Source organism: Bos taurus, chromosome 11 (genome assembly GCF_002263795.3).
Source record: "Bos taurus isolate L1 Dominette 01449 registration number 42190680 breed Hereford chromosome 11, ARS-UCD2.0, whole genome shotgun sequence".
Lineage (NCBI taxonomy): Eukaryota > Metazoa > Chordata > Mammalia > Artiodactyla > Bovidae > Bos > Bos taurus.
In genome coordinates this window covers 63,441,701-63,513,060 of record NC_037338.1, presented here as the reverse complement: position 1 = coordinate 63,513,060, position 71,360 = coordinate 63,441,701, and the positions used below count along the sequence as shown (strand labels likewise).

The 71,360-nt window shown below is 42.9% G+C and overlaps 2 protein-coding genes across 11 annotated transcripts; one reads left to right on the top strand and one right to left on the bottom strand.

Moving 5' to 3' along the window:
* The first annotated feature begins 12,419 nt into the window (after positions 1-12,419).
* On the top strand, positions 12,420-42,278 carry RAB1A (RAB1A, member RAS oncogene family). Of its 2 annotated transcripts, XM_005212869.5 has the most exons (6): positions 12,420-12,642; positions 28,262-28,334; positions 34,480-34,575; positions 38,574-38,669; positions 39,991-40,122; positions 40,458-42,278. In XM_005212869.5, exons 1-6 carry the CDS (start codon positions 12,620-12,622, stop codon positions 40,653-40,655), a joined length of 618 nt encoding a protein of 205 aa, XP_005212926.1. In that variant the 5' UTR covers positions 12,420-12,619; the 3' UTR covers positions 40,656-42,278.
* CEP68 (centrosomal protein 68) lies at positions 42,117-69,080 on the bottom strand. Of its 9 annotated transcripts, XM_002691446.7 has the most exons (8): positions 68,949-69,080; positions 61,725-61,803; positions 57,514-57,906; positions 54,405-55,916; positions 52,930-53,052; positions 50,165-50,261; positions 46,331-46,503; positions 42,117-45,354 (listed from the first exon to the last, which is right to left on the bottom strand). In XM_002691446.7, the coding sequence occupies exons 3-8, from the start codon at positions 57,862-57,864 to the stop codon at positions 45,331-45,333; spliced, it is 2,280 nt and encodes a 759-aa protein (XP_002691492.2). In that variant the 5' UTR covers positions 57,865-57,906; positions 61,725-61,803; positions 68,949-69,080; the 3' UTR covers positions 42,117-45,330. The 9 variants fall into 9 exon arrangements, with proteins under 9 accessions (XP_002691492.2, XP_024855209.1, XP_024855207.1 ...); XM_024999439.2 differs by lacking the exon at positions 42,117-45,354 and having other exon boundaries at positions 46,136-46,503; XM_005212896.5 differs by lacking the exon at positions 42,117-45,354 and having other exon boundaries at positions 46,410-47,697.
* Between the last annotated feature and the right edge of the window lie 2,280 nt (positions 69,081-71,360).

Sequence of the window (71,360 nt, the reverse complement as noted above, 5' to 3'; positions counted from 1 at the left end):
TTAAAAACAGGAAGCAGGTTTTACTCAAGATCTAGCAGAGCAGCTGGTATCTAGCAGACATTATCAAAGTATTTTTAATACTGAATTAGTGGATAATTGGATATAAAGCAAAAACCACTGTAAAGGTCTTAATCCTGGATTTTTAAAAAAAGAAATGTTGATTTAACTCATTTACAAATCAAGCACTCAGGAATTACTCCTTAATTTAAATTTATTTGCCTTCCTGGGCATGGCCTGATCTCCAGACCAGCATCAAGACAACCTGTTTGATCACAAGTTTGAGTTCATGTAGGAGGATGTTCTAGAACTGGTTTTGCTATTGTTGGGCAACAATTTTAACCTGATGTTCTAGTAAGCTAGCATGAAGGCACATTCATTACCCCTTTTAAAGCTTTGAGAATCTTAGATTGAGGTTCTGGGGATGCTGTCTTTGGATCTAAAGGCATAAAGTGTTTTTTTCTTTAAGAAAAAAGAAATCACTCTGAAGTATAGCAGTGAGCAGCAATCTCCTCCCCACCCAACCCCCAAGCGAGTTAGCTTACCATGTGCCAATGTCCTCTTAACCTTGTGCTCCAGCCCTGCTGATCTCTCAACAACTCCTTAAATACACCATGTTCCTTCCTGTCACTGGACCTTTGCACATGCTATCTTAGCCGCCCACCCCTGCCTCTTCATTTCTTCCTGTAGCCAAACTCATCATTTTGCATCAGTTCAAACACAAGTTCCTCAAAGATGCTTTTGCTGACCTCTGCAGAGTAAGTGAGGAGCCTCAGTTACATGTTCCCCTAGCACCCTATGTTTGTCCAGCATGTTTTGTCATTATAATTATATAATTACTTTATAATTATTTGTGTAACCACTTTATTTCTCTGAAGATGCATATTTTTCACGTTTAAAAGGCCATCTACATAGTTTACTCTATACATTAACATGACTTTACTATTCTACTGCTGTCATCAACATAATTTTACTATTCTAGGAAACTTTTGATCAAGAAGATAAAAGTTACAAATGACTTTATTGTTGAGTCCAGGGCCTTTTTGAAAGACCCATCATAAGCTCTTTGAAATAAAGCCTCAAATGACAATTTATGCTCCAAGACTCTTGGAGGCCATTGTCTCAATTTCTTTATTTATTTGGTTATTTTTGGCTGTGCTGGGTCTTTGTTGCTTCACATGGGTCTTCTCTAGTTGCAGTGGGCAGAGGCTACTCTCTAGTTGTGGTGTGTCAGTTGCTATTGCTTTTCTTGTGGAGCACGGGCTCTAGGTACTTGGACTCAGTAATTTTGGTTCCCAGGCACCAGAGCGTGGGTTCAGTAGTTGTGGTACAAGGGCTCAGCTGCTCCACGGCACGTGGAATCTTCCTAGACCAGGGACCAAACCCCTGTCCCCTGCATCGGCAGGTGGACTCTTTACCACTGGACCACCAGGAAAGTCCTATTACCTCAATTTCTGTATATACCAATCCAGACTATTTTATCGTGATCCTTATCCAGTGCTAACCATGACTTCCCTTGCCCCTCAGTGAAAGACCCACCCTGAACCAGACTTTTAAAGCTCAATAGATAGCCCAATTTGCCCTTACTCCTCTTTGAGATGCTACAAAGTCTATCTAGATAGTGTCCTTCTTTACTTTAGTAAGAAATAAACTGAGTTTTGTCATAGCAACTCGTTGCCTTGGTGACGTTGGCAGGGAGGTATTTTTGATGCTAACATCCAATCAATGTACATATTTAGCACTTTTTTTTCCCCTTGAAAATCTGCTATTAAATCCATGATGGAAATCAATGATGCCTTAGCTTTGAGGAAATACAGTCGTTGACTTATAGATTTCTCATGAGAATTTACATTCTTTATAAGGGCATAGACCTGGTCAGTTTTGTTCTTTGGTTTATCTCTGTGTCAGAGCAGAATAGATATTTAAGTACACACTGCTATATTTAAAATTGATAACCAACAAGGACCTACTATATAGCACATGGAACTCTGCTCAATGTTATGTGGCAGCCTGGATGGACGGGGGTTGGGGGGAGGATGGATACATGTATTTGTATGGCTGAGTCCCTTCCCTGTTCACCTGAAACTATCACAACATTGTTTATTAATTGGCTATTCCCCAATATAGCTGATGGAGAAGAGTCATGAGAGTCCCTTGGACAGCAAGGAGATCAAACCAGTCAATCCTAAAGGAAATCAACCCTGAATATTCATTGGAAGGACTGATGCTGAAACTCCAGTACTTTGCCCGCCTGATGTGAGCTGAGTCATTGGTAAAGACTCTGATGCTGGGAAAGATTGAAGGCAAAAGGAGAAGAGGGTGGCAGAGGATGAGATGGTTGGATAGCATCACCAACTCAATAGACATGAACTTGGGCAAACTCTGAGAAATGGTGCGGAACAGGGAGGCCTGGCATGCTTCAGTCCATGAAGTCACAAAGAGTTGGACACAACTTAGGAACTGAACACCAATAATATCCCAATACAAAATAAAAGTTTACAAAATAGGTGCTTAACATGCAACTGTTGAATAAATGAGTGGATCAAAGAATAGATGAGAGACCAAGAGGGCAAAGGCAGCTCTTACTGATGAAACTTCCTGGCTAAGAGTCCTGTGGCAAAGTGACCCAGAAAAGATAACTCCACTTTCTCATCCTTCCTCTCTAACCCAATTCCAGACACCATCATGCAATTACACAGGACTTCGCCTGAAGTGCTGATGGTGACCTCATGGTGTCTTAACAGCTGCTTATCTGCTAGGTCATCATTTTTATTTGTTCAGTTACTTATGTAATAAGGCCATTAGAGGAAACAGAAGTTGTCTACTCAGGGTGCCATTGTTTGAAAAGTAAGTTATAAAAATGAGTTCCTTGCACATAATAATGTCATGTGGCTTGGCTAATTGAAGAATGACTGGGAACAGAATATGGCATCCCAAAATATGCCACTTGGCATAAGGATATTTCTGAACTGAAGGCAATAGAAAAGAAGCAGATTTAAAAAAAAAAAACAAAACTTCTTTACCCTCTCATAGTTGCCTAAAAGCAGAACATAAATTTGTAAAGCTGTACCACTCTCTCCTCTCTACCTGGAATGATAGAAGTTAATCATTAGATACAATTCTAGACCCTTATCAGCCCAGACATGGCACCAGAGGAGACTAAATAACAAACATTGCTAATTAGTGCTTTTCTTGCACTATATATATACCGCCCATATATACACCTTTCCACAATTTGCCACGGGTAGAAACTCAAAGTCCTTTCCCTTCCTCTTAAAACTTCTCTAAAAGTTTATTATTCTTTTGTTAAAATGTTAACGCCGTGTGAGTTACCATCTCTGAGTACGCCCATGTGTATGTACAATAAACATGTTAATAAACTTGTTTGTTTTTCTCTTGTTAATCTTTTATATGTCTAATTTATGGGGCACTGGCTAATGAACCTAAAAAGATATTTTTTGCTCTACAAGAGCATCAGCTGAAACTCGACTGATCCTGTGCAGAAGGTTATGCTGCTATGCCCAAAGGTGGTGCCATGGCAGCAGCACTGGGACACGTCCCATAAGATGAGCCATTGCTGAGATTTGTCAACCAGTGTTGTAGTTGATAAAAGCCCGACACTGTCATATTCACATTAGACAGTAAGTGACCAGAAGACCATGATTTGCTTTTCTATAGATCTAGAAACTTCACTGTACATTTACTCAGCAATTAAACCATCTTGGGCTTCCCTTGTGGCACAGCTGGTAAAGAATCCACCTGCAATGCGGGAGACCTGGGTTTGGTCCCTGGGTTGCGATGATCCCCTGGAGAAGGGAAAGGCTACCCACTCCAGTATTCTGGCCTGGAGAATTCCATGGACTGTAGTCCATGGAGTCGAAAAGAGTTGGACATGACTGAGCGACTTTCACTTTAAAACATCTTAGGCACTGTGGAAAGTGCTTTGAGAGATATGAATATTTTTTGAAGGACACATTAAACACCTTTGTCCTGAATACATTCTTTTATGGAGAAAGATGAGCAATACCTGTGTTAAGTATAATTGACCATTTGTTAAAATATAGCTATTGATTTTACAAACAAGTCAAACACTAGGTATTTATAGAAAATATGTTACAGACTAAGCCCTGGAGATGCAAAGAAGTTTTACAGTCCTCAAGTAGCATACATGGAAGGGAAACTAACAAAATACCCAGGCCAACAGAATTGTAAAGGGCTCAGTGCTGTTGGTAGTGGAAGCTCAGAGGACAGAGAGATCATTTCCCACTGGATGGTCAAGAGGGACTTCCTGGAGAGAAAGGGGACTTTAAATTGCATCATTAGAATGGGTATGACACAGAGGAATGGGGAAAGGAGGTGTACCTCTGGGCTAGATGCTAGAGAGGGAAACTTCCAGAGGGAGTTGACATTTTTGAGGTCTCCTCCATGGCAGGCACTTTCACAAACATTGCCTTCATTTAATCACCTCAAAAAACGTGGAGGACAGTGATGGCAATGAGGTCTCTGCTCTCAAAGGTACAAGTTTTATGCTTAAAACAATTAGAAAACAATAGAAGCTGTTAGAGAAGAAAATACTAGACTGAATATAATCAAGTGTAGTTCAGCTCTCAATTTGTTAATGGGTTTCTGGGATAGATTGAGGCTTCCCTGATGGCTCAGATGGTGAAGAATCTGCCTGCAATGCAGGAGACCCGGGTTCGATCCCTGGATCAGGAAGATTCCCTGGAGAAGGGAATGGCTACCCACTCTGGTATTCTTGCCTGAAGAATTCCATGGACAGAGGAGCCTGGTGGACTACAGTCCACAGGGTCCCAAAGAGTTGGACATGAGTGACTAACACTAACACTTTTCTGGTTTTAGTAACTGAGTCCAGAAGCCGGCCTGATTGAGATCAGGTCAGTACCTGAGAACGGGGGAAGGTCAGGCTGTTGGAGGTATGCTCTATTGGAGGTCCAGGTTGACTAGCTGAGAGCCCTTTGTCATCCTGCACCTTGCATATCTGGTATTGTTCTGAGAACTATTTAGGGAACTTTCAATCTGATTTTCTTCAACACACCTCTGGCTTGCCCTACTGATTGCTGAACACTGTGATGGCCTTGGCAGCACAGAAATATTGCAAATTGGAGACAACTTCACAGGAGGTAGAAGTCAAGGAACTAGGCATTCAGAGAGAGTTCTTTTGAGAGGGTCAAAGGCCTGGAGTTTGATATCCATGGCAGCCATAGTACACTGTAGCTAATCTCTTCCTTTGCCCTTTCTTCCTGCCGACCATGCCTGGGTAGAAAAGAGTTTCTTATCTGTTATGCTTCAGGGCATTGTACCTCTTTCTGGGAAGATGGACTGAACTTTATTTTCGGCTGAAGAAAAAAGCAAAAAAAGATTTAAGTAATCCTAGATGATTCTAAGGGCTTCCCTGATGGCTCAGTGGTAAAGAATCTGCCTGCCAAGCAGGAGACATGGGTTCTATCCCTGGGTCAGGAAGATCCCTTAGAAAAGAAAATAGCAACCGGCTCCAGCATTCTTGTCTAGAAAGTTCCATGGACAGAGGAGCCTGGCGGGCTACAGTTCATGGGGTTGCAAAGAGTCAAACATGGCTGAGCAACTAAACAGCCGCAGCAGCACTTACTAATAAGGCAATGCTTTCCTGAGGACCCAATCAATGAATATGTTGGATATTTATTAGGTATAAAGTACCATGCTACGTGCTGGTGGGAAGGGATAGAGTTTGACAAGGCGTGGTCCGTCCTCTCATGGAGCTCATAGTCTAGCTGGAAAAACAAAACATATACATGAAATATTATAACTAATGATATGTATTGTTGTGCAATAGAACTTTCCATGAGGATGGAAATGTTCTACAATGTCCATTGTCTAATAAAGTAGGCATTAGTCACATGCAGCTGTCGAGCATCTGAAATGTAGATAGGGCAACTGAAATGAATTTTTAACTTACTTAATCTTTTAAAATTAAATTAAATTAAATTATTTTTAGTTGCACTGGGTCTTCATTGCTGTATGCAGGCTTTCTCTAGTTGCAGTGAGAAGGCGCTTCTCATTGCAGTGACTTCTCTTTCCAAGCACAGACTCTAGGCGAGAGGACTCAGTAGTTGCTGCTCATGGGCTCTACAGCATGGGCTCAGTAGTTGTGATGCACTGGCTTAGTTGCTCTGTGGCATGTGGAATCTTCCTGGATCAGGGATTGAACCCATGTCCCCTGTATTGGCAGGCAAAGTCTTATCTACTGTGCCACCTGGGTGGTTCAGCTGGAAAAGAATCTGCCTTCCAGGCAGGAGACCCTGGTTTGATTCCTAGGCTGGGAAGTTCCCCTGGAGAAAGGATAGGCTACCCACTCCAGTATTCTTGGGCTTCCCTGTGTGGCTAGGATGGTAAAGAATCCGCCTGCAATGCGGGAGATCTGGGTTCGATCCCTGGGTTGGGAAGATCCCCTGGAGAAGGGCTTGGTACCCCACTCCAATATTCTTGGCTGGAAAATCCCCATAGACAGAGGGGCCTGGCAGGTTACAGTCTGTGGGGCTGGGCACAACTAAGCGACTAAGCACAACACAGCACAGTGCCACCAGGGAAGTCCTTACTTTTTTTTAAAGTATATTTATTTATTTATTTGGCTGCGCTGGGTCTTAGTGGCATGATCCTTGATCTTTGTCGGTGCGTACAAGATCTGTAGTTGTGGCATGTGGGATTTAGTTCCCCGAGCAGAGATTGAACCTGGGTCCTCCTGCATCAGGAGCACAGAGTCTTAGATACTCGATCAACAAGGAAGTTCCAACTTACTTTTAATTATTTTAAATAACCATATGTGGATCATGGCTTCTGAATTGGACAGCTTTGTAGGAGGCATTATGAAAGCACTAAAAAAAGGAGCTGAGGTAAACAAGAGGGCAAAGGTTAACCCCCTTTAGGTTGATGTGGACAGGAAAGGCTGCCAGGAAGGGGTGTGGTTATAGTTGGGACCTAGGAATGTATAGAATCCAATACGAGAATAAGAAGTTATTAGGTTGGTGCAAAAGTGATTGTGATTTTTGCATTGTTGAAATTAGCTATTTGATATTGGGTTACATTCTTAAATAAATGTGGTTACATCATTTTAACATGCATTTTTTACTTTATGTTTTTTGCTAATGATGTATTCCTTTCTGTTTATTGTATATGTCTTTTTACACTGTGGAAATGCTAGACAAAAACCAAATACGAGTGATTTTTTTATTTGAGTTCAAAATGGGTTGTAAAGCAGTGGAGATAACTCGCAACATCAACAACGCATTTGGCCCAGGAACTGCTAATGAACATTCAGTGCAGTGGTGGCTCAAGAAGTTTTGCAAAGGAGACAAGAATCTTGAAGATGAGAAGCAAAGTAGCCGGCCATCGGAAGGCGACAACAACCAATTGAGAGTAATCACTGAAGCTGATCCTCTTACAACTACAGGAGAAGCTGCTGAAGAACTCAAGTTCGACTATTCTGTGGCCATTTGGCATTTGAAGCAAATTGGAAAGGTGAAAAAACTCATTAAGTAGATGCCTCATGAACTGACCGCAAATTAAGAAAAAAAATCATCATTTTGAAGTGTCATCTTCTTTTATTCTACACAATAACAATGAACCATTTCTTGATTGAATTGTGACATGCAATGAAAAGTGGATTTTCCACAACAGCCAGTGATGACCAGCTAAGTGGCTGGACTGAAAAAAAAGCTTCAGAGCACTTTTCAAAGCCAAACTTACACCAAAAAGTTTGGTGGTCTGCTGCCCATCAGACAAGGATACTAGAGTGGGTAGCCAGTCCCTTCTTCAGGGAATCTTCCTGATCCAGGGCTCGAACCTGTGTCTCCTGCATTGCCGGCAGATTCTTTCCCATCTGCTGTGTGTGTGTGTGTGGTTTTCAGAAGGGGGACAATTCCTGGTAGTTCTAGTACTTCCACACCAGGGCAACTTTAACCCTGACCTGCCTGTCTTCCTCCTTCTCAACACTACTCCAAGCCCCTCTTCCCCTGTTCTCTGACTTGGTTGGGACCTTGTTCCCAAGCTGGCAGTTAAACTGGATATCTCTGGGCCACTTTAAGCCCCTCATGTCCCTTCACACCTTCAGATTCTATCTTCTCTCTGAAATTGCCCCTCCCTTCTGTTTTACAGAACATACCATCACTCTCTTTTAAAAATTTATTTTATTGAAATATAGTTGATTTACAATGCTGTGTTAATTTCTGCTGTATAGCAAAATTCAGATATACAATGATTCAGATATATATACATATGTATCTTTCATATTCTTTTCCATGGTGGTTTGTTAGAGGATAGTGAATATAGTTCCCTGTGCTATATGGTAGGACAATTCTATATAGAATAGTTTGCATCTGCTAATCCCAAGTCCCCAAATCCATCCTCCCCTACTCCCGACCCCTGTTGGCAACCACAAGTCTGTATGTCTGAGTCTGTTTCTATTGTAAAGAACACAACATCTCTTGCCTAAATGAATCTACCTTTTAACTAATCTTCCTATCTTTAGTCTCCATGGAACTCCAGAATGCTCCCTTTAGAATACTGAGGTAGTCTCCTTACTTTCCTTCTTGGACACTTTCTTGGTTCTCCATTGCCTAGTGAAGAAGGTTGAAACTCTTTAGCAGGTATTTGGAGCTCCCCACCATCTTACTTTAATCTAAATACCGCCTATCTCATCTCCCATGGAATCTGTGACTACCATTCCCTAAACACATGGGTATTTTCACATTTCCAGGCTTGTGCTCACTTTCTTTTGTCATTCTCCCTCTCCCCCATCTCTGCCAATAATTAAAATTTTATTCTTTTTCAAGACTTAATTCAAATATCACCTCCTTCATGAAAGCATTCCCAATAGTTTGAGTTGAAATTATTTCCCTCCTCTGTACTTCCATCCCATATCATTTTTGAAGGTCAGGTTCGTAATCTGGGTATAATTTATACACTATCAAATTTACCCCTTTTAGGTGTATAGTTCTACAAGTTTTGACACGGCATATATAGTTGAGTAACTAACCGTCCCCACAATGAAGCAATAGAGTCTTTCCATCAAAGCCCAAAGTTCCCTTGTGTCTCCTTGTGAACAATTCCCTCATCCCATTCCCAGTTTTCGGCAGTCACTGTTCTGATTTCTGTCCCTATACACATTGTATCATTTAAATTTATTTTTGTATTTCCCTATCTAAGCCTTGTTTGTATACACATCTTTCTCTCAATAGGTTGTTATCTCACAGACAGAGAACTGTAGCATTCACTTTTGTATTCCTTATAGTTCCAAGCATATTTATTACAAGGCAGGTCATAAATATTTAATAAAAGAAAAAGGGAAGAATAGGAAAAGAAAGGAAGGGAAAAAGGAAGAAAGAAAAGAACGAGCCAAATAGCAAATGGATATACAGCCCTAGGAGAGTTAACAATAGGAGCAATCAACAGGGCTCATGCTAGTTTAATGAATTATTGAGCTATTAATCTGAACTATAAAAGTAACTACTCTTAAGCACCTCATATAAAATATATGGGGACTCCCTTGGTGGTCCAATGGCTAAGAATCAGCCTTGCAATGCAGGGGACGTGGGTTCAACACCCAGTCAGGGAACTAAGATCCCATGTGCCACAAGGTAACTAAGGCCAGTGCTGCCACTACTGAGTGCACATGCTCTGGAGCCTACGTGCCACAGCTAGAGAAGCCTGCATGCCGCGGATAAGAACCGATACATCCAAAAATAAACCAATCAACTACTAAAATATATTAAGGTTTGAATCAGCAAAACTGACACTTTTGGGGGAAGGAAGTCAATGTAAATGACATACAAGGTGTAGTATGGGTTTGCCTTGTAGCTCAGTTGGTAAAGAACCTGCCTACAATGAAGGAGATCCAGGTTTGATTCCTGGTTCTTCCTCTGGAAGATCCCCTGGAGGAGGAAATGGCAACCCACTTCAGTATTCTTGCCTGGAGAATCCCATGGACAGAGGAGCCTGGCAGGCTATAGTCCATGGGGTTGCAAGAGTCAGACTCGACTTAGCAAGTAAACCACCATCGTGGGCTGGGAAACGTCTAGGCACCACTGCCTCTAAGCTCCTTGCATTCTATTAATACATCACAACTAGGATATAAAGCATTCTGTCTTTGGTATACAGCTGCTAAGTTGCTTCAGTCGTGTCCAACTCTGTGCGACCCCAGAGACGGCAGCCCACCAGGCTCCCCCGTCCCTGGGATTCTCCAGGCAGGAACACTGGAGTGGGTTGCCATTTCCTTCTTCAATGCATGAAAGTGAAAAGTGAAAGTGAAGTCGCTCAGTCGTTCCCGACTTTTAGCGACCCCATGGACTGCAGCCTACCAGGCTCCTCTGTCCATGGATTTTCCAGGCAAGAGTACTAGAGTGGGGTGCCATTGCCTTCTCCGTGGTATACAGCAGGTACATTTAAAACTTTCGGGGAGAAAGGTCGTTACTATTTACCAAGTATCCTCAAAGTCACTGTACTATATACTTTATAATGTTTTAATTCTCACAACTACTCTCTCACTTAGGTTAAAGGTGATTGGTTATTTGTTAGGAAAGGACATAAATAATTAAAGAAAGTATAGCCAGGTGGCTCAGTGGTAAAGAATCAGGAGATGTGGGTTTGATCCCTGGGTCTGGAAGATCGCCTGGAATAGAAATCCGCAACCCACTTCAGTATTCTTGCCTGTGAAATCCTATGGACAGAGGAGCTTGGTGGGTTCCACAGGGTCTAAATAACAACAATATTATGGGTATACCTTCAAGGACAGGAACAGGTTAAATTTTTTATCCTTGGCTCAAGATGAATTCTTCAGAGGTTTTCTGAGTTTTTCTTCTGTGCAATCACAATAAGCAGGAAGAGATGAGAGTCTAGGATAAAATACACTTTTTGATGACTATCATTGATCCATTCAGGGTATTTTCCTGATGTGTTGATCACATTCGTTTCAGAAGCCAACATGATAAAGAGGAATTCTAGCCTACAGTTTGCTGAGGTGGTCAACTAAAGCACATGTGTTGTATTTGTGTGCTAACGGGGTACAGTGGGTAAATAGAAACAAAAACTGCTTTCCTTCCATATTTTGATGTTATGGGAATTTAAAGTGATCTTGCAATGTCTTTGGAGATAATTTTCTTAGTTCTAAGAACAAGTTGGAGGATAAACTTTGACCAGTGTATTATACCATGCCCTTTGTAATTAACTCAAGATAAAATGTTGAAGTTCAGTGGAGATTTAAATTCCTGAGCTGATTAAAAAGAGCTGCTAATATGTTTTTTTTGAAGTGTGTTCATGTTACTTCTGGAGTTTCCAGGCATTATACAGTAATGATCTGCACTATCGCTTATTACTTTCCAATCTTGTAGAATGGCTCAGAATTAAATAGCAACTAAAAATAAGTACATTTCAACTCGAAGGCTGGAACCAGGGCAGGAAGATTACTAATTTTTGTTTGGCTCAGGCTTGTGTCCTGTCCACGCAATGGGGAGGCACTGAAAGGTGTGGGGTTAGAGATGGAAATGTTTCAGGAAGATAAATCTGGATGTGAGCGCAAATGGCTTGGGGCGGAGTAGAGGCAGAAGCAGATAGTCCACTCGTAGACTGCTGCAATATCCAGGCTGAGGTGATCAGAGCAGGGCTGGAAAGGGAATAGTAAGAAATAAAAAAATAAAATGGTCGTGCCAACACTGGTCGATGACCAGACCTAATGGCGTTGGTTGAGTGAGGCAGAGAACGGAAAAGAAAGGCTTCGTGTTTTCCAGAGACCCAAAGTTTTCCGCAGAGGCCCCTCGAGTCTTCTTCCATCTTTAGAGCGGACATCCTGGGACCAGCGGGGAAGCTCAAGCCTGAAGCAGGTCAGACCAGCAAAAGGCACACAAGAACCGAGATCCCCTAGTTCCCCTTCCCTCCGCCTAGGCTCTCAGGGTCCCTCGGGCTCCGACCCCTCTCTCCCCAGCCCGCAGGGTCCCGGGATCCCCACCCCCTTCTTCCGCCAGCAGCCGGCACCGCCCTCTGTCCCTCCCCTCCCCCTCCCCCGTGGGGCGCTGACTCGCCCGGCTGCCACGTCTCACTGATGACATCACCAGGGCCGCTCGGCCTTAGCCAATCCGCTAGGGGGAGTCCGAGCGAAGTCCTAGCCAGCGAGTCAGCGGGGAGGGGAGCAGGGAGGGGCGGAGCGCGGGGGGTTGAGAGAGGGGGGAATGGGGCGAGCGACAGCCCCTCAAGTACGCGTGCGCCAGAAGCGCGGGGCTTGGTGGGAAGCTGAGTCCAGGTCTTGGCCCTGTACCGTGGTTCCCCAGGGCCCGCAGCCGCGCTCGCAACTCTCTTTCCCGGCATGCCATGCGGTGCGGCCGCCCTTTGGGCTGTGTAAAGGCCCCTCGGTCTAAGGCTTTCCTATTTCCTGGTTCGCCGGCGGCCATTTTGGGTGGAAGCGATAGCTGAGTGGTGGCGGCTGCTGATTGTGTTCTAAGGGGACGGAGTGGGGTAAAGACGTTTGCTCTCCTGGAACAGCCTATCTCATTCCTCTCCTTCGACTACCCGTGGCGCGGAGAGTCAGGGCGGCGGCTGCAGCAGCAAGGGCGGCGGTGGCGGCGGCGGCAGCTGCAGTGACATGTCCAGCATGAATCCCGAATAGTGAGTGCAGGGGAGCACCGGTCGGCTGGGTCCCTGGGCCACCTTGGGAAGGCTTAGAGGGGGCGAGGAGGGCGGAGGAATGGGCCTCGGCCTCGGCGAGGTAAGGGTGACGGGTCAGGAGAGGTTGGCGGCTGGGAGTCGGGCCCCATTGTCTGACGGAGGAGGGGCGGTCGAGGGGAGGGGTCGGGCCGGAGGGGTGAGCCGCCTGGGCCTGGACCCGGTTTGTTTTGTAGTACTGGCCCGAGTGCTGGGCCGGTGTGTAGGGGCAGTCCGCGAAGAGGGTTGGGGCGTCCGGGAGTCGGTGGTGGGGCCGTGGGAAGGGGTAGCTTTTCTTGGAAGCAGTGACTTTTCAAGGAGGGCCAGTTTTTTAAGGAGTGGGGATGAGGTGAGACAACTCTCTTAGAGGGCATTGTCAGACCCTACGCCCGCGCTCTGCGGAGCTGTCAGAACCCTCGGGGTGGAAACCAGCTTTACTTGTAAATCTTGAGCTTGTTGGCTATTTCTTCCACCCTCCTCTCCAGGTTGCAGGTAATATGGATGCTTTTCAGGGCTGCATGAGATTGCGGGGAATAAATAGATGGTGAGAATCGATTTAAAAATTTTAGTTCTGTTTTTTAGTTATTTCCTGGAGTTCTTTACGAACTCAGCGGGCCCATTGCCTTCCTGAAAAACCTGGGCGTTCGTGAGAATTTTTTTTTAGAGGACACCGAAGTCCTTTTGCCTTGTGTAGGTCAAGGGAAAAACAAAACACTAGCACCAAACCTAGGGACGTCTTTGTGATATTACCAAATAAAAGCAAGGCTTTGCCGTAAAGTTCCAAGAAAAACGAATGGGCCCTTTGATAGATCTGTATGTTTTGAATTACCTACTTGAAGGCTTGCAGATAGGGAATGAGGTTCTGTGACGTGTCATGAAAAGTTAATGCATTTCTTTTTCTTGCTTCCTCAAGAAGTCACCACAGCAGATGTGACACACCTGTCACCTTTCATGGGAACCGGTGTTTCTTTCCTTAGGAAGACTTTGTTGGGCTCTCCTTAATGGCCCTTAAAAACATCCTTCTACAGTTTGCATTTTGAAATTAGTGAATAATTGAAGGAGATTTAATTGGTATTCCTCCTCTGTGTCAGAAGGATTTGGGGGGAGATGGGGAATTTTTTAAAGCAGAGATCAGTCTTTGACCTAAATGTTGAGTTTATTTGCTGTTTTGGTCAATTACTGCTAAATATTTCCCCTAAAAGGTACACCCATGGGTTTAGCTGACTATCATGTGTGTGTCACATGGCTCTTGCAAAATGCATTCTGACTTCAACTTTTGTAATACTGTGGTTTGACGCCGAAATGTCCCTTTCTGTTATAAACAGAAGCTGTAGTACTTTATTAAAATTTTATATACTTTAAGAAGTTGAAGATAGTGTTCTAATAGTGTCCTGTTTGCTATGCTGGCAGTTTTTTATCAAGGGCTGCAAGGACAAAGTTGGTTTTGCATAGTTGGACAGAGTTGAACTTGAGGCCTCTAATTTAGAAGTTGTCCTGGCAACAGTAAAGTACATGGATTTTCCATTTTATAGAGGTTTGTCTTATGTTTAGGGAGTTTCTTAAATTTGCTACATGTATAGAGTCTGAATTTATTTCTCCTTTTGTAAAATAGGACAACTGTTTATTCCTATCGGGGTTATGTATATGTAAAAGGATTTGGTAAACTTGTAAGAGCAGGGTACATCATTGTATAAGGCTTTCCAGTCACAGTAAAATTTAGGAATATAACCTTTATCTTCAAGGAATTTATAATGGAATACAAAAAAAATAGATATTATATATGTTAAATACCAGTAGATACGGCAAGTTCCAGATGTGTGACATGGATTGGAGCCACAAGATTTTAAAAGTAGTTATGGGGTTGTGGTTGCCTGGTATGGTTCAGAAAGACCTTATAGAGAATAAACCAGTAAGGGAATTATTAGCATTTGATTTGGAGAAGCAGAGGGAGTGAGAACGATTGTTCAGGAGGGAAGAAGAAAGAAGAATGGTTAATAAATGACAGGGATAGTAATTCTTAAGTAGAGTGTCAAACCATCCTTTATTTTGAGGGTTCTAGATTAATGACCTCAACAGAATCAATCCCAGAAATCATTTTTATATTTTTATGGCATGGAGTGTGCCAGTACCTGGGCTACTGTATTTATATTCTAGGCTGTCTCTTAAGTAAAATGACCTAGTAGCTTGGGAAAACCTTTGGAAAAGCACTAGTGAAAAGTACTTAAGGTGAGAAGAGGTGGTATTTTATTATGAATGGTCACAAGGACAACCAGCAAGCAGATTTTTAGAATCTGACTTCAGCAATTTCTTCTTGTCTTTAATCAAGTTTATTAGCATCATTAAAGTAATTAGAGAAAAATTGGGAACTAGAGAAAAGAAGGAAATTCTTAGAGTTTAATCACCCAGACACAAGCCCAATTGCTTTAAAACCGTGTTCTAAACTTTAAAATCAAAGGTTTTTTTATTAAGTTAAAAATTTTTTTTTTATTAAGCTAAAACTTGTAATGGATGAGTGCCTTTTATGATTCCACAGTGTTACCCTAATAGCTAACATTTATGGCCACTTATTATATGCCAGCTACAATATAGTGCATTATATAATACACATGTATTATAGTGTACACTTTATATGCTAATTTGAAACAATAGAATACAAGGGAATATTTACAGGTGCACCCCAGATGTTCCTTGCTTTGGTTTGTCATATTCTTCTTACCCCTTATAGAAACTTTTAAAATCTGTTGTATGGGTGCTGCTGAATTTGGTAATGAAAATGCGTTCTTGACAAAAGTTTGGTTCTCTCAGAATGAACAAGATTTTAGATTTGTGTAGGTTGACACGATTACCTGTTGGTAGCTTTATTACTAAATGCTTTTATTTTATTATCTTTAAGTTGTAAGTTTTTGGTTTGAGAGTGAAGAGAATAAGAAATATGTCCATTAATGATTAAATCTGAAGCTTTTTCTTTGACTACTTTCCATGTTATTTGGCTGATTTGGGAGAAATGGTCCTGGGTTATCTTTATTAGCAGAAATTAAGGGTAATGACTGACTCATTTGAACTTCAAATACTACAAACAAAAACAAAATGCAACCAGAGTGGAGTCTGAGCAGTGGAAAAAGTAGATGGAAAGCATCAAAGCTCTTTTTTTTTTTCTTCTGGAGATTTGAAGAAAGATTTTAATTTTCCTGAGCTAGGAGGTGAAGCAGGCAGTGATTATTTCAGCACACTGGTTAAGAAATGCTTAACATTATTCTCATACCAGAGGCATTTTTCCTAATCCACTAGCTTCTGTTGGATTTTTTTTTTAGCGTCAAAATCATTTTGGCTGCTTCATCTATAAGGAGTATGTTAAGAATGAAATACGTGTACCTCTCTCAACCAGTTAACTCCAGTCAGAAGACCTATATGTAGTAGTGTCTTTGGATTGGCTAGTTTTTTTTGTTTTAAGATCACATTTTTTTTTGACAAGTATATACCACTTTATATATTTTTGGCTGCTCTTAGTCTTTGTTGTTGCACGAGGGCTTTCTCTAGTTGCTGCGAGTGGCGGCTACTCTAGTTTGGGTGCTCTTGCTTCTCATTGTGGTGGCTTCTCTTGTTGCCGAGTTGTGGCACAGGGACTCATTCGTTGTGGCTCATGGGCCCTAGAGCGTGCAGGCCTCAGTCCAGAGGGCTCGGTTGCTCCACCATATGTGGAATCTTCCTGGAGCAGGGATGGAACCCATGTTTTCTGCATTGGCAGGTGGATTCTTATCCACTGCGCCACCAGGATAGTCCCTAGATCAACTAGTTCATTGCAGAAAAATTTATAAAAGAAAAAAAAATTTTTTAACCTTGTTTTTTTACATTTTAACATAATTATGGCATACGTTTTAATCAGTCTCCTAAACTTTGTTTTCTGTCATGGTAGATTCAAGGAACATTTGACTTTTTTTTTTTTTTTTTTGCCAGTGCTATGCTTTGAATAAGTCTTTTAATTTAAGGATTTGAAAGTAAAAACAAGTTAAATCAGTTCTATTATCTGGCTAACAGTGTAATTTCATTAATAAATACATCATTATTGCCTTTTACATAATTTTTAGTTAGAATTTTTTTATTAGAAGAGAAGCAGAAACCAACTAAAAATAGGTTTTATTTTTGTTGGTTGCTTTGATGACTTTTTGATGGTGTTAGTAGTGATTTGGGAAATTCAAAGAAGTTTAAAGTATTCTCACTGTCCAGAATATGACTATTTAATGTCTGTAGAGAATCAGTGTATGTAATTTCTCTGCATAGTGTTAAGTTGCCAGTACCTATGTAGACTTTACACAAAATACATCTTACGAGTTTGGTGTGAGTGGATGATCTTGTAGGATCATTTAAAGAAACTGAAATTTTACATTTAAAATTTCTTCTCCTTTTCATCACGAATAGGTTAAAGTATAGGATGTTGACAGTGTCTTATATATTCAAAGTTTTTTTTTTTTAAGATAGAAGAGCTTTAGAATCCGGTGTTCTCTTGCCAACTGTTTAGTTGACTTTTAAAGAGAATTTTGCTTTGTGAGTAGTTTTATTTCTTTAGTATTTCAATTTTTGTTCTAGAAGCAATAAGTGATTTTTCTAAGTGATGTAAAAAGTGCTTAACCTCTTGTTACATTCATATCCCATCAGCAGTCCTTTGGCTGTGTATGTGTTTTTTGCTCTCCTTGGCAACTTCTGACTACATATATGATGGTTCTACCACTTGTAGTTGTAATAGTTAAGTTTCATTTTTGATAGTTAAGAGCTTCCTTTTGCTGTCACCTACTCTTGTCTCTTTCCTAATGTATGAAATGGGGTTAAATAAAATGCCTTTTAAGATTCTGAGATTTTTTTTTAAATTTGCAAAATAAAAAGATGAAGAGAAACTAAAAATGGGTGTAGGATGCCAGTGCCTGAGATATCTTAGATGTGTTGACTTTGCTGCTTTTTACTACTGTTCGTCTGAACTGCATTTTGAAGTTTTAGTAAGAGTTAGACAAAATGACGACCTCCCCGCCCTGCTCTCGGAGAGCAGAACAGTCAGACTTTTCCACTGTTTTCCACTGTTTCCTTGTAGAAGGTGGGGCTGAGGAGAGATTGCTTCTTTGATATCAGGAATAGAATTCAGGGAAGAAAACTGAAGACTTGGCTTTTCCTTGGACCCACCCTGTGATGTTTCAAATTATAAAAGGGTAGTGGTGTAATGATACTTAAAGGGAAAATAATCCTGAGGCTTTAGGGAGCCAGAGAATAAATGTTTATTGGTTTGTTTATTTACTTAAATATGTGAAGAAATAGGGTACAAAGGAGAAGTAGGAAGTGTCCTTGGCACTTTTGTGACTGATGGGTCAGTTTATTAAATCCAAGGTTGGTGATAGGTTCCAATTAAGTTTGCTCTGTTCCATGTTTATAGATTTTGACAGGTAGTATTACTTTTGCTCATAAGAATGACTCTTTGGAAACATTATTTTTAATAATAATAGCTACTAATTGACAAGTACTTACTCTCTGTGCCAGCTACTTGGCTAGGGTCTTCACATAGGGCGTTTTATGCACTCTGTACCTCAGACTAGTGAGCTTTACAAATGAGATTGAGTGAATTATATAATTGAAGTTTTCCAGGACAGTGATGAATTTAACTTGTCTGACTGTATTTTCTTTGAATAACAATAGTACTTAAATGGAATTACTACTTGTACTTGCTGCTCTGCCCATTTAGGGCAGTTATTCTTAACCCATTTATGGTCATGTACCCTTGGGAATATTTGATAAACACTATGGATCTGTCCTGTGTATATACATACTCATAGTATTCTGCATAAAGTTGCAAGTTGTTCACATTCCCTGAGCGTACTCATGAACCTCATGTTATAAATGCCTGATGTAGAAGATTGAAAACAGAAAAGAGAATTTTCACTACCATTCTTTAGAAATGTAGAAACCCAAGGGGGACAGATTTTAGTTTTAAATCTGGGATCTTGAACTAATTTCAAAATGTGAGATTTGTTTGGGTATGGCTTATTTTGATGACCTAGTCTGTGCTTTTCTTTTCTTCTTCTTTTATTAAAACGTTTACCTGTTTGTTTCTCATTAAGTTACTGATAGATGAAGTGTTTCCAAGATTCTTGAAACAAAGACACTAAGTTCAAACAGCATTAGTGTTCAGATAAACAACAATGTCATCTCTGCAGTATCTTTATTGCCCTAAAATTCGTATGGATGTCATTAGGGTAAATGCCTAGATCAGAGTAATATGTAATATATTCTTAATTGAATTATATGGGATTTATAAAAATAGTTAAATTTATAAAAGGATAATTTAAGCAACTTTGTCAAATTATTAATTATTTAGTGCTTAATTTATAGGTTGGTGGGTGGCATTTGTCCTCATAAAGAGCCATTGGGTTCATCACTTACTGAAGCTAATGAAGTCAGAACTCCAAAATTTACCATGCTGTTTTGAGCTGAGCTTACTCTCTACTAAAACAAATGTTCTAAGTTAATTTAAGCAGTAAGTTACACTTTATATTTGTTCAGGTTCTGTGTGCTAGTTCATAGATGGCTTGATTCATTCTGATAGGTTATATATAAAGTAGGACTTGTATACTGACTTTATTATCATCTAAGAGTGTAAAATATATCGAGGGACTTGGTGAGAAATGGGAGGGAAAGAAAACTAAGCATTTCGAGTTGAAAACCATAGGTTTAAGTTCAGACTACCACTTACTTCATACAGTCCGTTTATGCCTTTTGAGCTTGTTAAAGTTTTTCTAACACATTTAATCATCAAACATGGATCACTGACCTGTCTATTTGAAAAATGTTTGCAATACAGATATTTAAAATCTTTCAGTGAGCATACACACGCAAAAATCTAATTTCCTTGGAGAAAAAGCTTGATAAAGAAAACAGCCAGCCAGTTTTGTCATCACACTATGCTAGGAGTTGAGGGGTTTTTATTTTTGATTATACAACATAGACTTTGCTCCCAGATGCTTACCAGTTAGTTAAGATGACTCAAACTTAAGCAAGTATAATCAATTTAACAGTATTAGCGCAAATTAAATCTTGTGATTTTTTGGTAGAGAATATGATGGCATAATAGTGCAAAAAATTGGAGAAGGGGCCTAGGATTTCAATTATTGACAGAAAGTTTCAGTTATGTTGATTTAGCTGGAGAAGAACAGAGCACTGAGGAGGACTCTGCAGAAGCCCTGGTGCTAGTCTTGAGTTAAGATCAATAGGGACAACTTTGAGTTCCCACCTCTAGTCAGAAATTTTATGTATGTCCATTATTTCCCCTAATCCAATGAAGAAATAGGGTCCTAATTTTACAGGAGTTGGAGGTAGAGAAGAGTTAAATGCGGTAGAATTGGGATTTTAACTCAAGGGCCTGTGATTTTACAGTCCAGGTATGCTGTTTCCAGTTTACTGTGTGTGGTTAACTTCTAGGAATTCGAAATTAAGCCAGTTGATTAGGCAACTAGCATTTCTGTGGCCAACTATGTCTAAAATTCTTGACTGGAGAGGTCTTTTTAAAATGTTAAGAAAGTATACATATATCCTCTCCCTTCTATGGCTGATTCATGTTGAGGTTTGACAGAAAACAAAATTCTGTAAACCAGTTATCCTTCGATAAAAAAATTAAAAAAAATGTTAAGGGTTTGTGAGGTACATATTGTTAATAGGCCTTTGACTTTCTTCACATCTTGTGTTAGGTTGATCTTTAGAGCTTCTCTCGACTTGAAGTTAATTATTGTATCCATTTTCAGTTTTTCTACTCTCATGACTATTTTTTTTTCCTCATGACTCCTCTTGACTACTTGGTGCCTTAAAGTCATGCAAGCCTTTTCTGTGAGAAAAGCAGATAAAGCAAAATGCCTTTCTTTTACTGGAGAGGTAGGCTTATTTGCTGCAGACCATTTTACGGTTATATGTGTTGCTAGTTGTGATCGTTGTACTTATAACTGTTACCTGGTTATTTTTGCACTTTATATTATAAATTAAACTGGTAAACTTCTGTGATAATTTGTCACACATCATCTGTACAAAAACTTTGGATAAACAGCTTCAACATTTTTGTCCGTAGTGCTTGAATTTTTTCATCAGGTTACATTCTGGATTGGAGGGAGGAAGGGACAATAATAATTGCCACTTATTGTGTTCCTGTAATGTACCAGACACTGCTAAGTATTTTAGAGGCGGTATTTATAATCTTGACCAGAGCCTAATCAGGTGGTTCAAGTGTGTGCCTGTGTGCTCAGTGGTGTCTGACTCTTTGCAACCCCATATACTGTAGCCCTCAGTCCATGGAATTTTCCAGGCAAGAATATTGGAGTAGGTTGCTATTTCCTTGCTCCAGGGGATCCTCCCAACCCAGGGATCGAACCCTCATCTTTAGCGTCTCCTGCATTGGCAGGTGGATTCTTTATCACTGAGCCACCTGGGAAGCCCTCTAATTGGGTGGTAGTGTGCTAATTGAATCTTTTTACAGATGAAGAAATAGAGCCTCATAGTGATAGGTGAGTACCTTGCCTTAAGATTTTATAGCTAGTATATGATGGAGCCTGAATTCAAATACAGGTCTTTCCAACTCTAAAACCCATGCAGGCTTTGAAAGGTAAGGAGGTAGTGCACACTTGGTGTGTTTTTCAGCAAATGTTTGCCGTTAAATGCGTTTTAAGACCATTTACTCTTCTGTCCTCTTGTATGGCTTACCACTTCCAATCAACCAAATTTTCTCTCATTTTCAGAATTCCATCTTTGGGTTTTTGGAACACTTTTAAACAGAGCCTAAAATGGAACCTCGAAAATTAATCTATTGTCTCTAAATATATTTTATTTAGTTGTGGTTTTAGTGGTCAATTGTGGGGAGAGTTTTTTTTTTTTTAATTGCTTGGCTATTTTTTTAAATATGAAGGAAAGACTGTTGCCCTCTCAGATTCTTAATTGTTTATTTTGACTAACAGGTTGCTTTTGGCCATTACTGAAGGTTTATTTAGTTTTTATTAATTTAACCAGAAAAGTAATATGTGCTCTATAAAATTCAAACAATACAATTGAAGCATATGAAAAATTTCTTACCTCTCTTACCTCTTTTCTCTAGCCTAATGATCAATTTTGAATTGTGTTCTGTGGAGCATACTTAAAGTGAGTAAAGAAGAAGAGTTGATGTCATGCACAATTGTTGCAGCGCCAAGGTTTTATTAATTGTTTTAAACTCCAAAGGCTAATAGGTTAGTGTGTAGTTTAAAGATGAATTAAAATTTGTTGGGCCCACTGTATCATAATCTCATAATCATGACTTTTGTTTTAAATTTGTTATATGAGCTTAGTTTTAGGCTGTTTTCAAGTATGATTTTATAAAAAGATTAAACTACATGTTTCATGTCATGCAAGTGAACTTGTTCTAGGTGAAAGAGAAGAAATTACAGGTTCCATTTAACTTTTTAAAATAGCTGGTCTGTTCTAAGGTATACTTATAACTGACATTGTGAAATTTGTGTTTTGGGGGTACCATTTGGATAAAAACAATTATATAATTCTCCACTGTTCACTTTTGTCTTGTCTTCCTTGGTGTGTTTCCAAAGTGTATGTTGGAAGTTGTGTTAATGTCAGTCAACTTTCTTTTGTAACGTTTTCATTGACAGGTGAACTGTATGTGATAATCCAAATTTTATTTCATAAAAGAAGATAAAAAATGTTTATTTTTATTTAATCCAAAAAGTTGATTCATATCTTTGTTGCTTATATTGGGAGTGTGCCAGTGCTACCGCTTCCAGCCTTGACCTACTCTGCCTACCTAGGTGTCATTTGTGTTACGGCAGGTATGCTGAAAGAACTCATTAGGTTGTTTAGTCACTGAATAAGCCATTGATTAAAATTTTTTCCTCTTCTCAAATAGCATTTTTTTTTTCTGCTTAGAAAAGTAGTAACTGTGATTGTAGACATTTTAAAAATAGAAAGAAAAGACAAGTATAATCATACAGTTTAGAAGTGTCTACTTCTTTCCCCAAATCTTTGATGTGTGTACAAATTGTTTTTTAACAATAATGGGTTATACTGGACAAAGATGTTCTATAATCTTTTTACATAGTAGTGTATCATGTAATAGTCTCTTGATATAATGGAATTCTGAGTAGTATTTTAGATTGAGCAACAAGCAGATTCATCTCCTACTTCCTATTTTATGTATGCAGTTTGGTAACTTCATAAAAAGGAAAGCATTTTATCTAAATAGAATTTTTAATAGAAATGGGTTTTAAGTAACTTTTTAAAAATACTGTTTTCATGCTCTCACAATAGTGATTTTTTTTTTAAGGTATGGAACGTATTAATGCTTACATGCAAAAATGGCATGGGTATTAAGATTATGTTCAGATCATAAATAATGGAAATAAAGGGTCTGCAGTATTGAAAAAGTAGACCATGAGTTGACCTAAGGAGAAACTGATGACAAAAATAATTTTTCACTTGCTGTTGCCTTTGGCATCCCACCATCCAGTTGTTAAAAGGCTGAATCTGCCCCCCTTCCATGCAGTCTTAATCTTTGTCATTCTTAACGGTCTTACTTTCTCACTGAATTATGTCCACTTTTCAGTAATTTTCTGAAAAAATACTTGTGCCTCAAAACCAAAGTTTTTATTTTACAGATTCCACCATGATTTATGATTGTTGATTTAACTCAAGAAAACACAAAATGTATCTCTCACATTTAAAAAACATCAGGAGCTAGCTTTTTTCAATTAGATTATACTTATTTCATTAATGTCCTCATAGTTTGTTTTTCTAAAATCTTTTTATTTTGAAGTAAATTTAGATTCACAGAAGAATTGTAAAAGTAGTACAGAAAATTCCTGTATGCCTTTGTCCAACTTCCCCTAATGTTAGCATCTTATATACCATGGTACATTTATCAGAATTAAGACGTTAACATGGGTAAACTGAACTAAACTATAGAGTTTTATTTCAGTTTCTCCAGTTTTTGCACTAATGTCGTTTTCTGTTCCAGAATGTAAACCAAGAGACCATGTTGTATTTAATTATTATATCATATTAGCCTCCTTCCGGAGAAGGCAGTGGCACCCCACTCCAGTACTCTTGCCTGGAAAATCCCATGGACGGAGGAGCCTGGTAGGCTCCAGTCCCTGGGGTTGCTAAGAGTCGGGAACAACTAAGTGACTTCACTTTGACTTTTCACTTTCATGCGTTGGAGAAGGAAATGGCAACCCGCTCCAGTGTTCTTGCCTGCAGAATCCCAGGGACGGTGGAGCCTGATGGGCTGCCGTCTATGGGGTCGCACAGGGTTGGACACGACTGAAGCGACTTAGCAGCAGCAGCCTCCTTCAATCTGAGTTTATTAGTGTAGTTTTTCATTATCTTGGCAGTTTTGAAGAGCTTAGGTATTTTGTAAATTTCCCTCAATTTGCATTTGTCTGATGTTTTCTTTTGATTAGATGAGGTTATAGATTTGGGAAGAGATACCATAGAGGTGAGACTTCCCTGTAGCTCAAACGGTAAAGAATCTGCCTGCCATGCAGAAGGCCAGGGTTCGATTCCTGGGTTGGGAAGTTACTCTGGAGAAGGGAATGGCAATCCTCTCCAGTAGTCTTGCCTGGAGAATTCCATGGACAGAGAAGCCTGGTGGGCTACAGTCTGTGGAGTCGCAAAAAGTCGGACATGACTCAGTGACTAACACACACACACACACACCCCATAGAGGTGAAGCACTCTACTCATTACATCATATCAGAAGGTCCGTGATACCAGTGTGACATTGCTGGTCATGTTCACCTTGATCGCTTTGTAAAGGTGGCATCTGTCAGGTTTCTCCATTGTAAAATAACTATTTTTCCCTTGTCATACAGTGTTAGAAACCAGTCATTAAGAACCAACCCACCCTCAGGGGAAGGGAGCTAAAGAGGCTCCATCTCCTGGAGGGAGGAGTGTGCAGAGGATTTGTGGGCCTGTGTTAAAACCACTGTGGTAATAAACATTTGAGGTGGGGGGCGTATTTTGAGGTCATGCAGATACCTTAACTCTCCTTGAAGTTTCACCCACTAATTTTAGCATTCATCAGTGGCTCTTGTCTGTAGCGTGACTCTGCTAGTGATTTTCTACTTCTCTTATTCCTTCTACATGTATTATTTGGAATCCTCGCATAAGGAAGAGTTGTCCTTTCTCTATTTAGTTAATCATTGTACCCTTATGGACTCAGGGATATTTATTTTATTCTTTCGGTTATAATCCAGTACATGATTGTTTACTTTGTGGCTCAAATTGTTGCCTTGGCCTTTGAGGTTTGCTGTCCTTTTAACATGCCATGTCCTGTAGATTTTCTCCTCTGGCATTTTGCCCAAAATGTTACTCAAGAATGACTATTCCTTAGCTGTTACTCACAATGAGAGAGACCTGATTAAAAACACAAAATTAAAATGTTCTCTGAACTCTTGACACAGTGCTTTGTTAAAGGCACAATATTATATTTTGGATGAGTAAGTCAGTTTACCATCACACAGACAGATATGTTAAACATCAGAGTGAGGAAAAACAGACTCCAGACTACTATGGGGAGAAGGTATGAAGTATCATTGTCATTGTAAATTAGACATGAAAAAGACTAGAGAAAGTTTTGATTGAAAACAGTGGATAGAATTCACTGAAACAATCTAGTTTAGGGGAGCGGTGATTGTAGTTGTACTGTAGTCTGTAAAGATTTCTTTACTTGTACAAAAATTTCTCAACTGATAGAATTCAGTTTTTCACATAAGTCAAAATGGTATTGCAGACTGAAAACTTAATCCAAATTCTTGAGAATAAAAGATACATTTTGCTAAATTATTCTTGGCTCTGTACCAGAATTGATCTTGAGCTTTCTAACTTTAGATTTGCATATTTCCTATCAACATTATTACTTGTTCTGTTTTGTAAATTACAGTTACATAAATATCTTTAAGTGATCTCAAATCTGAAGTTACCCTGTATTAATACTTCCTGTATATTAATAGTTTGGAAATAAGCTACTACAGGAGTAGGTAATTTAAAACGTTCCAATGCAGGTAACTTGCTGTTGATCATAGTCTCTTGGTGTGTAAATTTAATAAGGCAAGAAATTTGTTGGTTGATTTTGTTTGCCGTTCTTTTCCATGTGTCTTGTCATGTTAGTGAAACTGATGGTTTGGGAGAGAACAAAACAGGCTTCTTTAGCAAGACTCATTGCGGAGCACAGTGCTCAACTCTTTGTATTATTTATAATGGCTCTGGGCTTTAAATTACCAGAAACACATAAATAATGTTTCAAAATAATGCTGTTTGTGAAATTTAAAAAGAATGTGATAATTGAAAAAGCTAGTTTTAAAAAATTGACTACTAATTTCTTTGAAACCGTAATGTAACTTGTAACATAGTTAGGAAGCATTCATGTTTTTCTCCAGCCTTATGGTTATTCTGGAAGAGAGAAATTGATCTTTATGGCAGTTAGTGACATCACAGGCAACATGTGTAGCCCATTGCTGTCCTTTACCAGTACCACTGATTCAGGGCATGTTTATTGAGTGTTTACTGGATACCTGGCACTGTGCTCAGGAAAGTTGGTAAATTCAATGCATTTGTTGTGCCATAATTTCTGTTAAAAACAAAGTAACTGTAGTTGTATTGGTGCTGTGATTTTTCTTGCTAACTGAAATGTAAACTTGTAAGATACTCGTTGCTAATGTTCAGTGTTCATCACTCTTAAGAATTCATTTGGTCTAATTAAAGAGAAAGGTATCAATAGTACTGAAGCCAGTCAGCAAATGTACTGACTAATAGAGGTATCAATCATTTATTAAGGGTAAATTTTTATAATACCTATCCGTACTATCCCCTTATATTTAGGCTCTCAAATGGGAAAGGGTGTTAGTTATTAAGTTCATCCTGTGCTTCAATCAGCCCTTCTTAATCACTTGTTTTAAAAGCTTATTACCTTATGTGACCTTTATTTTGCCATTTACCAGGGCAGGATTTAAGAAATTTTTTTTTTCTTTTTGGTATAATTAGGGATAATAAGTGTACTACAGTAACTTGGTAAAGCAGAAAGCTATGTGTTTTTTGTTTGTTTTGAATATTTTTTTAATTTAGTTGGCTGCATTGGGTCTTAGTTGGTGACCTGTAGGACCATTCCTTGTGGCCCACAGTCTCTAGTTATGGTGTGTGCACTTTGGTAGTTGTGGCACTCTGGCTTCATTGCTTTGAAGTTTGTGGGATCTTAGTTCCCCAACCATGTCCCCCCATTGCAAGGTGGATTCTTAAATACTGGACCACCAGAGAAGTCCCAGAAGGCTATGTTTTAATACTTACCACTGTATAAACCTCGGTGAAAGTGTTAGTCTCTCAGTCATGTCCCACTATTTTGATCCCATGGACTGTAGCCCACCAGGTTCCTCTGGCAATGGAATTCTCCAGGCAAGAAGACTTCAGTGGGTTGCCATTCCCTTGTCTAGGGGATCTAACTAACCAGGGATTGAACTGAGGTCTCCTGCATTGCAGGCAGATTCTTTACTAGGAAAGCCCCCCTGGTGTTACAAATCTTGGTAAACAGTTGATTAATAATCCCAGAGATAATCGTGCCTAAACATCTTGCTTACATGTAAATACACTGGTAATCTACATTTCATTTGCAAGTGATAGTTGGATTTCATTTTAAGTGGATGGCATTTTATAAAAACTAAGTCACAGGGAAGAAATTTAAGAATCCTGTATGTCTTCTGAAAAAAATCTATAAATTCTGGATTTTTTGTCATTTTGAAATTGCTTTAAAAGAACTTATAGAACTGGTCAGAGTTGGAAAGAATAGAATCTATTAGTGGTTCCTTTGACCATGGGCTGACTGTTGTCTTGAGATTTATGAAAGGCTCCCTTGAGAAAAATTTTGAGATAGTCTAAGTGATTGTAAATGTGCATAAACATAGCCTAGCTTTCAGTGGTTTTTTTTTTTTTTTCAGTGTTTTCTGAAGTATGATTTAATACAAGCTTAGAATGTTGGTAAAGTTGTACGTTTACACAAATAGTCCCCTTGATTTTATTGTATCTCTAGTTTAAAATAAAAGGGGAGAATTCCAGGTGGATACTAGGGAAGGATCATAAAAGCCCTTTGTTGGAGGATTGCTATGAAATAATGATTTGAGATTTGAAGTTGAAGGAGAGATTTGTTTCACTGGCAAAAACAAATGAAACTTTAACTCCCTGTATTCTAATATTGCAGAACAGTGGGATTTTCTAGTGAAAGTCTGTTGGACTCTCCAAGAATGCATATCACTTACGTTTCCTTTTATTCATTGCTTGGACCTGGAAGTAGTGATGTTAGAGATACGGGTGGCATTGTCTATCTTATTTATACATAATTCTGTCATGTTCAGTGATTCATCAAAAGGGCCCCAAACTGCTGTTACTTGGAGTTTGGGCTTCTGTTAGGGCGTCCATGGGCTTTTCAGAAGCTGTAGTCTTCCTCAGTGAGTTATTATTCTTGGCTATATTTTTGTTGTTATAGAACTTATAATACAATATGCTTTTTATTAATGTGATTTTCTTTTTCTCTTCGCAGTGATTATTTATTCAAGTTACTTCTGATTGGCGACTCTGGGGTTGGAAAGTCTTGCCTTCTTCTTAGGTTTGCAGTAAGTTGAAATCAAAAATGATTTTAAAGGAATTAATGCTGTGTATATTTTCTGGGTAGACAAAAGATAAAACAGTTTTATTCTTCCGGAATTTTATATGTGAAGCCTCCAAATACACATTCCCAGTGATATCTAGACTCTTTAAATAGAGGAGATACTGTTGTTCCTAAAAGAAATTCAAGAAAACTGTGGTTATAAAGTCAAAGTGTCTGATACTCTCCTTGGAGGTCAAACAATGTTTCATTCCAACATAAATAATGAGTAAGGGAAAAAAATGGTAGGTTTGTGTTGAAAATGACTTGGTGGAAGACAAATCTTCAAGTAAAACTTGAGTAGAATAAAAAGAAAAAGCAGGGCCTGGTACAGACTATTTATTTTTTTGACAGTGGCATCGTTGTCATTTAAATTTACAAACTGATAAATAACTTAGTAATAACTTCCAACTTAATATATAAAATGCATGGTCTTGTTCATAGTGTTTATGAACTGCCTTCAAATTTAACATGTTTTCCTTCTCGCTATCTTGATCATTGCTTCTTAAGATGTGAACCAGTGGGGATTATCAAGACCCTCCTGGAGTCCATGAGATCAAAAACTGCTTGCTAATAACACTAAATCATTAGTATTTACTGAATAAATAATTACCTAGTAATTGTACTAAGACAAAAGATGTTTGCTTTTTTTCACTCTGTTGATCTTTGCCCTGATGGTGCAAAAGCAATGGTAGGTAAAACCGCAAGTGCCTTATTAGTCCTGTGCTGAAGTAACGCTAAGCCCCAGATTATGCTCATAGTCATGGTGTTTACCTCTGTTTGCTCACAGGAGAGGGAAGAAACACCATTATCACTTAAGTGTGTCTTTGATGAAACAGTAAAAATGATTAATTTTTTTCATACTTTTAAAAATTGAGGTGTAGTTGATGTTCTGTTATATAGCTGTTACATGTACAATGTAGTGATTCACAATTTTTAGAGGTTATATTCCACTTATTATTATAGGATGTTGGCTATATTCCTTGTGTTGTACATGTCCTTGTAACTTTCTGTATTATACATAGTAGTTTGTACCTCTTAATCCCCTACCCCTATCTTGCTCCTCCTCCTTCCCCTCTCCCTGCCAAAAACCACTAGTTTGTTCTCAAATCTGTGAGTTTCTTTTTTTGTTAAAGTCATTAGCTTGTGTTTTGTTTTTTTTAGAATCCACATATAAGTGATACCATACAGTATTTGTCTTTCTTGCTCTGACTTAGTTATCATAATACTCTCAAGTCCATCCATGTTGTTGCAAATGTCAGATTTTCATTTTTTATGCTGGACTAGTATTCCATGATATGTATATATGTATATATACATTTCCTTTATCCATTCATCTGTTGATGGTCACTTACGTTGCTTCTAAAAATGATTAATTTTTAAACATTTTGATCCTTGTTGAGTGTTTCCTTTTTAAATAATCTGTGCGAAAAAATGAGTACACATAAAACAGTTTTACTGAAGACTGGAATGTGTTGGTTGTCTTAAGGGAGAGAAAAGCATTTGTATAGTTGTTTCCATTATGAGCTAAACTAGCTGATTTTTTCATTGAACTTTTTTTTAACTTGAAAGTACAGCTAACAGGCTATATTTATCTAGAACTGAGTATTGGGTATACATTTTATCAGATGAACAGACATTGTCACTTCAAGGGAAATATCTGATAGCATTTGTTGCCTATAATAACTTCAAGCTTTTCAAGGGAAAATTAGAATTTTAAAAAATTTAAAATCCACCACTGCAAGCTTGACAGCATCTCAAATACTTAGTATTACTTTTCTGATGAGGTATTAATGAGTCTCATATATATTCATTATATATAATAATTTGAAAATGAGACCATGTTAAGTACCAGAATAAAACCTAGGTGGCTCTTTAATCATATGTGAAAGTATTTTCTAACAGGAAAAAAATCAGGAAAGAAAGGACTGTTAAATGTGATTGCATTAAAATTAATGTTGACACATAATATTAGAAAACAAAAGGTCCTAGCAAAACGTATTTGGAGGAAGAGGTGATAGTCTCAATATATAAAGCACATTTATACACTAATAAGGAAAGGATATTTGTCCTAATGGAAATAAGAATGAATGCATGAGTGGGCAGTTTACAAAAGGAGAAATACAAATTGCCAGTAAATGTGAAAAAGTGTTCAGTTTTATTTGTAATTAAAGGACTTAAAAAATTTTCTTTTGTTTAGTTGCTTAGCCGTGTCCAACTCTTTGTGACACCATGGACTGTAGCCCACCAGGCTCCTCTGTCCTTGGAATTCTCCAGTCCAGAATACTGGAGTGGGTTGCCATTCCCTTCTCCAGGGAATCTGACCAGGGATCGAGCCCAGGTCTCCTGCATTACAGGCTGATTCTTTACTGTCAAAATTAGATAATACTCAGTATTTATTAAAGTGACAAGTATTAAAATTAATTACTAGTATTAAATCAGTAATCTGGGTAGGTGGGAAGAAGCTAGCATTTCTTGAGGAAAATGGCTGTAGCCTGAGGTATTTGTGCTTCAAAGAAAATCCTTTCCGGATTCCTACTGACCTAAGTCACCGGTTTTCAGTATTACCTACACAGAATCAGCCAGGAAGCATTTTAAAAATACTGATTCTCAGATCCCTAAAATAGATTCAAGCTGTAAAAAGTATGATTAAGAAATGTATAATAAGCTTTGAGAGCACAGAGGGAAGAATCTCTTTAGCTACTGGCCAAGGAATGGGGGAATGTTTGGACAATAACTGTTTCCTGAGCTCACATTTGAAAAATTGATAAAAGTTGCCAACTTGCCCACGGGCTGGGGAGTTAGGGGGGTAAAGCTTGGGAGTGGGGAGAAAGAGATACCGAGAATTTGGACAGTTGAAATGTCAAGTGCGGTGGCTCAGAGGCATGCAGGTAAGGGTCATTTAGGGGTATATTGGAGAAAGTGATGGCACCCCACTCCAATACTCTTGCCTGGAAAACCCCATGGACGGAGGAGCCTGGTAGGCTGCAGTCCACGGGGTCTCAAAGAGTCGGACACGACTAAGCGACTTCCCTTTCACTTTTCACTTTCATGCATTGGAGAAGGAAATGGCAACCCGCTCCAGTGTTCTTGCCTGGAGAATCCCAGGGACGGGGGAGCCTGGTGGGCTGCTGTCGATGGGGTCGCACAGAGTCGGACACGACTGAAGCGACTTAGCAGCAGCAGCAGGGATGTATAAGAATTCTATTAATAACAGCATTTATAAGTTTTTCTAACAAAGCACCTGGCATGTTCTAGTGCTGAATGCTGTTCTCTATCCGTTTTCTATAGTATGTGATACTTACTTGACAATTTAAATTTAAAAAATGAATGTCAAATAATGATGAGTATTTTGTCAAATTGCATTCAGTGCTTCAAAAATATCCTTTTACCCAGTGATTCTGTTTATGCCGAAATGTGAATATATGTGGAGGATAAGTCAACATAGCTATCTCTAGCTACTTGGAACTCTGATTACATTTTACAGTTGTCTTTAGCCGTCTTTATCTCAGTGTCATGTACACATCTGATTCAGCATTATCAAGACTTGGCCCACACTCATTTCATTTCCTTCTTTTTGTTGGAGTGCTACAAATAACAATCCCAAATGTGTCATTTCCCCTTGCATACTGTATTTAATATAGGGTTTCCCTGATCTCAGATGGTAAAGAATCTGCCTGCAGTGCAGGGGATCTGGGTTCGATCCCTAGGTTGGGATGATCCCCTGAAGAAGGAAATGTCAACCCATTCCAGTATTCTTGCCTGGAGAATCCCATGGACAGAGGAGTCTGGCAGGCTACAGTCCTTAGTATTGCAGAGTCAGACACAACTGAGTAACTAACACTCATACACTATCATAAAAAACATTTGTTGACTTACAAAATAAATTTTCCTGGTTATCTTAAGTGTGGTGTTAGTTTGAATCACAATTCAAAACATGGTTCACACAGACTTATCGACATAGGGAACAGACTTGTGGTTGCCAGTAGAGGGGAGGGGAGGATGGAGAGGGATGGGAGTGGGAGTTTGGGGTTAGCAAATGCAAACTTTTATATATAGAATGGAAAAACAAGGTCCTACTGTATAGCACAGGGAACTATATTGAGTTTCCTGTGATAAACCGTAATGGAAAAGAATATGAAAAAAAGGTCTATGTATGTACAACTGAATTACTTTTCTCTGTAGCAGAAATCAACAACATTGTAAAGCAACCATATTTCAATTTTTTAAAAAAACCCATGGTTCATACTTTGATTTCGTTCCTTTGCTGCTTAGTCTTTTAGAGTTTTTCCAACTTCCCACTTCCCACCTCCTCCTTTTTTATTTATGTATTTTTCATGTCACTTTCTTTTTGCAGAAACTGGGGCAGTTGTCCTATAAATTGTCCAACATTTTAGGTGTGTCAGTTAGCTTCTCTGTGGTGTCTTTAAACTTGTCGCTCCTGTTTCTGTAATTGGAAGTAAGCCCCAGAGCAGTGCTTTATCTATCATTATGGTAGTTACTAGTCCCTTGTGATTATTTAAATTTAAGTAAAATTGAATGGAATTAAAAATTCAGTTCCTTGTTCTCACTAGCCACATGGAGCTACTGGCTACTGTATTGACAGTCACAGCCTATAGAACCTTTCTGTCATCAAAGAAAGTTCTTTTTAACAGTGCTACTCTTAATAGATTTAGGCTTGATTGAGCCTAAATCCATCTTTGTTAGCAGAATACTTCCTGGGTGGTGCTTTAAGCCTGATGATTGTGCAGTGGGGTTACGTGGTGAAAGTGTGATCTTTCCATTTACATATATTTTCACTTAAATAAAAAAACTGAAATTTGTTTTCATTATGAGTAAAATAATTGTAATAGGTACTTGAGGGAAAAAACAGGTGTAATTTTAAAAGTTTAGCCTTTGGGTTAATATTGTTCACACAAAAACTTATACACAAGTGTCCATAGCAGCACTATTGATAATGGCTAAAATGTAGAAACCACCCAAATGTCCATGAACTGATAAACAAAATGTAGGCTATCCATACAGTGTACTATTTTTCAGCCATAAAAAGGAATGAAGTACTGATTCATGCTGTAACATGGCTGGGGCTTCCCTGGTGGCTCAGTGGTAAAGAATCTGCCTGTCAATGCAGGAGAGACAGGTTCGATCCCTGGTCCAGGAATATCCCACATGCTGTGGACCAACTAAACCCGTGCGCCACAAGTACTGAGCCTGTGCTCTGCAACAAGAGAAGCCTCTGCAAAGAGAATACCCCTATGCACTTCAACTAGAGAATAGCCTCCACTCACCACAACTAGAGAAAAACCAGACCCAGCACAGCCAAAAATAAATAAATAGTGTGTCTATGTGTGTGTGTATATATATAAAAAGAAAGGCTGAACCTTGAAAAGTTTATGCTGAGTGAAAGAAGCCAAACACAAAAGGTCATACTGTGTGATTCCATTCATGTGAGGTGACCAAAACAGACAAATCTGTGGAAACATAAAGTAGATTAGTAGTTTCCAGAGTCTAGGGGGAGAGGAAGAAATCTGACTGCTGCTGGGTATAGGGTTTTCTTTTGGAGTGAAGAAAATGTTTTGGAATTAAAATAGTTGTGATGGTTGCACAGCCTTCTGAATATACTAAAAACCACTGAGTTGTATATTTTGAAGGGGTGAATTTTATGTATATGAATTATCTCAATTTTAAAAGTCATAACTAAGAAATAAAATTGACTTCTGAAAGAATTTCAGGAGAGGGACATGATCATAGGTTTGTGTTGAGTAAACTGAATAACCAGTGGGTGTGGAGGAACAAGAATTCTGCTGATTAGCAGATTAGAAAAATCATTCGTAATCATTCAAAATACAAAACCTTCTCTGTATGATACATATAAAGAATTTGCCAAGATATGATTGGAAAACTAAAGAATAGCTATTGGAAAAAAAAATCTTAAACCATTTTTAAATAGCACTTTGTCTTCAGAATGTGAACTGAGTGCAGGAACAGGATGGAATGGCTGTTCTCAGATTGTTATGTCTTACAAATTTTATCAGCTTTCTAGATAAAAGTTAACATATTTCTTATTTACTCTATTGAACATTTATTTTAATTGTTAACTTTTTTCCCTTTAGGATGATACATATACAGAAAGCTACATCAGCACAATTGGTGTGGATTTCAAAATAAGAACTATAGAGTTAGATGGGAAAACAATCAAACTTCAAATAGTAAGTAATTTTTGGACTAGAAATTTTTTGGAAATTATTTTGGTAAATTTAGAATGTATTTGTTATTCATAATATGTTAAAATGAAAATATCTTAGGAATCATTCATCTGTGACAGAATGGTAGAGTAAGAATAGTTTAGATTGAAAGTGATTTAAGATTACCTCCTTCATTGAGTTTTCTGTTCAGAGAGTTGAGAAATACATGTTTTAAGTCAAACCTGGTCCTAGTTCTTTTTCTTGCGCTTTTATCAGTGAGGTCTAAGGGGTCTAAGTTGATGTTTGTTTACTTCGTCTTACAGAAGTATATTGAGCAGTTTTCATGTCTTTTATTATGCTGAATACTCTGGATCCAGGAAAAACCTAGGAGAGGTTCTTCATATTTGTTTTAGTTGAGTATTTATTAGATAGTATGTTCCAACTCTCTAGAAATGTAGAATTTTATTGGAAGGGAATTTAGCTTTTCTTACATATTTTACAGCTCAGAAAATGGATGCTGAGAGATTTAATGACTTGCCTACCGTTACTAGCAGAACCACGTGACCCATAGCTCTCTGTTTTCAGTATATTGTGTTCCTGTGCCATTCTCACTCCCTTACCCATCCTTAAAACCCCAACCCTGAATTAAAAATAGGGGGTTGTAGTAGAAACTTAATATAGGTCTGGGTACCAGGATGGACATACCTTTGGTCTTTAAAAAAAAATCTCGGGTATCTTTTAGAATTGGCTCTTAGTATGAAGTAACATAGAAAACAAGTGACTGCTCTTTCTTATGGAATTGATAACGCCCTGAACTGGAAGGAGTTCTGAATTTGGAGTCAGAAACTTGGATTTGTTGTGTTAATTCTGCTGTTTATTAGTTGGAGAGTCATGGGTTTAACTTCAGCCTTTTTCCTGAGACTCTGTTTCTTACCTCTAAAATGAGTGTGATGATATTTGACTTACTAATAGGTAGTTGTGAGAACCAAATCTATAGTTCTGTGTATGTATATATGTTAATCTGTGTAAAAACCCTTTGCGGTTGCCTAATCAAAATTAATTTCTGTTGGTAGCCTGCCATTTAGATTGGTCTTATCACAACCTATCATTCCTTTCTGGAAGCATGTTTTCAGAACCGTTTACAATCTGGGTTACTCCTGTATAAGTGCCATTTACTAAAATATGATTCCTAAATTCAAATACAAGATAGTATCTAGCCAGTGTGGACTACATAGGGTAAATTCTCTATTGATTTGGTCTCTGAATTTCTTTTTTTCCCTCTCAGACTTGAGGGACTCTTGCCATTTTCTCATCATTGGCCCATACAAGGATATAGAAAGAAAGCCTGAGTTTACTACATTTGCTATCTCAATAACTATTTTACCTACTAGTTTGGGTCTTAAGGTTTTGGTTTGTTTTTTAATTCTTATATTTTGTGACTAGGGCATTAAAAATCTAAATGTAAGATTTTACTTTTAACCCTGCTACATTTCACCTTGCCTGGCTTGAATTACCCTTTCATGTTTTCCAGGTCTTTAAAAAAAATGATTGGGTTTATCTATATTTTAATTATTTTTTCTGCTTTTCCTGTTCAAGTGTGCCATCAGGGTCTTTATCACAGTTGGTGATTACAAAACATTCAGCACTGCAGGGCATGTATGGAGTCCAGTCCCATGAAAGGCCTCTTTCTGTGACTGTTGATTCATTCACAAAGCTTTATGGAAATGCTCACATTACACAAGATACATTCAAGGTTGCAGGGAGGGATGAAAAATAGCCCCATAGGAGATCCCATTTCAGTGGGAGAGACACAGCAGGGAAAATCAGTTTACCTCGTGATTATGAGGGGTAATGAGGATTATGTACATAAAGGGTGATCAGTTACAGAGGGAAGGTACTGTTAGGATGTAGTCAGGAGAGTTTTCAGAGTGGCAAGAAGATAGCAGAAATTTTACTCTTTGGATGCCATTGTATTCAGAAATAGTTTCTTCCTGTTCTTGTCCTATCCTTGTGAAAGGGGTTAGTGGGGGTGAAGAGAAGGGAACTAACATTTTATTGAGTAGCTACTATAATGAGGTATTATGCTAGGCATTTTATAAATATTCTTTCATTTAAACTTAGCAGTTTTATAAAGTAGTGATATCTGGAATTTATGGATGAAGAAACTGTCATAATCAGGAACCTAAATTTAATGTTTTGAAGTCAAATTGACTTTACTCCAGAGATCCTGCTTCTCCAAGGGTATCCTGAAAGACTGGAGGCTCCTTACTGATGATGGTTTTCTGACTCTAATAGGCTAGTACTTTGGATGAAAAAGGTAGCTTTTGCTTGTTTTAGATGAACAATTGTTAACATATTACTTTATTACTTCCCTTGGAGTATGTTAAAGTGGTTATTGACATGATATTTTACTGCAAAAATACTAATTATGCATCTGTTTTACTGTGTAACCACCGTTACCACTTCTAACAAAACTGACACTAATGCCTTTAAAAAAGTTTTTTTAAACTTTTTTTTTGGGGTATAGCCAATTAACAATGTTGTGGTAGTTTCAAGTGGACAGCAAAAGAAGTCAGCCATACATACATATGTATCCATTCTCGCCCAGACTCCCCTCCCGTCCAGGCTGCTGCATAACACTGAGCAGAGTTCCATGTGCTGTACAGTAGGTCCTTATTGGTTATCCATTTTAAATATAGCAGTGATACCAATGCCTTAATGTTATATAATATTCAGTCTGTATTTAAATTTCCCCAAAATTGCAGCTTATTTTTAACAGCTTTGTTGGCTGGGTCTTAGAAAAGGAAGTGATTTCACTCAGTGCTCCTGATTTTTTTTATTTTTGCCATTTAGGACACTAGTTGGGAGCAATGTCAAGTTCACATATATATTCCAGAACTTTACAGCTTCTTCCCATGAAAGGCTGTTTCATCATAATCTCCACTTGTATTAGGCTACAAGTCTATTTTTTGTTTTTTTAATTGTTAACCATTAAGTAACCGTTTAGTTATTTCCCCATCAGTCAAATATTAGTTTTAGTGGGGTGTGTGCTAAGTTGCTTCCATCTTGTCTGACTCTGTGTGACCCTATGGACTAGAACCTGCCAGGCTTCTTTGTCCATGGGATTCTCAGGCAAGAATACTGGAGTGGGTTGACATTTCCTCCTCCAGGGGACAGGACTGGGGGATCTAACCTGCGTCTCTTATATCCCTTTGCCACTGCTGGGAAGCCCGTTAGTGGGGTAGGTAGCTTTTCTAAAAAAACAATATTTTTTAAAAAAGGAAAGGTCATTATTTACGAGCAATTGAAACAAAATTCTCATTGCCCTTGTTAAAATCATGGTTTTTAAAAGGAGTTTACCTGATATTTTTTAATAGTTTTAACTGCAAACTTTAATGTGGCAGTGTATTTGTTTCCAGTGTTGGAGCCTAAATGGTTGAAGTGTGGTAAATTGCTCTTAAAATGAATTGTATAAAAGCATTTGAAATCATCTTCCTTACATTGTTTTCCCTAGGATTAAAATAATTGTTCCTTAGATAGCTAACGTGACTGGTAGTTATCTGAATTATTAGGTCCTTTCAGTGTTTTCCATGATGATAAAATGTGCTAGCAAGAGATTTTGTCTTATGTTTGATGAGAGTTGTAATGTGTTAACAGGGGCACTAGACCAGTAGATTTGCTAATATCAAGTCAGCCTATCTTTGCATTCATAGTGTAAGCTTGGCACAGTGCTAAAGGCTATTGAGTATATGAAAAGTATGACATAGTTGCTGATTGGCTTATAATTACAATATTGGTAGCATTAACTGCAAGCTAAATTAGACACTGCCTTCTTTTTTGAACCTTCAGATATTTGGCAGTTTCTTTGTGATTTAGTAGTGTGAGCACAGAGAGCTAATGTTCCCATAGCAAATCCTGGTTATCCACAACTCTGTAAACTAAACTGTTCTCCCTCCTTGCTGCCTTTTCCCCAACTCTTGTTTTAATGGAATTGTTTGGATTTCTTGATTGTTTTATGATAGTGGGACACAGCGGGCCAAGAAAGATTTCGAACAATCACCTCCAGTTATTACAGAGGAGCCCATGGCATCATAGTTGTGTATGATGTGACAGATCAGGTAAGTTCCAGGAGAAAATTGTGTTACACTAACAATGTAAGTTATTATTTGATTAAATATCACACTATTTTTACTTTGCATACAAGTGATGAGTATTATTTATATAGCAGACTTTGTCCACCCCAGATGAAGTGAATGATACAAAAACATTTATCTTAAACCAGTTATCTTTTAAGAACAGGTACAGTGTTATTTTTTCTCCCCTACATCATTTGAATACCTAATAAAACTGGTCAACCAAAAATTTCCTATTTTAGTAAACAGAAAATTTAGTAATTGGATTTACATTTGCTTTCAAGGGACCCAAATTATATTTATTATCAGTTAAATCATTTTGTCAAGGGTTTGTAGGGAACTGGGATTGTTTGACTCATATTGTGTCCTTGGTGATAGGTGTTAACAGAAATTTGCCTGGTAGTTAGACCTGTTGGTCTTGGCAAAAGTAAGATTAGGGGTCTCTGCCTGTGGAGTGTGTGGTTCAGAAATAGGGATGAGCTTTGAGGAACATTTTAAGAGGACAGTGAAAATCTAAAGATAAGCTTGTTGAAAGAAGGTAGGGGGATGTGAAGAATAGTGTAAGAATGTGGTTCAGAGGCAGTAATTGTTCTTTTGATCAGAAAGTTAGACAATTTCAGGGTCCTTTTGCCTGCCAAGGAGTGAAAGATGAACTTTGAAAATACAATGTATAACTCTTATAGCAAATGTTCAGTCTCCAGTCAAATATGAAATCAGAGCTAATTAGGAGATGACTAAAATTATAGATTTAGATTCAGCACCATTAGGAGTACTGGGTGATAAAACATGAAGAAATCATTGCTAGTTAGTAAATCTCACGTCATTTCCTTGTAATATTTAAAATGGAAATTTTCCTCCCTTAAAAATGACTGTGGAAAACAAGTATCAAGTATCTTTACATTGGACCCATTTATTTAATAACATTTGACATCTCTAGTAGTTAACAGTTAGGCTACCTTATTCATAAGCCAGAATTTTGACAAATTTCAAAAACTACGTTTTGTGGTGCATATAAATAGCATATTCCAAGACAATGGGATTTGCCTGAGCTATAGTTTGAGCTATATTTCCTTCTCAAATAAGGCATTGTCATCCTCAAGCTTTCAAATTCTGTATTCTTATTCATATAAGAATATATGTATCAAAATGTCAGTTCACGTCTTTCCCAGCATTAAGAGTTCTTTTTTAATAGCTATTATCGTCTCACTAGCTCTTCTTAGGTCAGGAGACACTTCTGTTTATCACTTGCTTCATTAGAATAGTTATGTTCAGAACTATATTATCACTCTTTAAATTGTCTTTTTAGGAGTCCTTCAATAATGTTAAACAGTGGCTGCAGGAAATAGATCGTTATGCCAGTGAAAATGTCAACAAGTTGTTGGTAGGGAACAAATGTGATCTGACCACAAAGAAAGTAGTAGACTACACAACAGCAAAGGTATGTTTAAAGTTTGACTTTCAGACTGAATTGGAAGGTGCTGAATTTGAATTATATATGGGTATGGAGTCACACAATGGCTGCAACCACCTTAGGTTTTATTGTTAGTTTCCCAACCAAGGGTTGAACCCGTGCCCCCACATATTGGAAGCACGGAGTCTTCACTGGACTGCCAGGGAAGTCCCCACCTTAACTTTTAAAATACATGCACTAGAAACTTTGACAGTGATCATTCGTGCAGTCATCTGAGTTCAGTAAACTTAGTCATTCATCATTCCTTATTTCAGATGGTGAAAAAGATTTTTCAATTAATTTTGCCTTACATATTCTCTTAGGAATTTGCTGATTCCCTTGGAATTCCATTTTTGGAAACCAGTGCTAAGAATGCAACGAATGTAGAACAGTCTTTCATGACGATGGCAGCTGAGATTAAAAAGCGAATGGGTCCTGGAGCAACAGCTGGTGGTGCCGAGAAGTCCAATGTTAAAATTCAGAGCACTCCGGTCAAGCAGTCAGGTGGAGGTTGCTGCTAAAATTTGCCTCCACCCTTTTCTCACAGCAATGAATTTGCAATCTGAACCCAAGTGAAAAAAACAAAATTGCCTGAATTGTACTGTATGTAGCTGCACTACAACAGATTCTTACCGTCTCCACAAAGGTCAGAGATTGTAAATGGTCAATACTGACTTTTTTTTTATTCCCTTGACTCAAGACAGCTAACTTCATTTTCAGAACTGTTTTAAACCTTTGTGTGCTGGTTTATAAAATAATGTGTGTAATCTTTGTTGCTTTCCTGATACCAGACTGTTTCCGTGGTTGGTTAGAATATATTTTGTTTTGATGTTTATATTGGCATGTTTAGATGTCAGGTTTAGTCTTCTGAAGATGAAGTTCAGCCATTTTGTATCAAACAGCACAACCAGTGTCTGTCACTTTCCATGCATAAAGTTTAGTGAGATGTTATATGTAAGATCTGATTTGCTAGTTCTTCCTTGTAGAGTTATAAACGGAAAGATTACACTATCTGATTAATAGTTTCTTCATACTCTGCATATAATTTGTGGCTGCAGAATATTGTAATTTGTTGCACACTATGTAACAAAACAACTGAAGATATGTTTAATAAATATTGTACTTATTGGAAGTAATATCAAACTGTATGGTGATAAGTATTGTTTTAATTCTTATGGCTAAAGGGAAATAGAGCCTTGCATTATACTCAAAACAGCCATTTGTGTGTGCAACCAGGGCATTGTAGACAACTATCTTAGAGCAGCATCCAATATACTTTCCAGATAATATACCCAGTAAATGACCTAGGGAGGCTTATGTGCTGCACAGGGATTTAACCAAGCTTAGTGGTTCAGGGAGATTAAATTTTATGAAAGTAAGTTTTAGAATGTATGCTACCTAGCCTATTATCTCTGATCTTTCTCTAGAACCATTTGAAATGGCTTCACTGATCAACATTTGATTCTTCTGTGGTAGAGGTGGAAAACACCACCTTTCCTTAATTGGCAGACTAACACGTGTGCTAATATTGTTTCTTCCATGTTTGGAGTCAGATGTCAGCTGTTTTATCCTCCACAATTGTATACCTTAGGTTGGAGGCGAGTTAAAGCATTAAAGTAGGAAGCAGGAAATTTACTATTTGCCCTAATTTTAGAAAATATGTCCCTTAAAATTAGCTGAAAACCTGAATGCTGGGTGGGAGTAATAAATAAGAGAAATATTTATTTCAGTTGAATTTTGCACATGTGAAAATTTTGTTAACTAGGACCTTAAAGGTCCTAGGGTTTGTTTTTATTGTGGGGGAACAAAAATCTTTTGCTAACTCTGGCATTTTAAGGTGATAGAAGTCAAAGATAGTTTCCTTCGGGTTGAAATAGTAACCAAAATATTCTTTACTTAGGGGCGTGGGATGTGGCTGTTGGCTACACATTTTATGGTGGGGTCTTTAATTCAGTGATAAAATTTAAACTAAAAACAAGCCAAAAATTATAGGTTTCTTTATTTTCACTAAACAGGCAACTGAAATACATGGTACAAAAATAAGTGGTAAGATTATTGTAAAATGAATGGACAGAATAAATATTCAATTTAATTTTCCATCTATGAGAATTTCACAATAAAATCACAGTTTACTTTGTATTATAGATGTGCTTGTTGGGTCTATTCATCTTCACATAAGGCAACTGAAAAACTCCTCAAGCTACCAATAGTTATTTGGGTGAAATTTTTTTAGTGCTTCAAAAGGTTTATTTTTTTGCCTTATCAATACAGTACAAATAATTCAGAAACATTTTTAAAGTAGATGATACAAATTTCAGACAATGTAATGCACTTTTGTTTTATACAACAAGTTGTTCAAACTGTCAGCTTTTTCTTGGTGAGTTAGCAAAAAAATTATGTGAATTTGAGGTGTAAGCATATTTACATATTTATTTTTGAAAATTCTAGTGTTCTTTTCCTTGTGGTAGTCAAGACTGGGACAAGATGTTTCAGCACGCTTCACTACTTGCTTAATGAATGCAGTTTGGGGGATACTCCATTCCTACCCCCACTTTCAAGTACAAATATTTCAAGCTACATTATGGGCTTTTAATAAATCCATTCACACTCAGTAAAGGGAATTATTGCTTGCCGTATTTTGTAAGGTTGCTATGAATTAGCTCACATGTTCTAAACCTAAGCAGTCACAGTCTCTGGAAATCCTTGCAAAATGATAAGCCATTCTGGTCTAAGCAATGACGTTTTATGACTTTGGACCAAAATTTCCTTTAGCATGTATGTTGTCATTGCAGCATATTTTACATCTGCCCTTCTTTGTGTTCCCATTTAAGCTTCAAAATATCATTGTATTGACATTGTCTATTGGCAGATGAGCTTAAGCCATGGAGCTGCAACAAGAACCCAGGTTTTGAAACTGCCAATCTAGCTCCCAGTACTGCCACTTGCCTGGGGACTTAAGTTCTACTACTTTAAGGGACTACTAGGAAATTATACCACAGGTAAACTTGGGGTTTTGTAACCACATGATGTGTCACTGTGAGCCACTGCTGTCCTTAAGGCTAATGCTAGAATCAAACCTGGCCGTGTCTGCTCATGAAATGCTGCTGGCAGCATCTAGTCAGAAACAATTTCCACTTGAGTTTTAAGGGAGGTCTTAAACCTATAGCACTGCCGAAGATACCATTAATAGCTGTGCTGATGCTCTTCAGTGATATTTATGAGTAGGTCCAGAGTAGGCAAAGGAAGTGAACAAAAATATCTTTAGATCATCGCCTGGTAAAGTAATAGTTTTTTACAAAATAGGGCACTCTGAAATAAAATATTCTGTGAAAATTTCTGTCAGCTGAAGCCTATTATTAGATCGAATGGCACTTTTAGCTTTCAACTACTGTAAAATACCATTGGTCACTTTGAAGATGACAATCCTATAGAAACAATTTTTTTGCTAACTAGTTAAGGCATTTTCATGCCTAGCAAAATGTCAGTAAATGGGTTTAACTCCCAAGGGCTTATCCTGTAACACACTCATTGGAAAGGCATGTACCAATTTATAGTCACATCAAAGAGAAGGTGAAATGTATCAGTTTAAGTACAGAGGCTATAAGATATGCCTTCTGAACCAATTAAGGCCTTTAAGACTATTTTACATATATAATAATCTGCTAGGAAGGTGTTCTGTCTTTTTAAATCTATGTACAGAACCAAGATTAAAACTGAGACAGCAGAATCAAAATTATGCCTTTAAGCATTTTGATAAATACTAGAATGGCAGAGGCACTTGAAATACTCCATTTTATATAACTGTTACTGAATTTTATAGTTTCCCTTTAGAATTAAAATCTTTAAACATTAAAACTTATTAACAGCTTATTTTCCAGTTTAAACTCTTGAGGATTTTAGTTCACAGAGATGGATGAGATGGTGTTAAGTTGCTCAGCTTTAAGTTCTAAACTTCTCTTAAAGAGGGTAATTTTCTATTTATTTTATTCTGAGGGGTATCAGAAGACTGCTTTATGAGAGTAACTGTTCTAATGTTACCTGCTCTGGGTTCAGGTGATTTGTCCATTTCTTTATAAATCAAAGTATCTTCCTTTCTTAAGCACCCTCCCTCAAGTGAGAACCTAGAGTTTGAGAAAGGATTTTGACTTTCTTGAAGTGTTATCACATATTTAAGTGTGGAGGACCCTTTCCTCAGGTCATAGCCTACTGGAACACAAGTAAACAGGCAAAGTGCTTTCCTCCTTCCATGCACATTCACAGCCAATAAAACATTTTGAAAGCGCTGCTTTGTTTTTGCAGAATGTGTGGTTACCAGCAATGGCCAATCATTTTACTTTAAAAAGCTAGAGTTGGCTTTAAATGGTTGCTCCTTGGTCCCTCCCCCCCCCCCCACTAAGGTATTCACATGTCAACTCCCAAAGAAACAAAAGAATTCCCTTTTCCCCTCACCATGAACAGCCTTAGCTTCTACAGCTATTTAACCAGGCTGTGTGAGCCTATCCATGCCCTTCTGACTCTTCCCAGGGAGGAGTGCAGGATGCCGCCTCCTGGAGGTACCCTGAAGGCAGATCATTAGTGGGCTGAAGCTCAATGGCAGCTTCTTAAGCCCCTCTCATTCTCCTTTAAAATGTTAGGCAGGCAGATGGAGCCCTGAGCACTTAAGATGATAAAAGGTATCTTTGCAGCCCAAAATAATTTACAGAAGTTCTATTTGTTCAAAACTTTCTATTAATTTGGAGAGTCTGAATATCTTCTACAGTCTTCAGAGAGTGATTTATAAGCCTAGTCACTTTTTGTCTTTTGGATCCTCTTGTATGCCTGAGAACACCAAGTACTGGGTACCTTCTTTCTCCTACCAGCTTTCTTTAAATGATCTCAGTACACAGAGTAGTTTAGGAGTTCTGTCTCCTCTTTTTAACTGGACGGAGGGAGAGGAAATCTTGTAAGCCTTGTCTGCATTATTTGAACAACTGCAAAGCTACATGCTCTTTGTAGAGAAGCACCAAAGGAAAACCTTAACTGGAAAGGATTCATTTAAATAAAAACAGTAACTCAACAGCCCTTACTTTCAGGGAAAAGAAAGGCATTTTAAAGCTAGTACATTAGAGTCACATTTCCCACTTGGTTTCAGAATTAAATGGCTCTCACAAGGACTTCCGAAAGTTTCCAAATAGCCACATTTTGACTGACAGATAATTACATCTCATTCAGAGAAGATGCCTAAAGAGAAAGAGAAGCATCCGTTACAGGCAGAATGCTGCAGAGGAAGAAATGACATGGCAATCATCTGCATTCATTTTAGAATTAAAATGACTACTACCCTAGATTTATTTGATGCAAATACAGGGACTCCCTGCTCCCGAGATACCTGGATTTATCCCTTACCTTCTTTTATTTGCAGTGAATTCTCACCCAGGAAATCTGAGTTAAACGCCAGATTTCGGCAGTAGGAGAAGTTTTGGAAGAAGCGTGCTCCAGCTGTGGCGGCATGGTGTTGGGCAGTGGTAGCCCCAGAGTGGGCAGCAGTCCCTCTTTGCTCTCAGCTTCTGTTCCTACCTGTGACATCTCCAAGGCCTGGTGCTCCCATCTATCCATCCCCTAACCCTATCCATCCCCTAACCCTTTTTTGGAGGGGAGTAGTGTGTGACATTTTCAGAGAGCATTTTCAGGAAAAGAAGGTGTGGGGAGTTGTAACTCAGGATCCCTGTGGCTACTTGGCTTTGTCAAGAGTTGCTTACTGATGGAGCACCACATGAGCTGGGTGGGAAGAGCCTGCAGGATAGAGGCAGCCTGTACCAGAGAAGCGTATGTGCACAGACATAAAACAAAGTTGGTACAGGTAAAGTCTACAGTTGTTTCCACGGGTGGGGAGGGGTGACATGTCGGCCATTTAAGATGGAAGCACAGAGCACCCTAGTCCTCAGCAGGCACAGGGCGGAAAGTGAGCAATGGAGCGTGCCGCTTTCATCACCACAGAAAGCGCCCCCCCCCCCGCCCCCCCGCCCCGGCAATGGCAGCATCTCCCCTTTTCAGTTCCAGGGGCTTCTCCCAGCCTCTCGCCTCTTATTTGTTTCAGTAGCTTTTTTAGTTGAAGGAGCTTCTAAGAAACAGCCAACTATTAGAACAGGAACTCTGTTCCAGAATCAGGCACTGGGGTCTGAGGACAAGTTTCCTCCTCTGGGGTTGCTCTACTTACCAGGCTAATTCCCTTCACACCGGTGCTCCTGTGTGCTGCTGGCGTGCTGTCGGGGGTGAGGGTGCAGCCGGCCAGTGTGTCTAGGGAGGCCAAGATGGTGTCGTACAGGCGATCCGCGTGGCTCTCCAGCGCGCTGGGCTGCCTAGAGATCCTGCCCAGGACATCCTTTAACACTAACAAATGAGTTTTAAAGCAGTAAGGCCAAAGACACAACACAAGTGTGCCTTCAAGGAACATACCAGGGTGTAGCAGAAAGCAGGAACATGGCCACAGTTTCACAATGTCCACTTAAAAAATACTCCCTGGACCGAACTGCACTGCGGAATCTATGTTGTTAACTTGTGATTGATGCTGAATTGTCTCAATGGCTCCACTCTGGAGTTACACATTCACAAAAATGCACAAGAGACATGGTTGTCTGATGACTGGTATTATCTGAGTTTTAGAGATAAGACCCCTGGCTCACACCCGGATCCTGTGGGGCTGAAGCCTGAAATGAAAACAGCAGGCCACCATGAGGACTCTGGGTCCTGCTACCAGGTCCCATCAGCTTGTTGGCTGTGGGACTGTCATTTAGCACATACATGGGTGATGCGGTAACGTAACATGGGACTGCTTGTGAACCCTTTTTGGTGGGTCCTAAATGAATAGACTTCAAGAGAAAATTACCTGAAAGCAGGCTAAGACAAGATGGTTCATGAGGCCAAGGTTCCAACCCCTACAGGCCAAGTTTTGAGGAAGGGAGGGGCCAGGTTCAGAGTGCATCACACACAGCAGGCTTGTTTTTTTCTTTTAAAAACTTCGACTTCCTTTGTTAAACACAAAGGCTGCTTTTGCTTCCTGTGCCTTTTATCAGCTGTGTTCACCCTCTCCCTAATTTCCTGCCACAGCTGCAACATCTGTGAGCAGAGGAAGGGAAAGGGGAAGCTGTGTTATCTGCAGAGGATGCCAGCAGATGGGTGGAAGGAGGAACAGGCTGTGGAACTTAGCCCCTAGGGAAGCCACAGCGGTGCAGCATCATCAGGGCAAAGTGCCAGCCTGACAGTTTAGAACAATCGGCAGGGCAGGCTGAGGAATGCAGCCAGGGCCCCTGGCACAGCTCACCTGTAAGGGTGAGTGGGTCAGGTTCTCTCCTCCAAGTTCACCGGTCATGTGAACAGTCCTGTGTGGGGTCAGTGGAATTCAAGGGGCCTTTGGTTTTTGAACTTTTATTTTAAAATGTTAGAACATTTGGTTGGGGCCAAACAAAAGGGAAGCTGGAACAGTGATGAAATTCTCTTTCCCAGTTGAGACTTCAATGTTTTCACTGAATACATGCATACAGGGCCCTGGTTCAGCTCGATGTCAATAGGTTCTAGTCGTCTGATCTAGGATAATGAGGAGTTAGGGTGTAAGGCAGGACTGTTACTTCATGTACCAAGGTAACCGGGTCAAAATGTAGTGAAAACTTGCCAGATAACCAAAGGAAAACCCGTTAGCTGGAGGCTGAGATGAACACATTTGGAAGGAATTAATCTGACCTGTCCCTCAGGTTTTGCACATGGCTGAGGATGAGAGTGGGCTCTGAAGAAGTTGCGGGGACTGGGGTGTCCATGCTTGGGCTCCACTGACTCTGACAGTGTGATCTGGAGGGAAGAGTTGTGCGCCTAGCTGAAGACCCTGTGGATGTCTAGGGGAACCTGTGATTTTCATAAAACAGCCAAGTTCCTGATTAGTCCAAGCAGAGAACTGGGAGGGGCATGGTGTCCATGTGAATGAGCCTGGATACAGACCTGAAAATCACAAAATACCCCAAAGCATCTTTTTTTTTTTTTGGGCCATGCACAGCTTGTGGGATCTTAGTTCCCCAATCAGAGATTGAACTGGGCCTACAGCAGTGAAAGCACCAGGGGATTCCCTGGACCACCAGAGAATTCCCTAAAAAAAGTCTCTTATTTAGGCAGTAAAATACCTCTAGACTCCTTTGGAGAGAAGAGCAAAGTGGGACATCATTACCGATTAAGTACTGAGAAGTATTACTGAGTCGATTTTTAAATGAAGGTCCAAGAACAACCTGTAGCTTGTAAGAAACACATGTGGCCTCCAGAAAATTTCCTGGTACTGAGTTCTTTATGCTACTGTGCGTGTGTGCAGGTGCAGGAGCCTGAGTGGGGTATTAGTGCACAGGGGTGGGAGTCAGGCTGCCATGCACTGTGTGGCCCCATGCAGATCCATAGCTCTGTGAAGTGAGAGTATTAACTATCCACCTCACGGGCCTGTGATTAAGTGAAAAAAATGTCAACGGCTTTGGCATGGTGTCTGGCACATAGTACTCAAGACAATGCTGGTATAACAAGTGGCAAAGGAGCCTGGCATAGCAAATTTCTGCCCCAATAAAAATTAAAAAATTCCTAATGCAAGAGCACAGTGGATGAGCCAAAGCAAAGGTGTCCCAAGGGCAAGGGATGCTGTGGGCTCACGTGACGGACAACGGGTAAGTCATGCCCTGCTGAAACCCTTCAGTGGCTCCCCCCAGCAAAACCCCTCTGCCACGCTGTTTTCAGTCCTGGGGGTTTCTTCCTTCCCAGGGGACATCTGGCAGTGTCTGGAGATGTTTGGGGTTGTCAAAACCGAGGAGGTATACTATTGGCATTTACTGGGCAGAGGCCGGGGATGCTGATAAGCACGGTGCAACAACAGGACAGCTGTCCTCACGACAGCGCGTCCCGTGGCCCAGTGTCAGCGGTGCTCAGGCTGGGACACTTGGCACCACCTCCCTACCACACACCCACCCACCACTGCTGGTCAGGCGCGCGCCACCTCTCCCTTCTCAAGCCAGTGGACCCTGCCCACTTTGTTCACACTGTTTTGCTTCCAGTGGAAATCCCACTTCAGTCCAAAACTGAGGCAAAACACAGATGGGCTTTTTCAGCACTTGCTTGCTCAGTCTTACAGAAACATAGGGACTGCTCTGAGGGGTCCATCAATTCCTTGCTTTAACTTAGCATTCTCCTGTCATATTCGTCCTATCATACCTGCTCCCAGCAAGGGCAAGGCCAACTGTAAACACCTGCACCCTGAGATGCACTCTCAGAGTCTGATTTTCTCACCTTCCTAATCTGGGAATCCATCCTGGGAAAGGGCTCAAGCTTAGTTTGTGTACCACCGTCCACCTGTCCCCTTCTCATCAGTTCACTTCTTCCTTCAGTCTCTTCCCATAGAACAGATTGACTGCTCTCAGGTCCTGGAACAAATCCTCCCCCAAAGCAGATAACGAGAGAGGGGTCCAGCCTGCAGGGCAAAAGGAAGGGAGCCCTGTAGGCTCCCCAGTGTCCTTGGCTCCCCTAAGCTAAGGGGAGCTGGACTAAAGCCAGCATTCCCACCAAGGACTCCACCAAGGAAAGGCAGAAGCTTAAAGAGCACTGTTCTTGGGACTTCCCTTGTGGTCCAGTGGCTGGGACTCCGTGCTCTCAATCAGGGGCCTTGGTTTAATCCCTGGTCAGGGGACTAGATCCCACATCCAGCAGCAAGGTTCACACGCTGCAGCTGAAGCTCCTGCATGCTGCTAAGACCGAGCACAGCCATATATATATTAAAGTATAAAAAAAAAAGTGCATCTTTCTTGCAGGCTCAATGCCTGACTTCTCACACCCGCAGGGCTGTGACTGCCTCATCACGTGTTTGTGGGGCCATGAAGATGCGAGAAGCTGGCAGTCGACTGTGGGAGTCAAAGGCAATGGGTGTGGACACGAGGGATTCTTGTACACTGGCTCCGCCTGGTGACAGAGTGGGTCCCGGACTTGCACTGAGAGGTTATATTAAGCACCAGCTAAATTCAAAACCCAAGAATCTCACCTGGGGTATTATCCAGCAGGCTCTGAAGCAGGATCTCCCCTTTCTGTAAGACACTCTCCGTCAGGGACTGGTGTTCATCTATATCTTTCTTAAATTGCTTAGAGCATAACAGAAAAAAACAGGAAAAAGCTTTATTACTACCATTTCACAAAAGTCATTAAAAATGATCTTTTCTTTGGTAGTTGGACTCCCCTTTAACCCACCCACTCTTCAGGATTCCCCAAGTAAACAGTGCAGTAGTTTAACCTCATCTTCTTTGAGCCCAAAGCAAACCCAGAGTCAATCCTGTTTTTCTGTTTACAACTTGACAAAAGCAGAGTTTTCTTTTCCCTGGCAGAGCCTGGCTCCTGAACAGCCTGGAGGCCGGGATTCCCGTGTGGGCTACACCTCAAAGGGTCCCATTTAGGCTCACGGGCCTGTTGAGACTGTCTTCCATTCTAGTGGACCCGCAGAGCCACAGAGGCGCCTTCAGTGTGGCCACAGGCAGCTGCAGCCTGCCCCACGTCCTCCCTGTCCCGCTCTCTCTGGACCTGAGGCCGTGGGATGGCGTCAGGGAAGCTGTGAGTCTCCTGAGCGGTTGATTTCTTTTCCCCTTGCAGTACCAAGCCTTGTAACCGTTTCTGGTTTTTCCTTCAGCTGCTAAGATGTGAAGTCAAATCCATGACCACCTTCAGCACAGGGTGCAGTTCACATTCTGAAGTTGCAGTTTTACTTCTGGATTTACTATATTCCTGTCTTGTTTTCGTTTGCCCTAATTACCTGTATTGATTATTTCTTTAGTTCTCTGCAGTTTATATGCTGCCACAAACCCACTGTGTTAAGACAAAATACACAAGACAGGGTCACAAGTGAAACGTGTGTGAACCAGTGTACATGTGCTTATATGTGGTATCTAAGTAGGCTCGAGGCAGCTCACATGTGGGCGTGAGCCAGGCGCCATCCTGGGTGCAGCAGCGCTGACAGTGGGGTCCCACCTGGTGATACAGTCGTGTGGATGACACAAGCGGGCTAGGCTTCGCTAACCTGCAGTGACTCCCAGCTCAGCTCTCAGCTCTACCCACAAAGCAGGATAGGTGCATGTGACTGGCCTGACACGCAGAGGACAGGAGGAGAATAAAGTGGTGGCAACAGAGCTGCTGTGAGGCGCCTGCTAGGAGGGGAGTGGGGCGGAGGCCTGCTGGAAAGGCCACCCCAGTGGGTCCAAACTCCAAGCAGTGCCCTCTCCATGGTGGTGCTGCCCTGGGCCTCCTGGGAGTGGGCCCTCACGCTCAGCCTTCCTCTCCTCTCTCAAGTGTGCTCTGGGAAAGGAACTCTGGCAACCACTCTCCATTCAGCAGGAAGCAGCATTCCCACGAGGGTAGGGCAGCTGGCCCACCCAGGCAAGGCCTTGCCCCTCAATTTTAGTTGGCTCCAAGTTGGAAAACAAAGGGTCCCCCGTCTTGCCTGGGTGTGGAAAGAGCTCTGAGTTGGGTGGTGTGGCCCTGGCTTGGTCACAAGTAAATCACACACTCTTCTATTCAAAGAACTGTCCCAGAAAACTGGACTAAACCACAAGTTCAGGCCACAAACACTACCTCTGCTCCTCCGGAAGAGGCAACAGAAAGACTGGGTCAACCAGACAGATGCAATGTAAGCCAGCAGGTGGCTCAGTTGATGTGAATATCAGTATCAAGTGATATCAGTATTGACTGATACTTTATCATCCAATTCAGAACACTTCTGAGAATGAAAGAGGGCCTACTGATAACTATGCCAGAACAGCACAAAATGTCACAAAATACACCCGTTACAAAGTTAACCAGGACCCACAAAGAGATCCTTAAAATAACAAAATCTAAAAAGAGGTAACCCCTACCCTTCAAAAGAATACCTTGAGAAGCAAACTGGGTCATATTTTGGTTTAAATACCATCAAAATGCCTTGTGTGTATTCTGGAGTCAGTGCAATTCAGCTCAAATCCTAAAAATACCAGTCAGGGCTGTCCAACAGAGTTTTCTGTGATGATAGAAATGTTCTAAAGGCTCTATTCAATATGGTAGCCACCAGACAAATGTGATGACCAAACACTCGGAATGTGGCCAGAACTGAAAAACTTAATCTTTTAATTTTACTTAATTTCAGTAGTCTTGTGATTTCCTAACAATGCAGATCTCTGTCTATCAATCCCTGAGAATCTGTAAAGTGAAAGTCAGCTGTGTCTGACTCTTTGTGACCCCATGGACTACAGTCCATGGAATTCTCCAGGCCAGAATACTGGAGTGGGTAGCCTTTCCCTTCTCCAGGGGATCTTCCCAACCCAGGGATCGAACCCAGGTCTCCCACATTGCAGGCAGATTCTTTACCAGCTGAGCCACAAGGGAAGCCCAAGAATACCAGAGCAGGTAGCCTGGCCCTTCTCCAAGGAATCTCCCCAACCCAGGAATCGAACTGGAGTCTCTGCATTGCTTTACCAACTGAGCTATCAGGGAAGCCTGAGACATTTGGAAAATCACATTGCAAATAACCCTGAAGTATTCTGGATTGAAGGTAAATAAAATGGACTTTCTTCAAGCTCTACTTGGTCTGGGAAGTAACTCATACATGTTAGTTTTTCAGCATTAAGGATTTGAAAAGAATTAGATTTCCAGTAAGATGTCTGATTAGATTTCAGGTAAAAGTCAATGGATCATGACACTGTGCATCAGTCACCCAAACTTTTACCTTCTAGTCAAGTAATTTACCACCATCTAGTGAGTGAACAGTCAGAAACCAGGACCACTTATTACCCGGTAAAGCTGCAGAGAAGACTTGAGGCCTGTGAGGTTGGATCTGGGTGCAGTGAGGTGGTCAGTAGTGTCTGCAACGTTATACAGCCAGTGGATCAGCTCTTCCAGCTGACAACAAAATGTCTGTGTGGACAAATAAATCGTGTGTCACCCATGGAACCACAGGCTAAAAATATCTGGGGGATCCCAGGCTACAGGCTGCATTCCCCACCAAGGTGTTGTCTCCCCTCTGCTCCTGGTCTGTCCCCACCCGTGACTAGACTTCTGCCAGGGCAACATGGAGGGCTCACCATGGCTCTGTGGCCCCTTGGTCTGTGAAGGGCCAGCCCTGTGTGCAGGGACAGGGCAGGGCACATGGGGGAGAGGGCAGAGGGCAAAGAGCGGCCCAGAAGGGACCTGCCCGACACAGGTCAGTTCCTCAGTCAGCACTGTACTGACTGTAGAACTGCTCCTGGGGAAGATGTGGACATAGAACATGGGACCGTGACCAAGACTGACCTGATCCTACACCTGAAAACAACTGAAGCTGCTTGTCCCTGTGCTGCTCCTTCCCGCCCAGGGAGCCGGGCCCCAGACTCCTGCCAGCCACTCACCAGGGGCTGGGAGCCCAGGCCTGTACCCCACGGCTTCACTCTTCCACATGCTAACACCTGTACCACCTGCTCCACAGTACAAACAAAGTCCACATGACACCACAGGGCAGGCTAAAGCCCTCCTTGAGAGCTAGAAAACTTCCGCGGCGTCGCTCCTGGGGACACAGCCCTCGGCTGGCTGCCCTGCTGCCTGTGGACACATCTGGGCGCTCAGGCGGGAGGCAGGCCCTGGGCTCTCCCAGGGTGTGGACAGCTGCGCGCCTGAACATCCTCATGTGAGGGACTGTGCAAGGTCCGGGACATGAATTATTTCATTTAACCCACACAACGACCAAGGAGGCAAAGCTCCACATCCTACCAACAAGCAAACTAAAGAGATGGAGCCAGAACACACAACTACCTGGCGCGGACAACCCTGTTCCATGCAGTAGCAGCTCCACCTCCTTTCTCACACGGTCCACACGAGTCCAGCAAGTCTAGGCAACAGTGTGCCTGACACCCTCCAATCTGCAGCTACAGCACTTTATCAAATTAAAGCTCTGGGCAGTCTTTTGGCCAAGAAAACACTTTTATTGAGCCTGTACTTCCTGAAGGCATCTGAGCACAGGTCCCTCTTGTGCAGAGGGCCTCTTGATCCTCAAGGTCAAGCAGCCTGGGGAGTGGTTAGCAGCACAGGCTCTACTCTCACTGACAGTGAAGGCGCAGGTTACCTAACATCTCGCTGCCTTTTCCTCCAGCGTTGACAAGAGAATGCCAGTCCTTATCAGGACTGGACAGAAGGTGCAGTACGGCGCCTGGCACCTAAGTGCTCAACGTCACCAAGCTTCCTACAAGGTCAGTGGACGGGGGAAGAAGGCAACAGTGCCGAGACGCTGAGTTTACCTGCACGCACTGCACGAGTGACTCTTTCCCCTGCTCGCCGCCCTTCCTGGGAGGCTGCCCTTCAGCATCTGGATCCAACACTGCTGACCAGGAGGCGCGCGTTCTCACTGGTCCGGAGGAGACTCCCAGGGCCTGGCTGCTCACCAGACTGCCCTCTCTGGCAGAGCGCCTTGCATGGACGAAGGAGCGTCGCAAACAGTGCTTCTGGTCCTCAGCACTCCAGGACCCTCTGAGGGTAGCCCCGGAGGGAAGCTGGCTTTGGCTGGAGTCTGACGGGAGGGAAGCTGGCCCATCACTGTCTGACACGTCCAGGGAGCTCTGCCCTTCGGCAGCATCCGTGGACAGGGGCACCAAGGTGGGAATGGAGCCCAAATACGAAATCACGCTAGAAACCTGTGTCAGCCGAGTGGGTAGGGCCAGATACTCGTCGTCACTTTCCACCTCCTCTTGGGGTTTCCATCCAGACTCCTCGCAGGTGAGGCGCCTGAGGCCCTGGCTGGCCCCCTTCTCCCTCTCCAGCCCAGGTGAGGACCACCCTTTGTCCCTTGTCCTCAGGCGTGGAGAACCCAGCTCAAGGTGCCGGCCCACAGGTGGCCAGTCCCTCAGGTTCCTCCGGGCTGGCTCTCTGCTCACCCAAGGAGTGGCCCTACCGCTTGGGGCTCTGGGAGTAGAGGCAAAGAGGCTGCAAGATGCTAACCCCACACCACCCTGCTTCTGGGGTACTCCAGAGGGCCCCCGCTTAAGGCTTGGCTCTCTGGGCCCAGAGAATGACAGGGCAGCGGCCTCGGCTGGTGGGCAACTATGGGAGACGTTAGTGGGTGACTTAAGGGTGCTCGCCGGGGAGACAGAGAAGCTATCCAGGTCTATGCCCGAGTCCTGCAGGACGGGCTCAGCCAGCACGTGGCTATCGAGCTGCTTTGGGAGCCGGGGCCCGGGCCTGAGGGGATAGGTGTAGTCCAGCAGATCTTCGTACTCTTTGTTCGGGTTCCAGAGTGGGGAGCGGCGGTCTGGGGAGGGAGGCAGGGAATCGGGCAGCACACAGGCCCAGTACTCGGCCTGGAAGGAGAGACGTCTCCTGCCCAGCCCGGAGGCATCACCCGCTGAGGACACAGGCTGGGGCAACCACTGGAGCCGAGGCCCAGGGCTGACCACTGAGGGCGCTGACGGCGGGACAGCCAGCTCCAAGGAGGAGGAGACCTTGGCGAGGCAGCCACTCCGAGGCTCCGCCTTTTCCTGGTGACCCTGGAGACTGCTGCCTGGGGAAGAGGCGGACATGCTGCAACTGGAAGATGGTGGCGCGGGCGTCCCTGGGCTCACGGCCGACCTCCACCTCGATGGGCACGGGAAGCCCGAGATGGGAGACTGTGGGCAGAGGTCTGGCACCTGCGGCGATTCCACAGGAGACGGGTCATCTTCGGTGTCAGCATCGTGTCCCAAGCAAAGAGCAGCAGCTCTGGGAATGGCGTGAGTCTGAGGTAGCGCCTCCGGGGCAGGAAGCCTGGTCTCCTCCATCTACAGTGACAGGAGGGAGGGAAAAGATCAAACAGGCGAGCCAGACTTCTCTCTTCGGGGACAACTCTGGGGTGGTTTTGGGGACCCAGATGACCCGGAGGAAAGTTCTTGAAAAGAAGAGCCTGCTACCTGGTGCAAGAGTCAGACACAGTGAGGGTGCAGCTGGAGATGGAGATGAGGGGAGCAGACAGTCCTCCCGGAGCTGATCTCCCCAACCCCCACCACCGTTCCTCCCCGGTTCTTCCTGCACAGATGCCTCCTTCGTGAGCCAGCAGAACTCAAATAGCTCTGTCGTGCTGAAGCTGGAACACACTGCCTAACCTCTGAGAAGCGTGCCCTGCGCAAGCAGGACCTCAGCAGTTCCGCTGCTGACAGGACACACATCCGAACCTGGCAGTCAGGCGGCCCACCAGGCCCCACCCGCTCGGCTCACACCCAGCGGTGACTCAATAGTGGCAAAATGAGTCATTCACCCCAGCCTCCTCACTCAGACTTTTAATCAGCTCGATGAAGAGCCCACCCCCAGGGAGGCAGGGTGGCACTAGAGGTTAGGGTGTGGGCTTTAGAACCAGACAGCCCTGAGGCCACCCCTAGCTGCCAGCTCCCAGACTCACTTCTCTCACTTCTGAGCCTCACTTCCCTCACCTGCAAAGCGGGGGTGGTGACAGGGCCGCCTCCTCAGGCTATGCAGATTAAATGAGCTCCAGGGTGAACAATGAGAGCTCAACCAACAGCAGCGCTGCAACAAGCACCAGACTGACACGAACAGCCCATCTCTGTGTTCGCTCACTCAGTCTGACTCAGGTGCCCTGAGCCTCGCAGTGCCCCAGCCCCCTGGCAGGTGGGCCTAGCCTCTGTCTTCTCCCAGGCAGTCACGCTCAGAACTTCCTCACGTCACAGGGCTCTGGGCAGCAGCACGTGGTAGCCAGTGCCACGATGACATGGCACAGATCAAAGCCGTCACCATGAGAGGTCTTGGCAGGCAGACCACCACAGGCTGTCGGAGCTGGGAGGGACAGGTCAATCAGGTAACCTTCCCAACTGTCCTGAGGGCCTGCAAGATCCGGTGGTTTGCCCGAGGTCAGAGACAGTCAGGACTCCCTGCTCCACATGACACCCACTAGGCGAGGTTGCCTGTAGTCAGGGAGGCCCCTGAAATCCTCTTTGCCCAGAGATAGTGCTGCCAGGTCCCCAAGGGCCCAGTGGGATACAGCCCCCAGGAGCCCATGGCCCTGGAACCTTCTTCCCCACGTCTCCCCAGGGGCTCCAGAAAGCCTCCACATCACCAAGTCAAACACAGGACATGGGTCCCCCACCGTGGCTCCCCTGCCTGCCCTCTGGGCAGGATGTCTTGGTCACAGCATCCCCAATCCTCAAAAGGTCACCAGTCATACTCCTGAAGAAGTGGAGATGCTGTGGACAGAGCTATCTGCTGGGCCCACCTGTCCATATGAGCCTGCAGAACAGAAATCAGCACATTCAAGCTACCTAAGCTCCCCTACCTCCCCGCCTCACACGGGTGCTGGGGAAACTGTAAGATGGTGAGACAATGCTGGAGTGGACTCTCAAAGGACAGCCCCACTACCCTGGTGCCTACCTGACTTCCTGCAGAGGGCAGATCACCAGTCTCCAGGCCAGCAGAAGGCACGCAACCAAAAGCGGGCTTAGACCCACCAGCTGCTGGCTCCCTGCTGGCCCCGCTTGCTGGTGGCTGGCAGGCTCTGGAGGGGCCAGGGCCAACCCCACCATAGCAGGCAGGGCCGGGGAGCCCCTCGGTGCCCTCAACAGGAGAGGCGGGTCCTCCCTCGGCTTCCAGGCGTGGTGGCTGCTCCCCGAGCACAGGCCCTACGGGGATCAGCTCCTGCTCCCCACGGCTCCAGCTCCCACAGGAAGGGGCTTTCGTGTCTGAGGACGCCTCCCCCTCTGCCTTTTCTGCTCCCAGGGCCATTGAGATGTCCCTGGGTCAGGATTCTGCTGAAGCTTCAGCTCCCTACAAGATGGGAAAGGGAGAGACAAAGATAAACTTCCTGCTTCCATGACCAGGAAACCTTTTGTTTCTTAATGATTAAGACAAAATTTTTTTGGCCAAAAGAACAAATAAATGATGGCTACTTCCTCAAAGAAGAACAGAGGTGTGGCTTTTCCTCAGCTCGAGACCCTTCCGAAGGGGAAGCAGGAGCTGTTATCCTGTCCTCTGCTGTTATGTGGCCGGAGCCCATCCTATCATACCTGCCCCCAGCAAGGCCAAGGCCAACTGTAAACACCTGCACCCCGAGATACACCCTGAGACCCAACAGATGCCCAGGAGGGTCAACGCAAGTCCAAACCAGAGTCAAGCTTTGTGCTGCGTGCTAAGTTGCTTCAGTCGTGTCTCTTTTCAACCCCGTACACTGCAGTCACCAGGCTCCTCTAGTCCATGGGATTCTCCAGGCAAGAATACTGAGGTGGGTTGCCATCCCCTCCTCCAGGGGATCTTCCCAACCCAGGAATCAAACCCACATCTATTACGTCTACCTGCATTGGCAGGTGGGTTCTTTACCACTAGTACTGGGAAGCCTGAGTCATGGTTTGCTGCTGCTGCTGCTGCTGCTAAGTCGCTTCAGTTGTGTCCGACTCCTAGCAACCCCATGGACTGCAGCCCACAAGGCCCTCCGTCCATGGGATTTTCCAGGCAAGAGTACTGGAATGGGTTGCCATTGCCTTCTCCGGAGTCATGGTTTGGTCCTGCCTAAAGTCACCCTTGCTGTCTGAGCCATAATATTTAAAAAAACCTAAGAGCATGGCATCCGGTCCCACTTCATGGCAAACAGAAGGGGAAGATGTGGAAGCAGTGACAGATTTTCTCTTCTTGGGCTCTAAGATTGGTGCAGATGGTGACTGTAGCCATGAAATTAGAAGACAATTGCTTTTTGGCAGGAAAGCTATGACAAACCTAGACAGTGTGTAAAAAGGCAAAGACATCACTTTGCTGATGAAGGTCCACATAGTCAAGGCTACAGTCTTTCCAGTAGTCATGTATGGATGTGAGAGCTGGACCATAAAGGCAGAGCGCTGAAGAACTGATGCTTTGAACTATGGTGCTAGAGAAGACTCTTGAGAGTCCCTTGGAAAGCAAGGAGATCAAACCAGTTAATCCTAAAGGAAATCAACCCTGAATATTCATTGGAAGGACTGATGCTGAAGCTCCAATATTTTGACCAGCTGATGTGAACAGCCGACTCACTGGAAAACACCTGGGAAAGACTAAAGGCAGAAGAACAGGGTGACAGAGGATGAGATGGCTGGATGGCTTCACTGACCCAATGGACATGAACTTGAGCCAACTCCAAGAGATGGTGAGGGGCAGGGAGGCCTGGTGTGCTGCAGTCCTTGGGGTTGCAAAGAGTCGGACACGACCTGGTGACTGAACACACAAGGTCACCTGTCCCTTTGGCCCAGCCCCACGGGGCCAGGGGCCTGGCTGGGGCCCTCCCTGTGCCAGCGCTGCAGCAGTTGCCGTCACCACAGCCCAGCAGCAGGCAAGCGGCTCCAGCCTGGCTCTGACTGCTCTACTTCAGGCTGTGGCTGAGCTCAGGGCTCCCACAGTGCCTGCTCTGCTGGCGAAGGAGAGGCAGTCGGGAAGCCACACCCTGGGCTGTGCAGCAGGTGGGCACTTCTCATTCCAAGGATGGCCAGGGCTACAGCACCAACTGTCCTCCCGCTGACCTGGGTTCCAATTAATGGGTAACTGAGGGAAGCCGTGGAAGTCCAGGTGGATGACAATGGCAGTGGTCACACGGCATGCAGGCATGTGACAACAACAGACAAGTACACAGGGCAGGCAGCAAGGAGGAGAGAACCAGGGTGAGCCCTTGGGGCGAGGGAAGGAATGACTGGGAGCTGGATCTGAGAACAGAGCCATTCCAACAGGAGCTTCACGGACCACAGAGGGGGGACCCTGAGCCTGAGTGTGCAGGCGAGGGCTCTGCTGGGAGCCATGGCCAGATGAGGCTGGAATGAAAGCAGGCAGGAGAACTCCCGGAGGACTGAACAGGGAGGCAAGGGAGTACAAGCGCCCAGGATCTGGGCAGCTGCCTGGAATGCACTGCCAACCTCAAAGCTAAAACCTAGCCACAAACAGCCTCGTTTCCTCAGAGACAAGAAGGCACTGATGGCAACAGGAGGTGCTGGGGCAGCAGGGAAGCCAGAGCAGGTGGAGGTGGCCACGGAGGGGGCTCATCCTGCTCGGCCCTCACACCGGAAACACCACTGGTGGGGACAGCATGCCCAGAAAACAAGAGTGTTCTGCCCGGCCTGGCTGACTGGCGAGGCTCCAGTCAGCAGCGAGCCAAGAGCAGAACACAGGTCATGTGCACACTTACCACTTCTCATGGCCATCGTGTGCACAGGGACTCATCAGAAGAACGACTGCCTTGAACTGGGTACATGTGGTTCAGATATAGAATACGCTGCACATGCAAGTCTCCCTCCCCTACCCCCAGAGGACACAGGGCATGTGGACAGCGCCTGCGCACAGAGCATGGGGCGGGGCGGGGCGGGGGCGCCACGAGGAGACAGAATTAATGAAGCAAGGCACCTTACAAGGAACCAAGGAGTCCAACAGGGGAAGACAAAGCCGCCAATTTTTCATATAAATCAGGCAAAAATATTTACCACTAGATACTCCCACAAAAAACCAGGTAGGTCTAATGAATGCTGTGTGTGTTTCTCATCTCTTGAGTATATGTAGACAAACACAAAAATTTATTTCATCTTCCCCCACTGCCCCCTTTAACACGGAAGTAGTTAACTGTACAGGACACGCTGTTCGGAATCTTGTGTTCTTTTTTTAAATGAAATACCTTGGAGATCTCTCCTTAGCAAGGCACAGTCAGCACCTTCTGTTTTCCGCCCCCACCCAGCACTGTACTCCACTGTAAGGATGCACGCTAGCTTATTCCACCTCCTGGTGGATATTTATGTGATTTCCACCTTTTGCTACTAATGCTGTGATGAACAAGCACGCACGCGTGCGCACACACACACCACTGCACACATACTAGCACACCCACAGTATCAAGAGTCAGAAGAAATGCTGAGGTGAAGAGGACTCACACCGGTACCTTGGGCATCTGGTATACTCCCACCTGTGGCCTGAGAGCATGCCGGTTTCCCACAGCAGGTGGGTCCTTTTATCCTAATTTCACAGAGCGGGGAAACCTTTCAGAGAGTCAAATCCAGGCCTGAGTGACTGCAGAACCCAAGCTCTTTATGAACCAACTGGGGAACAAGGTACAAAACAGACACACAGAGCAGGCTTAGAGAGACTGGTAAGGGACCAAGTCCCACAGGACAGAACCTTCATGGAGCCACATCCTCGCCTAGTGGCTATTTAAGAAGCGGCAAGAAGACGATGACAGGCAAACTGTTTCCACAATTACAGGAACAAGCGGAGCCCACCAGCTGGAAGAATTAGGGTGAAGGCTGAACCTAATCAGAGGCCCCAATTTCTTGCTCCGTTTCTAGAAATCCTTTCAATGTCCAGAGTCAAGCCATGATGGGTGGCTAATCCATATTTACTCTCCTGGTCCCCCCTCACTAAAGCAGGTGGTCTTAATGACAGGGGACTAAAATAAGATGATACTGGGGCAATAGAGGGGTACAAAGAAATGATCTCTATCTTTGTTTAACAATGTGTTTTTGATTTGTCTTGTCTGGATTTCACTATTCAAAAAGAAGGTATCTCTTCATCCTGGGGATGAGTGATGGGCTAGAATTAAAAGCTCCTCTGGGGATACCGCTAGGTAACTTTCAAGTATAGATACAAACCTGAACTAAGAGAACAGTGTCACCAGAAGTCCCTCAGCAACCAGGAGAGGTCTGAAATTCAGCGATTTTCATTGATTTTCTGAAAAGACAGATCATAGGTGGTTATTTTCTCAGTCTGGATACATAGTCTGTTCATAATCTCACTTATTAATCTGCCTAACAAATCAAGGTGTATTTTCCCTGTGCCACATGAGCTTTTTTTTTTTTTTTAAATGAGAATTAAAACAGATTCATGTGAAAAGAAAAAAGTCTACCATGAGTGTTCAATCCAAATTGTACATAAGTATTACAGAAAACAAAGAAAGGGAGAAATCAACTGGGATAGGGAAAACTCCTTGAAGGAATGACTACTGAAGACATCAATCATCTGCCAAGCAAATGGATAAAGAGCTCAACTCTGTAGGCAAGTGTCAGGTGGGCATGTTAACATGCCCAGTTGCATGACAGTCCAGCTCTCATTTCCACACAGATTCTAGATTTTACACATCATCGTTTCTTCTCACGCCTCTGAGGATGAGGGTGGAGAAGGGGATTCTGCTTGAATCCTTCCAGTGAGACAAGCTTCCACCTTTCCAGAACACCAAATGGACTGCTCAGATGAAAATGTGCTATGCTGTCAGTAGCGTTAAACAATCTGCTACTCTTCATGGGTCATCCCTGCTCTATGATCACACACTTTACAGTGTTTTTGGAGGTCAGCAGCTCCTAGGTGGGCAGAGGCCCCAGTCAGCGGCCTTTTCTAACAAGAAAGTGACAAGAAATTGGACTGAGTGACTGGAGGGCTCTGAGCGGACAATGAATTCAAGCCTCCCATCTGAGAAAGATCTGCACGCACCAGTTCAGCCCTGTGCTTGGCCAAGTCAAGAGACTAGCCACTTGAGCTGCAGGATGAGAGAGCAAATTGCCAACATTCAGTAGATCATGGAGAGAGTAAAGGAATTCCAGAAAAACATCTACTTCCACTTCACTGACTACAAAAAAGCCTTTGACTGTGTGGATCACAACGAACTGGGGAAATTCTTTAAGAGATGGGAATACTAGACCACTTACCTGCCTCCTGAGATACCTGTATGCAGGTCAAGAAACAACAGTTACAAGCAGACATGAACAACAGACCAGTTCAAAATTGGGAAAGGAGTATGACAAAACTATAGATTGTTACCCTGTTTATTTAACTTATATGCAGAGTACATCATGTGAAATGCAAGGCTGGATAAATCACAGACTGGAATCAAGATTGCCAGGAGAAATATCAATAACTTCAGATATGCAGATGATACCACTATAATGGCAGAAAGTGAAGAGGAATAAAGAGCCTCTGGATGAAAGTCAAAAAAGGCAGTGAAAAAGCTGGTTTAAAATTCAACATTCAAAAAACTAAGATCATGGCATCCAGTCCCATCACTTCATGGCTAATAGAAGGGGAAAAAGTAGAAGCAGTGACAGACTATATTTTCTTGGGTTCCAAAATCACTGCGGACAGTGATTGAGGCCATTATAATTAAAAGACGCTTGCTCCTTGGAAGGAAACCTAAGACAATCCTAGACAGCATATTAAACATCAGAAACATCACTCTGCCGACAAAGCTCAGTATAATCAAAGCTAATGGTTTCCAGGAGTCATGTATGGATGTGATAGACCATAAAGAAGGTTGAGCACCAAAGAACTGATACTTTTGAACTGTGGTGTTGAAGAAGACTCTTGAGAGTCCTGTGGACTGCAGGGAGATCAAATCAGTCATCCTGAAGGAAATCAACCCTGAATATTCACTGGAAGGACTGATGCTGAAACTCCAATACTTTGGCCACCTGATGCGAGGAGCTGACTCTTTGGAAGACTCTGATGCTGGGAAAGACTGAAGGCAAAAGGAGAAGCAGGTGGCAGAGGATGAGATAGTTAGATAGCATCAACCAACTCAATGGACATGAGTTTGGGCAAACTCCGGGAGAGGGACCACGTGGAGTTTGGTATTAAAATTCTGTCAGTTTACAGGACCCGCAGAGACAATATGACCTACCAGATGAAATTAGGAATGATGGAGGCTTGGCTTACTCTTGCCCTACGGTAAAGATATGCTCACATATCATGTATGGGGTCACACTAACTGGTTAAGTCTGGACATCTGACCCTTCCTGGTACTGGCCGCACACTCCTTGTGCAGCCCCATCACAGTTGCCAGGACTTCCTCCCACTCACGCCTGTCCAGGATGGAGAACAGAGAACTTGGAAGTCCGCATGTGGGTGGAAAGGGGGGGAACTTGAGGGGGGCTGGCTATGTCCTTAACTAAACCATTCAAATGTACAAATGCTCAACTTAGGGGGCAATCCTCCTCTGATCAGGATTTTCTAAATCACAAGCTCACAAACCATCTGATTTACAGCAACTCTGCCCAGGAAGCCAGGTTCTGCCTGGGACCCATCTCTGTACCTGGGTGCACAGAAGGCACCTCTACCAGCCACGGAGACCAGGTGCTGCCTGAGCCAGCCCTACCAGTTCAGGGGCTAAAGCCCTTAAGCTCTGAGCTGTTTCCGTAGGAGCCCATAGGTGTAAGTGGTCAATGAATGCCATGCACTGAATTCTGAGGTGGCAGAATCAGGCCGGAGAAGCAGACAAAGAAGGTCTCCGTGCTGCCCTTTCTCTAGGAACATGAATCTTCACTCGAGGAAGAAAGGGGGGCGGTGGGGTGGACCCAGTACTGTCAGTTTTGCTGGAAGGCTTCTGGGGGAACTAGATGGATGGCAGAAAGGGGCTCAAAGGCAGAAGCCAGTCCAGGCATGCGAGGCAGTATGAAAGCAGGTGAAGACGTGTGTGGGGAGGCCAACAAGAGGGGCAGTCACGAGAGGCCCAGGCCGGCCTCAGAGTGGGGTGGCTGCCAGGAACGCTGTGCAGGAGGCTTGAGACTGGGAGGCCCACGGCTCAAAGCCACCCCCTTCCACCTGCTCCTTCCCTGGTTGCGCAAGCCCTGCAGCCCTTCGAGGCCTGAGCTCCTATTACCATGTGATCGTATGTGAAGCACATCTTACTACTGCACTATTTTTGTTGCCTTTGTTCATGACAAGAACTGTTAACATGAGAACATATAATATCTTTTACGCAGCCAGCTTAATAAAGAAGTTAAAAAAAAAAATCAACCAAAACTGTGCTCTCTGTGACTGGGGCCACAGAGAACCTCACAGCAAGGCCAACCTTTTAACTTGTCACGAGAGGTCTTTAGATGGCCTTTAAGGAGATGCACTGCCACATCTACAAGGATCTTAACTGAGCTTCCAGCCACCCCTCCCCCCACCCCAAGCTCTCGGGCCTCCTTGGCAGCAGATTATTGCCATCCAACGAAGCTCAAAGTATGAGGATGATGGGGACTGAACATATCCATTAAGTGGACCCTCTGTTCCCACCTAAGTCTTCCCTGTAGCTCAAATGGTAAAGAATCTGCCTGCAACGCCAGAGACCTGGGTTCGATCCCTGGGTCGGGAAGATCCTGTGGAGAAGGGAATGGCAACCCACTACAGTATTCTTACCAGGAGAATCCCATGGACAGAGGAGCCTGGCGGATATAGACCATGGGGTTTGCAAAGAGTTGGACATCAAGGAGTAGCTAACACTATTCTGTTCCCAACAGAGAGCAAGGTCAAAAAACCATCTGCCCCATAACACAAATCATTCCTACTGTCTAAAGAAGCTGGCCCTGGACCATATGGCTGCGGCTCCACAGGCCACTGCTTTTACTGTACTAACAGTTTTCTATGAGTCCGTCGGGCCACAAGATGTGAAGACTGATTAAGAAACTGACTGATACGCGGGAGGTGCCATTAAGAACGTTTCTCTTTGGAGAAGAATTCTCAGGTCTCTGTAACAGACACTGTGATTTCACTGAGTAGCCAGTTTACTCTTTACTTTATATAGGTACCAGCAAAACTGATTTAAAAAAAATTCTCCTCTTTGCTCTTGCTGCTTGGAAGCTCAGAAGCAAATCAGTAGTCTCATGCAAGTAAAATCCAGAGGCCAAAGAGGCATTCAACTTTGGTATTTTTCACCTGATCTGTCTCAATCACTTTTCTTAAAAATCTTGTTACACTGGGAAAGATTACTCAATTTTTGGAACAAAATAGAGGAGTGTTAAAAACAGAATTTTTTTTTTTTTTTTAAAAGCTCTAAATCCAACACTTCATCAAATGCCAGAAGAAAACAAAGCCTGTTTACCAGTACGTCTAAAAATCAAATGTAGATCCTTATGTTAGTATCTTTCTACTCAAAGTGTTGTCCATGGAAAAGCAGCACCTGCATCACCTCAGAGCTTGCTGGGAATGCAGATTCTCAGGCACCACCCCAGAGCTCTGGAATCAGAATCTGCATCTTAGCAAGCTTTCCAGGTGGTTGGTAGGCATAGTAATGTTTCAGAACCACCAAGTTAGTAAGCCTATTTCAGCATCCTGAAAGGGAAATACAATGGCTTTCCAACCATTCATCAAGCACCCACTTTATGCAAGGCAGACAAAAGTAGGAAATTTACGGTCCCTGTCCTTAAGGTCCGGAGAAGGCAATGGCACCCCACTCCAGTACTCTTGCCTGGAAAATCCCATGGATGGAGAAGCCTGGTGGGCTGCAGTCCATGGGGTCGCTAAGAGTCGGACATGACTGAGCGACTTCACTTTCACTTTCATGCACTGGAGAAGGAAATGGCAACCCACTCCAGTGTTCTTGCCTGGAGAATCCCAGGAACGGGGGAGCCTTGGTAGGCTCCCGTCTATGGGGTCGCGTAGAGTCGGACATGACTGAAGCAACTTAGCAGCAGCAGCAGCAGTCCTTAAGGTCCTTCCAATAGGACACTAGGAAAAGCTTACACCTGTGGCAGGTTTCTTAATGGTTAATGACAGGATGTCACAACTGGAGGGCATCTTCAGAAAGAATGGTATTTCCTAAAAAGGATTCCAGATTCATATAGCTACACTAAAAGCACAATCAGAGACCAGAATTCTCCTGTGATCCTTACAAGTGAGAGGAGACAAGGTCTTTGTTTTGGAGATTCCAAGTAATTTAAGAGAAACTGATATACCAAGGGGACCTACAGCTGGCAGGAAATAGACAGCCTGTTTCCTGTGACCAGAAAGTGGTACAGGAAAATCCGGAAGTGAGGCAACCTCCCCCTAGGGGGTGCATCTGCCACCTCAATGTCTAGCAAATAGATTCAGAGCTACTAGAAGACTTTTTCCAGTGTTCACAATGTTTGTTAACAACTTTCAAGACAGGAAGGAGTTTTTTCATGAAAACAGATTTAAGTTAAAAGGAGAGACAACATCTCAAGTCCACTTCCATCTGAACCAACTTTGTCAGCCACATCAGCCTCCCTCTCCTCTGCTTTTATATGACCATTTCAGTAACAGACCACATGAAAAGTTCATCAAATATTACTGCAATACTTGACCAAATTGTTATTTGGCACTCCATCAATCTCCAGTGGGTGACGGTACTTTAAATGCATAAACAGTAATCTTCCATGGAATACTTTTACAGGGGGGGGGGGGGCGGGGGGAAATCTTGAATGGCTTAAGGAATATTTTTAAAATCAAGGAACAGATAAGGACCAAAAGGCAGACAGAACCTGAGGATTAAATACTATATAGATGTTTAGTATTAGTGAATCTGCTCAAATATGTTTATTTTTATCCTAACAAGTGTGAACACCTAAGGAACATAGTGCCAGGGAACTATGCCAAGCATTTTATTTCAATATTTTATTTAATCCTCAGAAATCATGAAGTAGGTACTATTGTCACTCCCATTTAACTGAGCAAACTGAGGCATGAAGAAGTTACCTAACTTATGCAAAGTTAGTAACAAGGTTGAGCTAAAGTCATGGGATTTGACTTGAAAGCCACAGCTCAACTGCTTTCCTCACCTGTACAAATAGCTGGCCCAACATGTTAATAGAATTAAAGTTTTTGTCGACTTTTGGCTGCACTACTGAGTTTTTGCTTTCTTTTGGCTTCCTTCAGCCACTGAGTGTCTTCTGTGTTCCAAGCACTGTCCTAGGGGCTGGGGAAACCACAATATAGTGTGATGTATAAAGACAGAGGCTACAGAAGGCAGACCAAAGTAGGGAGTGATTATTAGTTGAGGGGTAGGGAAAGACCTTTAAAAAGCTTTCCAGAAGAGGTGAAACCTGAGTTATTTCCTCTTTTCTGCAGCAGGAGACTCAGAACTGATTGACCCAGGTGGTGGAAGGAACAAGAATGAGAAGGGATGACCTCTACCTTTTTTTCTTTTTTTCAATTTTTTAATCGAAGGATAATTGCTTTACAGAATTTTGTTGTTACCTCAACCTCTTAATCAAGCCTTGTACCGTTGATTTCTTGACCCAAAACACTGTGTTATGCATTATTTTAACAACAACCTTCACATCCTAGGTCTAGGAACATAAGGGTTTTTATGAATGTCATCTATCTTCGTGTCCGCCCTCCCCATCCTCCTCCAGTAAACTCCCAGTGAGGTCCAAATCTGCGGTGGCACTGGCTGGTTTCCGTTCATTTTTATTACAAACAATACACCGAACCCAACCCAATAATTATAAAGGGCCTGGACAGGTTTTGGACTTGTGCCCCTGGGCTGAGAACCATTCTAGTGATGACAGTTGGAAAGGGTGGCCTTTCCAGGCAAAACATGTGAGAGGAATTGCATTTTCTCCTCGGCAGCGGGGCTGCAGCATTCTAAGCGACCAGAAGGCATCGTTCGTCTCCATCTTAATAGCCGGAATGACCCTGAGCGGGTGAGAGAGAGTCTCTAAGGCAGCCCGGATCCAGGAGCAGCTCGAGCCCCTAACTCCCGGAGCACCTGGGCAGGGCGAGCGCGCAGGGTAATAAACAAGACACGCCCGAGGCGAGGCCGCGGAGGAGAGTCAGTCCTCTGAAGCCGGGGCAGCAACGCGGCGCAGCTGCTCGGACGGGAGGATGCCCGGACACGCTCGCTCCCGCGGCCCGATTTCGCCGCGCTCAGGCTTTTCCAAAGACGGCCTCCCGCCTCCGCGCCCCGACTCCCGGCAGCTACTCTCACCCTCCGTTCCGCCTGCAAAATGGAGGCTCAGGCACGAGGCGCCCCCGGCCCCTTAAAGCCTCGGCGCCCTTAGGGGAAGGGGACGCAAGGCCCCGCGGCCCGCCCCCGCAGAGCGAGGGGGCCGGGCCGCAGCCCCCCGAGCTCCGCGCCTGTGCACCAGCCGGTCGCTACCTACCGCGTCCGGAACCCTTCGGACTCCCCGAATGAGCCAGCGGCGTCAGCAGTCGCATGCGGCAGCTACGAAGACGGAGTCCCAGGTGGACACAGAGGCCCTCCCGCCGGAGTCCTGAACGCCTGGGGCGGGACCGAGCGCCGGTCACGCCCTCCGCCGCCCTGCCTCCGCGCGGAGGGCGCCTTCGGAGAGGCGCGACCAATCCCAGCCCTTAGGCCGGAGGCTCGACCAATGCACGACCCGCTCCTGCAAGAACAGCCCACCCTGGTACGGCCTTGGCCTATGGGAAGCCGGCGCTTCTTCGGTCGGCTGTCCTTCCTCACCTTCCGCGCTGGCGGCTCACGTTCTAGTGTCCTGGATGAAAGGGGTAGGGAGAGGGCGCGTAGTCCCCGGCCGCGAGGAACGGTGGGTGCTCTCGGGCTCTGTGTTTTAGCTAGTAGGCCGCAGCCCAAGTCATGCACCCGTTCATTTCCATTCATTTTGGGCGAAGCGCCTGGTAGTGTTTCTGGCGCGCCGCTGCCAGAGAGGCGGACCCAGTCTTCGTGCGTCTGTTTACATTCGCATCTAAACAATTAGGCGTGTGACCGAGGTCTGAACAGGTGCCACAGCGCTCGAGCGCCGGAAGAGGCAAGGTCCCCCCGGCCTGGTGGTTGGGGACAGCTTTAGGTGGAACCTTAGGCAGGCTCGGGAAGGATGGGAGGCTTGTGAATAAATGAACCGGGAGCTGCTTAGCGGCTCTCCGAGCAGCCCGTTCCGATGGGGAATCGGTGATGGAATTTGAGGGGAAGTGAATCCAGCTCGTGGGAGGCCACGATGCACATACTTTTCCGCCACCTCCTCCTCTCCAGCTAGCATGAGGCCTGGGAGCTTAATTGCACAGCTGGTACTGCTGAGCAAATCCTGGGGTATAAAAGAACTACCACCGGCCTGGAATGGCGAAGGGATCACCTGGTAATCTGTGTCAGACCCGTCCTCCGTTCTGATACGTTTACCCAGCAGCACTTGAGCAATCTGGCTTACCTTTAATGTCTCACCAGTTCATCAAACAGATCTGTAAATGTCTGAACCCCTGCTGTGGGCAACTTGAATTCCAGAGCACACATTCTTTACCATTAAGCTCTTTGGCCTCAGACAGGTTACCAGATAAAAACTTGTTGGGTTTTCCAGAACCTGCAATGATAGCTGGGGGTTCTTCTAATCCAAGAGTCATAAATTTTGACAGAGAAGAAACTAGCCCACATGGTTTCTTGGTTTTACTTGGGTAACACATTGATTTTATTTGCTTTTGCTTTTTAGATAAAAAATTTAAATCCCATAAGCACCACTTCTGTATTAAGTAACAGCCAGCCTGACACTGGAAGATGTTTTTGTTTGTGGCCCTTGGTCTTCTCTGAATACACAGAAGACCTCTGGGGCCGTCATCCAGTCCCACTGGTTGAGACTTGGGGCTTTCCTAGCCAAGACAACCAGCTGGACAGAGAATGAACCAAGTCAAACAGGTAATCAGGTCGAGGATAGAATCAGGGTACCAAATACAAGTGAAGGGAATTTGAAAACAAAATCAAGGGCAAATGAGTAAGCTCTCAAAAAGCCAAGGAAATTATGGGAGGTGCAATTTGAAATAAGCAGACTATGAGCAGAAAAGTAATTCTGAAGTTAGCAAAACACTAGCCCAGTACCCCTGTTGTATGTCAGGTCCCAGATCAAATCCCACCTCGATCTCCTTAACCAGACATGCCCTCTTCCTCCTTTCAACTCTGCAGCATTGTGTGTACCTTGTGCCTAGCCTTCATAATCTTCAACCCTGTGTGGTTTCCTTGTCTGTAAGAGGGTATAGGATGGATGACTCCTGAGGTTCCTTTTAGCAATGTTCACATCCATGCTCAGTCACTCAGTTGTGTCCGACTCTTTGCAACCCCATGGACTGTAGCCTGCCAGGGTCCTCGGATTTTCCAGGCAAGCATCCGGGAGTGGGTTGCCATTTCCTTCTCCAGAGGATCTTCCCCATCCAGGGATCAAACCCGTGTCTCCTGTATCTCCTGCACTGGCAGGTGGATTCTTTACTACTGTGCCACCTTTTAGCTATGATTTCCTGTAATTATGTGTTGTGAGCACCTTTTGCTTTTGCCTGAGAAGTAATCTTTCCTTTGAGGAGTTGTCTGAAATTCCTTGGATCAGATGAATCTTTAGGGGCATCACATTTCTCACCTCCCAAGGCAGGAAGGATAGAGAACAAGAAGGCATGGAGCCCAGGGCAGACCAACTATAATCTTCCTCTTCACAAAGGTGTGACCCAACCTGAGATGGCCTGAATCACTGGGATTTTAAAGAATGAGGCTGAGTGAGAGTTTCTTACCTATGGTGCCTCTAAGCTTAAGCAAAATAAATCTAGAAATGTATATGGTTATATTGCTT

Excerpts from the sequence above, each read along its gene's own strand:
- CEP68 (XM_024999439.2), bottom strand. The coding sequence starts at position 57,864 with ATGGCCCTGGGAGCAGAAAAGGCAGAGGGGGAGGCGTCCTCAGACACG. Across the intron at positions 55,917-57,513 it reads TGCCCTCTGCAGGAAGTCAG|ATGGAGGAGACCAGGCTTCC; the intron begins GTAGGCACCAGG and ends CTGTCACTGTAG. Across the intron at positions 50,262-52,929 it reads CTTCTCTGCAGCTTTACCGG|CAATTTAAGAAAGATATAGA; the intron begins GTAATAAGTGGT and ends TTATGCTCTAAG.
- RAB1A (XM_005212869.5), top strand. The coding sequence starts at position 12,620 with ATGTCCAGCATGAATCCCGAATA. Across the intron at positions 12,643-28,261 it reads TCCAGCATGAATCCCGAATA|TGATTATTTATTCAAGTTAC; the intron begins GTGAGTGCAGGG and ends TTCTCTTCGCAG. Across the intron at positions 38,670-39,990 it reads TGTATGATGTGACAGATCAG|GAGTCCTTCAATAATGTTAA; the intron begins GTAAGTTCCAGG and ends TTGTCTTTTTAG.